Raw genomic sequence first — 72089 nt, 5'->3', positions numbered from 1 at the left:
ATAGACCCTGCTGAAACTGATCACAGCTGAAGAAATTACTCAGAAGTTACACTTCTGAGATCACCTAGAACCAAGGACAAAGCAATTATGCAAGTGATACCTCACATTCTGTCAAAAGAAAATAAAAATCTTTCACACTTCAAGATACTCAATAAAGAAAAAGAAACCGTTGGGCTAGATGCACAGATGTCAAGGTAGGAATACAGGAAATGTAAAGAAGCAAGGAAGCATGGCACCTCCAAAAGAACACAAGATTTTTCTATCAGTAGACCCTGATTTGAAGGAAATCTATGAAATGCTTGAAACAGAATTCCAAATAATGATCCTAAGGAAACTCAGTCAACTGCAAGGGTATACAAGTAAACAATTCAACTAAATTAGGAAAACAATGCATGACATCAAGGAGAAATTCAGCAGAGATGAAAAACATTAAAAAGAATGAATCATAATATAGGAGGTGAAAGCTTTAATGAAATGAAAAATAAAATTGAGAGCTTCAAAACCAGGATAGACCAAGTGGGAAACAAGAATTTCTGATATTGAGGACAAGACTTTTGGGAAAAATCCTAGTCAGATAAAAATATATAGAAAAAAATTTAAAAGAATGAAGAAAGTCTGTGATACACATGGGATACCATTAAGTGAGCAAGTATTTGCATTATAAGGATACTGGAAGGAGAAGAGAAGAAAAAAATACTGAGAATCTATTTATTGAAATAATAGTTGAAAATTTCCCAAGTTTTGAAAGAGGTATGGACATTGAGATATAGGAAGCTTAAAAGATCCCAACCAGACCTAAAAAAAGACCTCTTTCAAAGCATATAGTAAATGAGGAAGGATATGGGAGAGGGAATGGGAGGTGGAATGGGAGCCGGATGGGGAGTATGGGGGGAAGAACCACTATATTCCTAAAGTTGTATCTATGTAGAAATGCATTTATTAAATAAAAATTAAAAAGGGAAAAAGATATGTTCATCTTAAAAAGAATTAAAATTAAAAAATAGTAAAAAAAAAGCATATTGTAGTCAAATTATCACAAACTAAGGACGAATAGCAAATACTACAGACAGTGAAAGAAAAATGTCCAGTTACATATAAAGGAAAATCCATTAGACTAACAGGAGACTTCTCAGCAGAAATCTTATTGGCTAGAAGAGAGGGGGATGATATATTCAATATCTTGAAAGAGAATACTATCAATTAAGAATATTATATCCAGTGAAGCTATCTTTTAGATGTGAAGGAGAAATAAAGTCTTTCTCAGACAAGCCAAAACAGAGAATTCAACACCAGTAGATAGGCCTTACAAAAAATTCCAAAGGTAGTCCCATATTAGAAATACCCATCATAAAAACACACAATAGTACCAAATTCACAAACAGCAGGCACACAAAAGAGAAAGAAGAGAATCCAACATTAGTTGGACAGAAAAGTAACCAATAAAGCATAAAGATAAATAATAAAAGAAGCAGAAATAAACAACATATAGAAAGCAATAAGCAAGCAACAAGAATAACAGGAATTAGTTCTTCACTATCAATATTCACCTTGACCACACTAAATTAAATTTCTCTGTCAAAAGACATTGGCCAAATGGATGAAAATACAAGACTCAACTATATACTGCTTACAAGAAACTCAAATTACAGGTAAAGATACTCATCATCTGAAAGTGAATGGTTGGAAAAAATTTACCATGCAAATGGAAACAAAAAATGATAAAACAGACTTTAAAAACTTGGAAAAGGTACAAAGAAGAACATTATGTATTGGTAAGAAAATAAATTCAAAAAGAAGATACAGCCATCATCAATATTTATGCAACAAGCACAAGACTACCCAGAAATAAATCAAACATTATTAGACATAAAGGGACAGAGAAAATAGAATTCAACCATGATAGGCAAGTTGAACACCTACTATCATCAATGGAGAGATCATCCAGGTAGAAAATCAGCAAAGATCCATCAAAATTGTACCATACTATAGAACAGATAGACCTAACAGACATTACAGAGCATTGCATCCAATAGCTACACATATTTTTCTCATCGGCACATGGAACATTTTCTAGGACAGAAAATATCTTAGGCCATAAATTGTCTCAGTAAAAAAAATGAAATCATACTACATATTTTCTTAGACCACAAAGGAATAAAGCTAGAAATCAACAACAAAAACAATAGAAAACTGAAAGATACATGGACATAGAACACCATGCTCCTGAATCATCAAAGGTTTATTGAAGAAATTGAAGAGGAAATCAATAAAATTCTTGAAGCAAATAAAATAGTAAATGCAATGTAACAAAATCTGTGTGATACAGGGAAAGAAGTATTGAGAGAAGTTTATAGCAATAAGTGTTTACATTAAAAATGAAGATCTTGGGGCCAGCACTGTGGCACAGTAGGTTAATCCTCCACATGCAATGCCAGCATCTCATATCGGCGCTGGTTTTTTCCTGGCTGCTCCTTTTCCAATCCAGGTCTCTGCTATGGCCTGGGAAAGCAGTAGAAGATGACCCAAGTGCTTGGGCCCCTGCACCCACATGGCAGACTGGGAAGAAGCACTGGGCTCCTGGCTTCAAATTGGCACAGCTCTGGCCATTGTGGCCATTTGGGGAGTGAACCAGCGGATGGAAGACCTTTCTCTCTGTCTCTCCCTCTCACTGTCAGTAACTCTACCTCTCCCAATAAATAAATAAATAAAATCTTAAAAAATAAATAAATAATAAATAAATAAATAAATAAAATCTTAAAAAATGAAGATTTCAAAAAGACAAACTAAGTATACATTTAGACTCAGAAAAGTAAGAGCCAACCAAGTGCCAAATTAGCAGGAGACAGAAATAATAAAGATCAGAGCAGAAATATATGAAGTTGAAATTTAAAAAATTATAAGAGATAAAGGAAATGAAATTTTGATGTTTTGAATCAATATAAAAAATGTTTAACCATACTAAGAAAATCAAATAAAAAGCTCAAATAAGTAAAATTAGAGATATAAAAAAAGACATTACAACTGAAACCACAGAAATATAAAGGATCATAAGAAACTACTATGAAAAACTATATGCTAACAAATTGGAAAATGCTAAAGAAATGGCCAAGTTACTAGACATATATAATATACCAGAATTAATTCAAAAGATATATAAAATCTCATCAGACCAATAACAAGCAACAAGAGTGAATCAGCAATTAAAAGTCTGCCATCAAATACAATAAGACAATTCCAAGACCGGATGGTTTTACAACTGAATTCTATAAAGCATTTAAAGAGGAACTAACTCCAATATTTACAAACTATTCCAAAATATTAAAAAGTGCAGAACTCTACAAAACTTTGTACTCTTGGCCGGCGCCGCAGTTCACTAGGCTAATCATCCGCCTGTGGTGCCGGCATCCCGGGTTCTAGTCCTGGTTGGGGTGCTGGATTGCGTCCCGGTTGCTCCTCTTCCAGTCCAGCTCTCTGCTGTGGCCTGGGAGTGCAGTGGAGGATGGCCCAGGTCCTTGGGCCCTGCACCCACATGGGTGACCAGGAGGAAGCACCTGGCTCCTGGCTTCGGATCAGTGCAGTGCCAGCCGTAGCGGCCATTTGGGGGGTGAACCAACGGAAGGAAGACCATTCTCTCTGTCTCTCTCTCTCACTGTCTAACTCTGCCTTAAAAAAAAACTAAAAAACTTTGTACTCTGATATGAATACTTAACAAAGACACAACACAAGAAAGCTAAAGACCAGTGTCCTTGATAAACATAGATGCAAAAATTTTGAACAAAACATTAAGCAAACTGAATCCACACAACATGAAAAAGATCAAGCATCAGTGGAATTTATCTCAAGATTGCAAGGATGGCTCAATATACTCAAAGCAATTAATTTAATAAAATATTTAAACAGAGTAAAGAACAAAAATCATAGGGTCATATCAATAGATGCAGAAAAAGCATTTGATAAGTGTCAACATCTATTTTATGATAAAAATCAGAATAAGTTAGGTATCGAAGGACCATACCTGAAATTATAAATGCTATAATGTGACAAACTGATAGCCAATATTATACTGACTAGGAAAAGCTGAAAACATTTCTCCTCAGATCTGAAACAAGAAAAGAGGGTATACTTTTACCATTTTATTCAGTACAGCACTGGAAGTATTGGGAAGAGCAATTAGGAAACAGAATGAAATAAAGGACATTAAAATTGGAAAGGAGGGACTCTAATATTCTATGTTTATAGATGACATGATTTTGAGCATGGACCTAAACCTAAATACTTCACCCAAAACTGTTATAAATGGTAAACCAAATCAATGAAGCCACAGGATACACAATCAACATACAAGAAACAGTAGCAGTTTTATACACCTGCAATGATCTTGCGTAAAGAGAAATTAAGAAAGAAGTTCAATTCCCAACATCTATAGAAATACAGGAATAAATTGAACCAAATAAGTTAAAAATCTTTAAAAGGAAATTATAAAACACCAATGAAATAAATCATTAAGGACAACAAAACATTGAAGATATTCCTGCTTATGGATTGGATGAATTAATATAATCAAAATGTCCATATTGCCTAGGGCAATCTACAGATTGATTAAAACCCCTATCATAATACTAATGATATTCTTTACAGAATTGCCAAAAAATCCTGAAATTCATAGGGAATCACAAATGAACCAGAATAACAAAAGCAATCCTAGGGGGAAAAATCAACTATAGTAATAAAGATGCACGGTTCTGGCATGAAAATTGGCACAGATCAATGGAACAGAATACAGAACTCAAAGGTTAATTCATGTACTGATTTTTGGCAAATGATTCAAAAATATTGGAGAAAAGGATAATCTTTTCAATAAATTATTCTAGAAAATCTGGATATACATATGTAAACAAATGAAATTATATACAAATCTCTCACCATATATAAAAATCAACTCAAAATGGATCAAAAACCTAAATGTCCAGAAACGATGAAATTGCTAGAACAAAGCATAAGGGAAACACTTCAAGACTTTGGTGTAGGAAATGCTTTTTTGGTAAGATCCCAAAATGCAGGCAACAAAAGCAAAACTAGACAAATGGGACTATATCAAACTCAGAACCTTTTTCACAACATAGGTAGCAATTAAAAGATTGAATGGACATACAGGAATGGGAGAAAATATTTGCAAGCTACTTATTCAACAAGAGACTAACACCAAGGATATATCAGGAACTCAAAACACCAACAACAAAATCAACCAATTTAGTAAAGAAATGGAAAAAGGGCATGAATAGACGTTTCTTAAGAGAAGATAAGCAAATAACCAATAAATGTATGAAAATATACTCAATGTCACTAGCCATCAGGGAAATGCAAATCATAACAACAATATCACCTCACCTTCATTAGAATGGCTAGTATCAATTATGAACCTAAACTGATCACTTTGTTTATTTATTTATTTTGAAAGGCAGAGTGGACAGTGAGAGAGAGAGAGACAGAGAGAAAGGTCTTCCTTTTGCCGTTGGTTCACCCTCCAATGGCTGCCGCGTCCGGTGCGCTGTGGCCGGCGCACCGCGCTGATCCGATGGCAGGAGCCAGGTACTTCTCCTGGTCTCCCATGGGGTGCAGGGCCCAAGTACTTGGGCCATCCTCCACTGCACTCCCTGGCCACAGCAGAGAGCTGGCCTGGAAGAGGGGCAACTAGGACAGAATCTGGCGCCCCGACTGGGACTAGAACCCGGTGTGCTGGCACCACAAGGTGGAGGATTAGCCTAGTGAGCCGCGGCGCCAGCCAACTGATCACTTTAACAAGTAAGATGGCATTGGTCCATGCCACCTTGATGGGATTGAATTGGAATCCCCTGGCACATTTCTAGCTCTACCATTAGGGGTAAGTCTGAGTGAGCATGTGCCAAACTGTACATCTCTTCCCTCTCTTATTCCCACTCTTATATTTAACAGGGGTCACTTTTCAGTTAAATTTAAACACCTAAGAATAATTGTGTGTTAAGTAAAGAGTTCAGCCAATGGTATTAAGTAGAACAAAAAAATACTGAAAGGAATAAAATAGTAAGTTATTACGTGTCAAAGGGATTACATAAATAAGACCAGTGTCTGCAAATAATAATGGATAGAATTAAAAAGGAGAGAATGATCCTACATGGGAAGCAGGATACACAGTAGACTCATAGAATGGCAAATGCCCTAAACAGCACTCTGGCCTCAGAATCAGCCCTTAAGGCATTCGGATCTGGCTAAAAAGCCCATGAGAGTATTTCAGGCATGGAAAGCCAAGAAGACATTGTGGCAAAAAAAAAAAAAAAAAAAAAGCTAAATGAAAGATCTCTGTGAGTGAGATCCCAGCGGAAAGAATGGGCCATCAAAGAAGGCAGTACCTTTCTCTGAAGGGAGGAGAGAGCTTCCACTTTGAATATGACCTTGTCTAAACAAGGTCGGAGTTGGTGAACTCAAGAGGCTTCCATAAGCCTTGGCATCTCATGACAAGAGCCTCGGGTGATTGCTGACATCATAAATAAGAGTGTCAATTGTTAAATCAACAACGGGAGTTAAAGTGCACCTGCTTCCCATGTAGGACCTCTGTCCTTGATATGTTGTACTATGCGAATTACTGGTAAAAGTACTACCCAAACAGTACTTTACTTTGTGTGTCTTTGTGGGTGCAGTCTGTTGAACTATTTACTTAGTATATACTAAGTTGATTTTTTGTATATAAAGATAATGGAAAATGAATCGTGATGAAGAATGGGATGGGAGAGGGAATGGGAGATGGGATCATTGCAGGTGGGGAGGGAGGTTATGGGGGGGAACTGCTATAATTCAAAAGTTGTACTTTTGAAATTTATATTTATTAAATAAAAGTTTAAAAAATGGTTAGTATCAAAAAGAGAGAAAGTAACAAGTTCTGTTGAGGATGTGCAGTAAAGGGAACTCTTATAAACTGTCAGTAGGAATGAAAATTAGTACAGCCAATAGGGAAAACAGTATGGATATTTCCTTAAAGATTAGAAGTAGAATGGCCAAATGATCTAGCAATTCAACTACTGGGAATATATCCAAAAGACATGAAATTATTGTGTCAAAGTGATTCCCATTCCACCATGTTTATTGCAGCACTGTTTGCAGTAGCCAAGATAAAGAATCCAGCAAGATATTCATCATCAGCTAAGTAGATAAAGAAAACATAGTGTTTATACACAATGGAATACCATTCAGCTATTAAAAAGAATAAAATAAAATCCTGCCATTTATAGAAAATGGATGGAACTGGAAGATATCATATTAAGTGAAAGAAACCAGACATAGAAAGACAAAATCCTACATATTCTCCCTCATATGTGGAAGTTAAAAGTTATCTGGACACAGAATGGTGATTACTAGAGGCTGAAAGAAGTGGATGAATAGGAGTTTGGACAATGGGTACTAAATCAGTGTTAGATCAAAAGAATGAGTTCCTAGGGTTACACAGCACAGTGGGGGGACTGCAATTCACAATAACCTAGTATATATTATTTGAACAAATAGGAGATGCTCTAGGCCTCCATTCATAAAGCAATATCAAAGAATTCAGAATGGTCATAACTTTATTTTGATCAGTTAACATCATACAATGTATTCAAATATCACACTGTACCCATAATATTAATAATTATTATTAATAAAAAGTTTTTAAAATCCACAAAAAATGTAACTAAAAGTAAGTTTATTTTGGTGCACTTTTGAAATCATACATAGTTTATTTATAATATGCATTTCCATGAACTTATTGATGATCTCTCATATAGTATTTGTGGTTAAAACATGAGAGTAGTTGCCTCTCTACTTCTGTTATTTATTAATTTTTCCAGACAATTTATTCAGACTTACACATTGCATCATTATTTTATTGAAAAATCACACCAATCTTTCAGTTAAATTTGGAATGGATTTATTTTAGAAAAGGAGAAATGTAGATGGTAATTGGAGTCCTTTATTCCAGTAGAGTGGTCTTCAGGCTGCTAGTAAGAACTCACTAATCTATCAAAGCCCCTTTCCTTGTAAAAGATTTTAAGAAATCTTATTGTTGTCATAGATCTCAGATGCTCTCATGAAGAGAAACTATTTTTCATTTCATTGAATATGTGAACTCACTGGGGTCGAGAGAAGTAGGTGCTCAGAGGAAAACTGGAGTATTGCTAACCATAAAACTTCTTCAATAATTGTGTGTGTGAGTGTGTGTGTGTGTATACTTTTGCTACACACTGGGATTTACATAGTATGTCTTTCAGAGTTAACCTGCTTAGAAGTATAGTTGTGCATCTACTGGTTGGAGATTCATTGGTAACACAGGTGTGGGGAACTGCTAGCCAAACTCTTTAACTGTGAAGGAATATTTAATCTATGAGGTGACAGGGCTAACTTCTCACCCCATTTCTGCATCAATTGACAGAATGTCCACTTAAACAAGGTATAATTACTTCGTTGGCAAAAAAAAAAAAAAACCCATCACCAAGAGCTGGAAACCAGCAGCTGGAAAATCTGTACATGGAAAAACAAATGACCATGGGCAGCAGAAATTAGTTACCTTGGCAGATAGCAGACATGTCCCATACACATTCAAGACATACTTAATGTGAACCTCCAGCTACTCCTAAGCAAAGCCATATGTTCGTTATGAAAGACAAGGAAAGTTAAACAACATTTTGAATGTTGCTTGTAATCAAGAATGGCTATCAAACATTTCCTGAATACGAACATTTAAATGAAAATATATGTGATATATAGAGAGATTAATAGGGGAAAGTGAAGAAACTCAGACCCTTTGCATTTTTTGCATTTTTAAACATATTTATCACTTGCATTTGTCTTCAAGGCATCAAAAGGAGGTTGTGAAAAAGTAGCTTAGAATAGTTCCTTGCAAAATTATATTCTATGAAAACATATTTGTATATCTCTGAAGTTTATAATCCTCTATTTACATGACATGTGAAGCAGTTAAATGACAGTTTAGATTACATTATTCAAACTTGTAATTTAGTTTAGACATAGAAACTTGTTAGATAAAAAACTATGTGGAAAAATATTAGATCTATAAAATTACTAGGTCTTCAAAATCCTACTTTCCATTATAAAAACATCTCAATAAAAAAAACAAGGAAAAACACAGGTGTGAAATTAGAGATTCTGGTTTCATACCTCCACTGAGCCTCCTTTTTTAATTTTTAATGATTATTTGTTGATTTATTTCATTGAAAAGCAATGAGAGGAGAGAGAGGGAGGGAAGGAGGGAAGGAGGAGGAGGAGGGAGAGAGAGAGAGAGAGAGAGAGAGAGAGAGATCTCATCCTCGGGTTCACTATTCCATATGCCTGCAACAGTTGGAGCTGGACTGAGGCTGGAGGCAGGAGCTGGAAGTTCAATCTGGGACTCTCACATGGATGACAGGGATCCAATTACTTGGGCTATTACTTGCTGCCTCCCAGTGTCTGCATTGATGGGAAGTCTATTGGACTTTGATGGAAGTCAAATTGGGAGCCAGAGTCAGGTATGAGACTCCTATTTTGAATGTGGGCACCTTATTAGCATCATAACTACTCTGCCAAATGACTGCCCTAAGCCTTCTATTGTTAAAACTCAAATGTTTTTCCAGTAAGATGGAGTAAATGAAATTTTTCCTATACCTTCTGCAATGAAAAACTCTGGGCCTTAAATATAAGCTAAACATAAGAGGACCCTAAATGATGGAGGTGAGTCTAGGGACTTTAAGCATTTGAGGAATGACATGGTGGTGAGTTTGTTGTGTCTTCGTTTGGCTTCATATATGCCAAACTCGCACAGACAGGCAACATGGGAGCACTAAGAGACACAAACAAAATAAAACACCAACAAAAGCCTGCTGTTTCTAGTCAAAGGACCAGCAAAGGGACATTTCAACAAGACAGAAAGCTTTGAGGCAATAATCCCTCTACTCTTGAAAAACACTGCAGGAAGAAAACTGGTTCCTTCAATGTTATCTAAGCTCAAGTGAATAGGCTACATGTTTGTGAACCTGTGATGAGGTTCTGCAACACCTCCACTGTGAGAGAAGGCAAGTGGAGAGCCAAGAGTTTCATCTCCACTGGACAATGAGATGTTTCTCCCTCTACAGTGTTGGTGTAGATCACTTGGTGGGGCCAGATTCCAATCCACCTGGCAACAGAAAATATCCTTTTGCCAGGGTAGACTCAGGACTTTCACCACTGTTCAGAAGTAGTAATACTGCTTTTACTGTGGCATAGGGCATAGGTAAAGACTATATGCAGAGCCAGAACACTTGTCGTTCCCTAGCAAGTAAGAGGAGCTGCCTGTTACCACTCACAACATGTGTCAATGGAGACCAAGAGGGGAAACTGAATTTCTACCTCTATCTGGTGGTAATGAGGTACCCTACTTTCTTTTCCAGAATGAGGTAAGAAGAAGCCAGCTAAAATAGAAAATTTGAATAAGGTCAAAGTATCATAACAAAATATAAAAATGTATAGTACTCATGCTGTACCAAGAATCAGTGATATTTGAAAGTGAATGAAAAAATAAGTCAATATATGCTGAAATTGAAATGACTAGAGATGTCAAAACTATTTGACAAATATTTTAAGGCAATTATAATAAAAATTCTTCAATGAGCAATTGCAAAATCTTAAAACAAATGACAAAGTCGAAAGACATGAAGAAGAATCAATTACACCTTGTTTGTGGGAATGTAAATTAGTAGATCCGTTATGGAAAACAATAGGGAGGTTCCTTAAAAAAGTTAAAAATAGAAGTACCAGATGATCTGGTAATCCCACTTCTGGGCATATAGCCAAAGGAAACAAAGTCAGTTTGTCAAAGAGTACCATGTTTATTGAAGCAGTATTCATAATAGCCAAGAAATTGAATCAATTTAAGTGTCCATCAACTGATGAATGGGTAAAAGAAACATGGAACACATAAATAATGAAATACTATTCAATGATAAAATGGATGAAGTCCTGTCATTTGCAGCAACATGGATGGAACTGTTGGACATTATGCTAAGTGAAATAAGCCATACAAAGAAAGAGAAATACTGTACAATATAATTCATTTGTGGGTTCTAAAAAGGTGAACTTGTAGAAGTTAAGTATAGAATGGTAATTATTAGAAATTGGGAAAGGTAGGGTGGAGGAAGGGATCAGGAAAGACTGGCTAAGAATATTAAGTTACAATTATCTAAGAGAAAAAAGTTCTGATGTTCTGCACAGTAGAGATACAAAGATACAAAGAAATAGATATACAAAGAAATAGAGATACAAAGAAATAGAGATACAAAGAAATAATAAGTGTCCGAGGAGTAGAAATATGCTTACCCTAATTTTAACATTATAATGTCTACATTTATCAAAACACCATGTGATACCCCACAAGTAAGTCCAACTTTAATGTGTCATTAAAGACAATAAATACAATTTTTAAAACTGAAAGATATAGTAAATTTTCAAAAAGATTTTATTTATTTATTTGAGAGGTAGAGTTACAGACAATTGAGAGGGAGAGACAGAGAGAGAGAGAATCTTCGACCTGCTGGTTCACTTCCCAAATGGCCACAATGGCCAGAGCTGTACCAATCTGAAGCCAGGAGCCAGGAGCTTCTTCTGGGTCTCTTACGTGGGTTCAGGAGCCTAAGGACTTGGGCTATCTTCTACCACTTTCCCAGGCCATAGCAGAGAGCTGGATCAGAGCAGGAGCAGCCGGAACTAGACCTGGGTCCCATATGGGATGCTGGCATCGTAGGCAGAAGATTAACCTACTGTGCCACAGTGCTGACCCAAAAGATATAGTAAATTAAATAAAGGTCTCAGTGAATGGGCTGGAGAGCAGTGTAGAGGGGTCATTGAACTAGAGGACTGAACAATAGAAATTACTGAAGCTGAATGATAGTGAGAAAATAGACTGAAGAAGAAGAAATTAATAGAGCTTGCAGGGATCTGTAGAATTATAGCACTATATTCAACATTGATGTCACTGATGACACAGAGGGAGAAGAGAGCTGAGGAGATAGTAGGACTGAAAGAGTATTCAAAAATAATTATTGAAAATTCCCAAATTTGGAGAAAGACTTAAACCCACATTTTCAGGAAGCTGAGCAAATCCCAAATATGAGAACTCAAAGAAATTCATCCCAAGACACAACATACTTAAATTTGTAAAAACTAAATACAAAGAAAAATTCTTGAAAGTATCCAGAGAAAGAACAACACCTTACCAAATAAGGTGAAAACAGTTCAAATAAGAATGGATTTCTCTTCAGAAACTATTCATGTCAGAAGGAAGTGGCACAATATTTTTCAAGTGCTGAAGAAAAAAGAAGCTATCAACCCGGAATCCTATAACCAGCTAAAATAGTCTTCAAAAATCAAGGGGGAAATCAAGACAATTTTAGATGAAGGAAAGCCAAGATAATTTGTCACCAATAGGCCTACTCTTATAATAGCCATAAGAAGTTCCCTATACAAAAGGACATGAAAATTAAGAAACCTTATAATATCAGGATGTAAAAAAATCAGGTAAACAAAAATCTGAGTAATACAACAAGCGTTCCCTCTCCTCCTGAGTTTTGCAAATTATTTTTGATGATTAAACATAGCAATCTGACTGATCCTGCACCCCAGACCACTGAAGATCATCTGGGCTGATATGGTTATAGCACTGTCTCATATGTTATTAAATTAATACATAACAAATATTTGAGGCAATTATAATGGGAAGGTAAGGGGACATAAAGGGAGGTATATTTTTTATAGATCATTTGAACTGGTGAAATGATGACAACAGTAGACTGTGTTGTTATGAACATGTGATATCTAGAGTGACAACTAAAATAACTAAAAGAGTGACACTCAACAATAAATAGAGATGGATTTCTTAGAAATTCAAATAACCCACAGGAAATCATGAAAAAGAAACAAGGTAGGTTAAGCCAGTGTTTATGACACTGGCATCCCATATGGGAATGCCAGCTCAAGTCCCCGCTGCTCTGATTCTAGTTCCCTGATAATGGCTTTTGGAAGGCAGCAGCAGATGGTCCAAATACTTTGGCTCCTGCCACCTCCATTGGAGACCAGGATGGGGTTCTAAGTTCCTGACTTTGGTCTGTCCCAACCTGGCTATTGTGGCAGTGAACCAGCAGATGGAAGAGAAAGATTCTCTCTCTCTCTCTCTCTCTCTCTCTCTCTCCCCTCTCTCTTTCCATCTCAGTCTGCCTTTCATGTAAATAAATAAAATTTTTGCAAAAGAAAAACTAAGAAATTAAAAAGAAAGAATAGAAAACACAAACTAATTAGACTTAAGCCATAGTATATCAATATTTCATTCAATGTAAATCTTACTAAATGCACCAATCTAAAGACAGACATTGGAAAAGTAGATAAATGAAACATGACTGAACTATATGTTGTCTGCAAGAAGGTAATTTCAAATATAATACTCATATAGATGGATTTAAATTAACCAGATGCAAAAATATATTTCATACAGACATTAATCAAGGGGAAGCTGTAATGGTTGTATTAATATCAGAAAAAGTAAACTTTCAAGCACAAAAAGCACAAGAAATTATCAGTGAAAGGAGAGACATTATGTAATCATAGAATATCTTCAAGAAGAAATCATAATAGTAAATGAGTATGTACCAAACAACAGAGCTGTAAAGTATGTGATGTAAAATGTCATAGAACTGAAAGAACAATTAGATAAATCTACAATTCTTTGAGAATAACTGCCTCTCAATAGTTGATAGAAAAACTAGGCAGAAAATCAAAAAAGACATGGAATAAGTCTAATAACACCACCAATCAATTGTACATTATCAATATTTACAGAAATAGTCCATCTAACAACATTAGGGTACATATTATTTTCAAGTGCTCACAAAACAAATAGCAAGGCAGACCATATCCTGGACCATAAAATAATTCTAAAGGCATTTTAAAATGGCAATCATATAGAGTATATTCTCTGTCTACAATGGACATAAATGAAAAATCAATTAGGAAAGATAATATGAAAAATTCTAATTCAATTTGAAACTAAACAACACACTTCTAAATCATGCTCTAAAGAGAAAGTCTGAGGGACAACAGAAAAAAAAACACAATGAACTAAGCAGAATGAAAATACAAAGTATCAAATGTGTGGAACACATTCAAAAGACTAAGCATCTCAAATCAATAATCTAGTTCCAGGGAGTGTCCTGTGGTGCAGTGATGTTAAGCCGCCACCAGCAACCCATATTGGAGTGCCAATTCGAATCCTGGCTGATCCACTTCCAATCCAGATCCCTGCTAATGTGCCTGGAAAATCAGCAGAGGATGGCCCAGGTACTTGGGCCCTTGCTACGAACATGGGAGATCCAAATGGAGTTCCAGGTTCCTTCCTTTGGCCTGGCCCAGCCCAGGCCATTGTAGCTATTTGGGGGAGTGAACCAGTGGATGGACAATCTCTCTCTCCCTCCCTCCCTCTCTCTCTTTCTGTTTCTCTTTCTTTCTGTAAATCTGCCTTTCAATAAATAAAAATCTTTTTGAAAATCTAGTTCCTACTTCAATAAAAAAGAAAAAGAAGAGTAAAATAAAGCCAAAGCAAACAATATAAGAAACAATAAAGACAAGAACAGGAATCAATGAAATTGAAAATACAAAATCAAATAAAGCAAAGACCTGTTTCTTTGAAGAAACCAATAAAATTAGGAAAACTCTAGTAAGAATAACCAGGAAAAAATGACTGAAGATACAAATAACCAGCATCACATATAAAACAGGAGATAGCTCTACAGACTCTCCATATAAAAAATAGTGTAAAAGTATTATGAAACATTCTAATAGATAAGTGGACCAATTTCTTAAAAAATACTAACTACTACAACTCACTTGAAGGGAAATAGATGATTCGAAATACCTGTGACTTACAGAAATTGAAATATTTTTTTTGACAGGCAGAGTGGACAGTGAGAGAGAGAGAGACAGAGAGAAAGGTCTTCCTTCGCCTTTGGTTCACCCTCCAATGGCCGCTGCAGCCGGCGCACCGCGCTGATCGAAGGCAGGAGTCAGGTGCTTATCCTGGTCTCCCATGCGGGTGCAGGGACAAGTACTTGGGCCATCCTCCACTGCACTCCCTGGCCACAGCAGAGAGCTGGCCTGGAGGAGGGGCAACCAGGACAGAATCCGGCACCCTGACCGGGGCTAGAACCCGGTGTGCCGGCGCCGCAAGGCGGAGGATTAGTCTATTGAGCCACAGCGCCGGCCCAGAAATTGAAATTTTAATTAAAGCTCCTAAAAGTGAAATTTCCAAGTACAGATGTTATAACTGAAGAATTCTACCAAATATTAAACCAGAATTGACACCAATTCTACACAATCCCAATTCATTTTAAGAAGCTAGTATTATTATGATATTAAAACTGAAAAAAAAAGCACAAAACAAACAAAAGTAAATGTAAATATTCATCATATGATGATTCAAGTACTTGGACCCCTGCCACCCATGTGAGAGAGACCAACATGGAGTTTCTGGCTCCTGGCTTTGGCCTGGTCTGGCCCTGATTGTTGTGGGCATTTGGAGAGTGAATCAGTGCATAGATTTTCTCTCTGTCTCTCTGTCTCTGTCTCTGTCCCTCTCTCCTTTTCACTGCCCCTCTATCACTCTGCCTTTTCTGCCTTTTAAACAAATTAGAACTAAATAAAAACTTTTAAAAAACCATCTTGAATATAGACACAAAAATGTTTAACAAAGTATTAGCAAAAGGAATTCAACAGCATAAAAAAGGATTACATACCATTACCAAGTAATTATGAGGGTTTTTTTAATAAATGGAAGAGTTGGCTAATTATTTGAAAAGCAATCAATATAATCCCCCTATTTGAAAATATTTTAAATTGATAAATAAAAGTTACACATATTTATGAGGTATCATGTTATGTTTCAATACATCAAATCAGGGAAAACATATCTATATCTTCAAACATTTAGCATTTCTTATAGTGAAAGCATTAAAAACCTTATTGTGTAGCTTTTTAATAAAAAAATACATGTTAGAATACTAATCAGTCATAAAAAGAATGAAATCCTGTCTTTTGTAAGAAAATGAATGGAATTGGAGACCATTATGTTTAGTGAAATATGCCAGTCCCCAAAATAGAAATATAATATTTCCTCTGATATGTGATAGAATGTATAAGAATGAAATTGACATCTCATGATTTGTTGTTTATAGTGATTGTCTAAATTCTTGTGGAAAAGTGGTCTTTCTACTTCTTACTTATTGAACATTATGTTTAATGGTGCATTAAACCTGTGATTATGAAGTATGTATACGATGTGTGTGTGTGTGTGTGTTTGTGTGTGTGTATCACATTTCATTTATCCATTCATCAGTGGGTGGACACTTAGGTTGTTTCTATTTCTTGGCTATTGTGAATAGTATGTAATAAACACGGGAGCACAGATGTCCTTTTGACAGAATGATTTCATTTCCTCAGGATTTATTCATGACAGAGAAGTTGTGGGATCATATGGTGGTTCTATTTCAGTGTTTTTCTTTTAGTAACTTCCATATTGTTTATCATAATGGCTCTAACTAATTTACATTCCAACCAGCATTGTGTAAATGGTTCCCTTTTATTTACATCCTCACTATCACTTGTTAATTTTTGCCTTCTTGATAACAGTCATTCTGTGGTGTGAGGTGATGTCTCCTTATTGTTTTGACTTGCATTTTCTCCATGATTAGTAATGTTGAACATTTTACGTATAACTTTTGGCCATTTGTATGTCTTCCTCTGAGAAATGTTTGTTTAGATCTGTAATCTGTTTTTAATTGTATTTTTTTTTTTGGTGTTGAGTTGTTTGAATTCCTTATGTAATGTTTTTTACTGCCTTATCAAGTATATAGTGTGTATACATTTTCTCCCATTCTTTAGGTTGTTCCTTCACTCTGTCGATTATTTCCTTTACTGAGGCAGAAGATTTTAGTTTTATATAATCCAATTTATCTGTTTTTGCTTTTGTTTACTGTATGTTTGAGATCTGATTAAAAACTCCTTGCCCATTCCAACGTCCTGAAGTATTTTTCCTCTGATTTCTTCTAGTGATTTCATAATTTCTAGACTTACACTTAGCTCTTTTATGCATTTTGAGTTGATTTTTGTACATCATGATTGATATGGGTTCCATTCTTCTGCATGTGCATATCCAGTTTTCTTCTCCCTATGTTTTGAAATGGCTTGTCCTTTCTCCTGTGCATGTTCTTAGTCCAGTTGTCAAAGATCACTTGCCTATATATGCATGGATTTACTTCTAATCTCAATTGTCTGTTCCCTTGGACTGTGTGTCTATTTTGTGGCAATACAATGCTGTTTTAAGTACTATAACTTTGTAGTATGTTTTAAGAAACCAGAAAGGAAAAATCATACAGACATATCTATTGATCTAGAAAAAAATAGTGGATAAAATTCAATACCTAGTCATAATAATCACTTTCAATCTTAGAAAATTTAATTAAGAACCTCTATAAAAATTAAATTTATATTCATTAAATAAAAGTTAAAAAAATTACAGTTGACATTATACTTAATGGTTAAAGGCAATACATTTCACTCTAAGATCAGGAATAAGGAAAGGATTCTTATCTTTCCATTTCATTCAAAATAATGCTGTAAGCTCTAGCCAATGTAATAAAATAATAAAAAAAATAAAAGATACACATCCCAGAAAGGTAGAAATAAAATTGTCCACATTAAAAGATATGTTTCTCTATGTAGAAAATCCTGTGGAACACACACACACACACACACCTCCTAGAACTATTAAGTTCTGCAATGTTACAGAATACAAGATCAATATACAAAAATGGATTCTGTTTCTATATATTAGCAACGAGAATGTGGGAAAAATTAATTATACAATGAAAAATAGTTAAAATGATATACGTAGGTGTAACTATCAAAACATGTGATGGATTTGTATGCTGAAACAAAAATTCTGATGAAAGAAATCAAAGAAAATCTAAAGAAATGAAGATCTATTGTGTTTATAGATTGGAAGACTCAATGTAGTGAAAATATTAATTCTTGCCAAATTATCTACAGTTTGTGAACTCAATGCCTGCCATAGTCCCAGTAAGATTTTTATAGACATTGATAAGATTATTCTAAAATGGAAAGAGAAAGGAAATATAAAGCTAAAATCATTTTGAAAAGAAAGGATGAAGAGAGAGTAATCAGTCTACCTGATTTTAAGGCTTATTATCAATCTATAGTGATCAAGGCTATATAGTATTGGCAGAGAAAGAGACCCATAGATCAATGGAATAGAATAGACATCCCAGAAATAGACATCATAAATATACTCTGCTAATATAAATTTATTGAGATATAATTCAGATACAATTCATTTTTTAATATATAAAATTTAGCATTTTTAGTATATTCACAAATTGTGCAACTGTCACTACTATCTAAATTCAGAATATTTTAGTCCTTCCCAAATGAAACCCCATACCACTAACCAGTCATTCCCCATTCTTCTTAAACTGCCACCTATAGGCAATAATTTATCTACCTTGTCTCATTGGGTTTGGCTCTTGTGGTTATTTGATATAATGGACTCATACAATATGTGGCCTTTTATTTATGGCTTCTTCCACTTACATAATATGTTCAATATGTTCATTCTTGTTGTAGTAGGAATCAGTAATTAGCTAACTTTTATGAGGAACAAAAGCAACTCAATTAAGGAAAGATAGCTTTTTTCAATAAATAGTTCTGGAGCAATTGGATATCCATAGACAAAGAAAAAGAATCTCAAGCTAAATTTTACATATTATACAAAAATTAATTAAAAATGGATCACAAACTTAAATGTAGAAAGTAAAACTACAGAAATTTTGGCCGGCGCCGCGGCTCAATAGGCTAATCCTCCACCTAGCGGCGCCGTCACACCGGGTTCTAGTCCCGGTCGGGGCGCCGGATTCTTTCCCGGTTGCCCCTCTTCCAGGCCAGCTCTCTGCTGTGGCCCGGGAAGGCAGTGGAGGATGGCCCAAGTCCTGCACCAGCATGGGAGACCAGGAGAAGCACCTGGCTCCTGCCTTCGGATCAGCGCAGTGCGCCGGCCGCAGCCCGCCAACCGTGGCGGCCATTGGAGGGTGAACCAATGGCAAAAGGAAGACCTTTCTCTCTTTCTCTCTTTCTCTCTCTCTCACTATCCACTCTGCCTGTCAAAAAAAAAAAAAACTATAGAAATTTTATCAAAACACATCCACACGTGCACACACACACACAGACACAGGGAAATTTTTCATTGGCCCAGGGTTAGTCAATGGATTCTCAGACTTGACATCAAAACCATGATTCATAAAAAGGAAAAACTTTTAAATTGTACTTTATCACCTTAAAAATTTATTCTACTAAATACCTTGTTTAAAGATGAAAGACAGAGTAAAAGCAACTTTTCAAGAGCTAATAATCATTCACTACCTTAAAGTTTGGAGGAAGTTTGCAATGATGGCTCTAACCACCAAAAATATGGCATTTATCCACATACTTGTTCATTTAACTACATGAGCAATTCATTATACAAAAAGTATTTTAAAGATTTTTCTAAGATTAGACAGGTCATAACTACAATCAGAACTCTGTAGAGGCTAAACACCTATGAGCTGTAATTGATTTCAACTTTGCAGGAAATGTTACATTTAACTCTCCTTTCTTGCTTGCTCTATATCTTCTAACTGGGTTAACCTCTTACATTTAAAGCATGATACTGACAAATGTCTGCTCTTACATTTAAAGCATGATATTTGCTAATGCAATTAACAGGGCAAAGCCATGAAATTATTCCATAACTAAGTTTTTTTTTGTTTCTTTTTTTTAACTTTTATTTAATGAATATAAATTTCCAAAGTACAATTTATGGATTACAATGGCTTCCCCCACATACCGTCCCTCCCACCCACTACCCTCCCCTTTCCCACTCCCTCTCCCCTTCCATTCACATCAAGATTCATTTTCGATTATCTTAATATACAGAAGATCAGCTTAGTATACATTAAGTAAGGATTTTGACAGTTTGCTCCCACACAGAAACATAAAGTGAAAAATAATAGATGATTTTTTTAAATGATGATGAAATCAGATCAGACCTATTGTCATGTTTAATCCCAGTGAGAGTCAAGTTGGGAGTTGATAATTTCTTTTTTTTTTTTTTTTTTTTTTTTTTTACAGAGGATCAGTTTAGTATACATTAAGTAAAGATTTCAACAGTTTGCACCCCCATAGAAACACAAAGTGAAATATATTGTTTGAGTACTCGTTATAGCATTAAATCTCAATACACAGCACATTAAGGAAAGAGATCCTACATGAGGAGTAAGTGCACAGTGACTCCTGTTGTTGACTTTACCAATTGACACTCCTGTCTATGGCATCAGTAGTCTCCCTATGCTCCAGTCATGAGTTTCCAAGGCTATGGAAGCCCTCTGAGTTCTCCGATTCTTATCTTGTTTAGACAAGCTCATAGTCAAAGTGGAGGTTCTCTCCTCCCTTCAGAGAAAGGTACCTCCTTCTTTGAAGACCTGTTCTTTCCACTGGGATCTCACTCGCAGAGATCTTTTGCCAGAGTGTCTTGGCTTTCCATGCCTGAAATACTCTCATGGGCTTTTCAGCCAGATCTGAATGCCTTTAGGGCTGATTCTGAGGCCAGAGTGCTATTTAGGACATCTGCCATTCTATGAGTCTGCTGAGTATCTCACTTCCCATGTTGGATCACTCTCCCCTTTATTTATTCCATCGGTTAGTGTTAGCAGGTACTAGACTTGTTTATGTGCTCCCTTTGACTCTTAGTCCTTTCATTATGATCAATTGTGAACTGAAATTGATCACTTGGACTAGTGAGATGGCATTGGTACATGCCACCTTGATGGGATTGAATTGGAATCCCCTGGTATGTTTTTAACTCTATCATTTGGGGCAAGTCAGCTTGAGCATGTCCCAAATTATACATCTCTTCCCTCTCTTATTCCCACCCTTATGTTTAACAGGGATCACATGTCAGTTAATTTTTAACACTTAAGAATAACTGTGTATTAATTACAGAATTAAACCAGTCATATTAAGTAGAACAGACAAAACAACTACTAAGAGGGATAATGTATTAAGTTGTTCATTAACAGTCAGGGCTATGCTGATCAAGTCACCGTTTCCCATAGTGTCCATTTCACTTCAGGAGGTTTCCTTTTTGGTGTTCAGTCAGTTGTCACCAATCAGGGAGAACATATGGTATTTGTCCCTTTGGGACTGGCTTATTTCACTCAGCATGATGTGTTCCAGATTCCTCCATTTTGTTGCAAATGACTGGATTTCATTGTTTCTTACTGCGGTATAGTATTCTAAAGAGTACATATCCCATAATTTCTTTATCCAGTCTACCGTTGATGGGCATTTAGGTCAGTTCCAGGTCTTAGCTATTGTGAATTGAGCTGCAATAAACATTAGGCTGCAGACCGCTTTTTTGTTTGCCAATTTAAATTCCTTTGGGTAAATTCCAAGGAGTGGGATGGCTGGGTTGAATGGTAGGGTTATCTTCAGGTTTCTGAGGAATCTCCAGACTGACTTCCATAGTGGCTTGACCAGTTTGCAATCCCACCAACAGTGGGTTAGTGTCCCTTTTTCCCCACATCCTCTCCAGCATCTGTTGTTGGTAGATTTCTGAATGTGAGCCATTCTAACCGGGGTGAGGTGAAACCTCATTGTGGTTTTGATTTGCATTTCCCTGATTGCTAATGACCTTGAACATTTTTTCATGTGCCTGTTGGCCATTTGGATTTCCTCTTTTGAAAAATGTCTATTGAGGTCCTTGGCCCATCTCTTAATTGGGTTGTTGGTTTTGTTTTTGTGGAGTTTCTTGATCTCTTTGTAGATTCTGGTTATTAACCCTTTATCTGTTGCATAGTTTGCAAATATTTGTTCCCATTCTGTCGGTTGTCTCTTCACTCTCCTGACTGTTTCTTTTGCAGTACAGAAACTTCTCAATTTGATGCAATCCCAATAGTTAATTTTGGCTTTGACTGCCTGTGCCTCCCGGGTCTTTTCCAGAAACTCTTTGCCTGTGCCAATGTCTTGAAGGGTTTCTCCAATGTTCTCTAGTAACTTGATGGTGTCAGGTCGTAGATTTAGGTCTTTAATCCATGTTGAGTGGATTTTTGTGTAAGGCGTAAGGTGGGGTCTTGCTTCATGATTCTGCACGTGGAAATCCAATTTTCCCAGCACCATTTATTGAATAGACTGTCCTTGCTCAAGGAATTGGTTTTAGATCCTTGATCAAATATAAGTTGGCTGTAGATGTTTGGGTTGATTTCTGGTGTTTCAATTCTGTTCCATTGGTCTATCCATCTGTTTCTGTACCAGTACCATGCTGTTTTGATTACAACTGCCCTGTAGTATGTCCTGAAATCTGGTATTGTGATGCCTCCGGCTTTGTTTTTGTTGTACAAGATTGCTTTAGCTATTCGAGGTCTCTTGTGCCTCCATATAAATTTCAGCACCAATTTTTGCAGATCTGAGAAGAAGGTCTTCGGTATCTTGATTGGTATTGCATTGAATTTATAAATTGCTTTTGGGAGAATGGACATTTTGATGATATTGATTCTTCGAATCCATGAGCATGGAAGATTTTTCCATTTCTTGGTATCCTCTTCTATTTCTTTCTTTAAGGTTTTGTAATTTTCATCGTAGAGGTCTTTAACGTCCTTGGTTAAGTTTATTCCAAGGTATTTGATTGTTTTTGTAGCTATTGTGAATGGGATTGATCTTAGAAGTTCTTCCTCAGCCATGGCATTGTCTGTGTATACAAAGGCTGTTGATTTTTGTGCATTGATTTTATACCCTGCTACTTTGCCAAAATCTTCTATGAGTTCCAATAGTCTCTTAGTAGAGTTCTTTGGGTCCCCTAAATAAAGAATCATGTCATCTGCAAAGAGGGATAGTTTGAGTTCTTCCTTCCCAATTTGTATCCCTTTAATTTCTTTTTCTTGCCTAATAGCTCTGGCTAGAACCTCCAGAACTATATTGAATAGCAGTGGTGAGAGTGGACATCCCTGTCTGGTACCAGATCTCAGTGGAAATGCTTCCAACTTTTCCCCATTCAATAGGATGTTGGCTGTGGGTTTTTCATAGATTGCTTTGATTGTATTGAGGAATGTTCCTTCCAAACCCAGTTTGCTTAGAGTTTTCATCATGAATGGGTGTTGTATTTTATCAAATGCTTTCTCGGCATCTATTGAGAGAATCATATGGTTTTTCTTCTGCAGTCTGTTAATGTGGTGTATCACATTGATTGTCTTGCACACATTAAACCATCCCTGCATACCAGGGATAAATCCCACTTGGTCTGGGTGGATGATCTTTCTGATGTGTTGTTGCATTCTATTGGCGAGAATTTTATTGAGGATTTTTGCATCTATGTTCATCAGGGATATTGGTCTGTAATTCTCTTTCAGTGCTGCATCTTTTTCCAGCTTAGGAATTAAGGTGATGCTGGCTTCATAGAAAGAATTTGGGAGGATTCCCTCTTCTTCTATTGTTCTGAATAGTTTGAGAAGAATTGGAGTTAGTTCTTCTTTAAATGTCTGGTAGAATTCAGCAGTGAATCCATCTGGTCCTGGGCTTTTCTTTGTTGGGAGGGCCTTTATTACTGATTCAATTTCTGTCTCAGTTATGGGTCTGTTTAAGTTTTTGATGTCTTCCGGGTTCAATTTAGGTAGTTTGCATGTGTCCAGGAATCTATCCATTTCTGATAGGTTTCCCTGTTTGCTGGCATACAAGTCCTTGTAGTAATTTCTGATGATTCTTTTTATTTCTGTGGTGTCTGTTGTTACGTTTCCTTTTTCATCTCTGATTTTATTGATTTGGGTCTTTTCTCTTCTTTTTTTAGTTAGTTGGGCCAATGGGGTGTCAATTTTGTTTATTTTTTCAAAAAACCAGCTCCTCGTTTGGCTGATTTTTTATAATGTTTTTCTTGATTCAATCCTGTTGATTTCTTCTCTGATTTTAATTATTTCTCTTCTCCTACTAGATTTGGGTCTGGTTTGCTGTAGGTTTTCTAGATCCTTGAGGTGAATTGTAAGCTCATCTATTTGGTGCCTTTCCAATTTCTTGATGTGGGCACCTATTGATATAAACTTTCCTCTTAACACTGCTTTTGCTGCGTCCCATAAGTTTTGGTATGTTGTGCTGTTATCCTCATTTACTTCCAGAAAGTTTTTGATTTCTCTTTTGATTTCTTCTATGACCCATTGTTCATTCAGGAGCATGTTGTTCAATCTCCATGTGTTTGTGTATGCTCTAGGGATTCCTGAGTTGCTAATTTCCAACTTCATTCCTTTATGGTCTGAGAAGCTGCATGGTATGATTCTAATTCTTTTGAATTTGCTGAGACTTGCTTTATGGCCTAGTGTGTGGTCAATCCTAGAGAAGGTTCCATGTACTGCTGAGAAGAATGTAAAATCTTTAGCTGTAGGATTGAAAGTTCTGTATATATCTGTTAGATCCATTTGGGCTATAGTGTCGTTTAAATCTACTGTATCCTTGTTGATCTTCTGTCCTATTGATCTGTCTATTTCTGAGAGTGGAGTATTGAAATCCCCCAGTACTATTGTATTGGGGTCTAAGTCTCCCTTTAAGTCCGTTAACAAATCTTTTAGATAAACCGGTGCCCTGTAGTTAGGTGCATATACATTGATAATTGTTATATCTTCTTGTTGAATTGATCCCTTAATCATTATGTAGTGTCCCTCTTTGTCTCTCTTAGCGGTTTTTGTGGTAAAGTTTATGGTGTCTGATATTAAGATGGCTACCCCCGCTCTTTTTTCATTTCTGTTGGCATGGTATATCTTTTTCCAGCCTTTCACTTTCAGTCTGTATGGATCTTTGTTGGAAAGATGTGTTTCTTGTAAGCAGCAAATAGATGGGTTTTGTTTCTTAACCCAATCAGCCAATCGGTGTCTTTTAACTGGACAGTTCAGGCCATTCACGTTCAATATGACTAATGATAAGTGGTAACTTTGCCCTGCCATTTGCCAAAGATAAGTTCTAATATATGCTTTGAATTCCCTGTGATCTTTTGCTGTGAGCTTTCCTTCCTTGGTTTCCTTCCTTTACCTTCTTTCATATTGATGACCGTGTTTCTTTGTTTCTGTGTGTAACACATCTTTAAGCATCTTTTTCAGGGCTGGACGAGTGGCAACAAATTCTTTCAATTTCTGTTTGTTATGAAAAGTCTTTATTTCACCTTCATTCACAAATGATAGCTTTGCAGGATATAATATTCTGGGCTGGCAGTTGTTCTCTCTTAGTACCTGGCCTATATCTCGCCATTCCCTCCTAGCTTGTAGAGTTTCTGATGAGAAGTCAGCTGTGAGTCTGATTGGAGATCCTCTGAGAGTAATCTGATGTTTCTCTCTTGCACATTTTAGGATCTTTTCTTTATGTTTCACTGTGGAGAGTTTAATTACAACGTGTCGTGGTGAGGATCTCTTTTGGTCGTGTTTATTAGGGGTTCTGTGAGCTTCCTGTACTAGGATTTCTCTGTCCTTCTCCAAACCTGGGAAATTTTCTGCTAATATCTCACTAAAAAGGCCTTCTAATCCTTTCTCCCTCTCCATGCCTTCAGGAACTCCTAGAACCCGAATGTTGGTTTTTTTAATAGTATCCTGAAGATTCCTGACAATATGTTTTAGATTTCTAATTTCCTCTTCTTTTCTTTGGTCTGACTGTATCCTTTCCTGTTCTCTGTCTTCTAAGTCCGATATTCTCTCTTCTGCTTCACCCATTCTGTTTGTAAGGCTCTCTATTGTGTTTTTCATTTGATCTATTGAATTCTTCACTTCAGTCACTATCCCAGTTTCCTGTTGTACTAGTTGTTTCGTTTCATTTTGATTCCTCCTTAATATTTCATTTTCATGAGAGAGATTTTCTATCTTGTCCATTAAGGATTTCTGTAGTTCAAGAATTTGTTTTTGAGAACTTCTTAATGTTCTTATCAATTTTTTGAGATCTGCTTCTTGCATTTCTTCTATGTCATCATCCTCATAATCTTGAATTGGGGTGTCTTTTTCATTTGAGGGCGTCATGGTGACTTCCTTGTTTTTATTACCTTGGTTTTTGAGTTTGTTATTTGGCATATTGGAGATATTTGGTTTCTTCACTGTGGTGCTTTTTCTTGTTATACTATGACTCTAGATTAAGTGGACTATCTGTTTTTGATGGAGCCTTAGGGCTTGAGATGGGTGTGGCCTGAGAGCTCTGTTTGGTGTGCCAAAGGTGACACTCCCAGGTTAGGCATGGTAAACCTCTCTCTCTCTCTCTCTCTTTCTTTTTTTTGATTCAAAAGGGAAGTTATTCTGCACAGCTGAACGAAGTTGGAGGTAGTTAGCAGGCAAATGATATACCCACAGGAGCCAGAGATCAGAAGCTCTTTCCCAAGGACCACACAGGGAATCTGTTCGGCCCTCAGAGTGGGCTCAAATTCTCCTTCAGTCTCCCACTGGGTTGCCAAAGTTACGGAATTGTAGTGTCTCTGGAGAGTGTTCACGTGAATTCCGTGAGTTCTCTCCCCCACCGTCTCTTTTTTCACAGTCTCAGTTCAGTAGCACCACAAATTTACTAGGTCCTAATCTCCTGTTAATTTGCCCTGCCCAGAGTCAGGTTTTTCTGCTAGGCTCAGGGCCGGTGCAGACCTGAGGTCGCTCTGCTTATGACGTATGTCCAAGATGGCGCCTGCTCTTTGTCTTGCTCGCCCTTGAGAGGTGAGCGGAGAGAGAGAAACCCGTGTCCGTACCAGTCACCTTTTTTTTTTTCCTCTCTCTCTCTTCCAGTTAGCCTGGTGAAGTCCCCCCCACCGGGGGGTCGTTCCCTCTAGTCTCCTCTCTCCGCTTGCCTGCCGGTGTCTCGGGCTATTGAGGTTCGGCTCACCTCGCGTTCCAGCGCTGGTGTGTTGAGTCTGCCGCTGGTGTCCCGAACTGTGGGCTCCCACGCTCTCCACGCAGGTCCGCTCCCCTTCCAGCGCCGATGTGTGGACTCGGAGCCCTGGACGTCCCAAGTCTCCCCGCTGTTGTCTGTGTGGCACACACTCCCCTTCGAGCACTGGCGCGCAGAGCCTGCGGCTTGCGCAGCTCGGTTCCGCGGCCATAACTAAGTTTTAATGACTATAAAAACCCCTTCACAAAATTCTATAGGATTTTTAGTAGGGTATGGTACCTGGTATTCCTGTCCAAAACAGAAATCTATTTATTTGTTGCATTACTGATGATGACCTGAAAATTAATGCATATGATCCCCTAATTGGTACCTTCAAAATTTTACTAAAATTGAAAGGACCACCTGAGTAACTAGATAACCAAAACATTTTTCTAAGACTATTAAGTTAAACAAACCAATTAAGAACCCTTTGCAGAAAAACTGTAAATCTTACAAAGACAAAAGATAAGAATGTTTGGTAGTTTTTATTGAATCAACTGAATAACTGTCACCCTTTTTTTAAGGTTTATTTATTGATTTGAGAGGCAGAGTTACAGAAAGAGAGAGGAAGGGACAGAGAGAGAGAGAGAGAGAGAGAGAGAGATTTTCCATGCACTGGTTCACTCCTCAAATGGCCACAAAGGCCAGAGCTGGGCTTATCTGAAGCCAGGAGCCCGAAGTTTCTCCCGGGTCTCACATGTGCTTGCAAGGGTCCAAGCACTTGGGCCATCTTCCATTGCTTTCCCCTATGCATTAGCAGGGAGCTGAATTGGAAGTGGAGCAGCTGGGACTTGAAACAGAGCCCACATGGGATGCTGGTGCCTCAGGAGGAGGCTTAACCTACTATGCCACAGCACGGGGCCCAACTGTCACCCTTTAATGATGCTCTAACTTTTTAATCAGCTTACATCGTGAGTGACCCATTCAGTTCTACAGGCTATCTTCCAGTGATACAATCTCTGTACAATTATTATTTTTCAAACATTTCAGACTACGCCCATGCTCCTGAATCATAATTTCTTGCTTTTCCAACTAAAAAATTTAAGTCTTTTCATGAAGATGAAATCAGTCCTTCCACTGACAGATTATAACACTGTTTGCTTGTAGATAGTCTGCAAGATGATCTGTGGTGATTTATTGGAATAATGCTTTTATTTTCAGGGAATGTTTTATGGTTATCCTCATGAAATGTGGGAATTATATATACACTTGACTGTGAATTTCTTTTGATTGAGATTCTTTGAGAAATTTTATTATGAGTAGGCTGATATTAACTTTCATAGGTGATTCATCTATAGGAACAATTCTTTCACTTTGAAAGTTGCCTGACAATACTCCAATTTCTTTTCCAAACCACCATGTTGTCTTAAAATTATGTCAGCGGGGTGCCATTTCTTCCTAGCTATCAGTTTTCAAATAGCACTTTCATATATGGAGGTCTGCACTTTCTTCTGTAACCAAGATCAGCAGGCATAGAAAACTCCAGAACAGTGCTTACCAAATCACATCAAAAGGTGCTTCAATGGCAAGCTCCTGACCAAAACAGTATCTTGTTCTTCAACTATGCTACCTAATTTTTCCAAAATAAGCTTATTCAAAGTTATAAACAGCCTTCTACAGTTTAAATATGTCCTCCAAAGTTCATGTGTTGCAAAGTTAATCCTCCAATGCATATGTTTATGGTATTTGGAGTGGGCCTTTGAGAAATTAATTAATGTTAGATGAGATTGTCAGATTGGAGTGCCCATAATGAGATTGCTGTCTTTATAAGAGCAAGATACCTGAGTTAACATGGTCTCTCACTCTTGCTGTGCAATGCTGTTCACTTTATTGTGATGTAACAAGAAGGTCCTTATGAGATGCTAGTGCTGTGCTCTTAAGACTCCCTCACCTCCAGAATTGTGAGCCAAATCCCTTTTCTTTAAAAAAAAAATTATCCAGTTTGGGGCCAGCACTGTGGCGTAACGGGTAAAGCCGCTGCCTGCAGTGCTGGCATCCCATATGGGCACCAGTTTGAGTTCCAGCTCTCCACTTTTTTTTATATAAGATTTTATTTATTTAGTTGAGAGATACAGTTATAGACAGGGAGAGGTAGAGACAGAGAGAAAGGTCTTCTGTCCGTTGGTTCACCCCTCAAATGGCCACAATGGCCAGAGCTGCGCCGATCCAAAGCCATGAGTCAGGAGCTTCTTCCAGTCTCCCACACAGGTGCAGGGACCCAAGGACTTGGGCCATTTTGTACTGCCTTCCCAGGCCATAGAAGAGAGCTGGATTGGAAGAGGGGCAGCCTGGACTAGAACCGGTGCCCATATGGGATGCCGGTACCGCAGGAGGAGGATGAACCCACTGTGCCACCGCATCGGCCTCTGTTCCATTTTCGATCCAGCTCCTTGCTAATGGGCCTGGGAAAGCAGTAGAAGATGGCCCAAGTCCTTGGGCCCCTGCACCTGTGTGAGAAACCCAGAAGAAGCTCCTGGCTCCTGGTTTCGGATCAGCCCAGCTTTGGCCATTGTGGCCAACTGGGGAGTGAACCAGCGGTTGGAAGACCTCTCTCTCTCTCTGCCTCTCTTCTCTCTGTGTAACTCTGACTTTCAAATAAATAAATAAATCTTGAAAAAAAATTACCCAGTTTGTGGTATTCTGTTATAGCAACAGAAAATGCACTATGACACAATTATTGGGTTCCCTTCAAAATTTAATAAAATAGAAGTCTAGATATTTTCACAATTTCTCTAGTCAAGATTTCATGGCAATGCATTGTACCAACAAATAAAAAACCCCCACACGATTCTGAAAGCGCCATCCATTCTTTTGTTTCTGAGATTCTCCTTCCTTCTGAATTTTACATCACAGAAGTAAAATAACAAATGCATTGAGGACAATTTTCTACTGATGCATAACTTCTTGGTGAATGGTAACCGAGGACTACATCACTGAGTTGTCAATTCTTGCTACTTAGTTGAGTTTCATCTTATTCCTGAGAAAAATGTATAAAGGATTTTCAAAAAGTTCATGGAAAATACATATGAAAAAATTATGCATGGATTTCAAAAGTATTTTGTGTCAAATAAACTTAGCCTCTAATTCTATTTACCATAAACTTTTTGAAGTGCTTTCATATATGCCAAAATTGGGTAATCACTTCACTATCAGAACTTTTTGATAGATAACTAACATGACACAGAAGCTTTTTACCTTAATGGGCCAACATTTACCAATTCACCAGTGGCCAGCACAGCTGTTTTCTCATCAAGCATCTGACAACATTCCAGTTCAGTTTCTTGCAGTGGTGTACCTATTGTGTTCAACTTCAAGATTTGAAATATTAAACTTATTTAAATTGTTTTCTGTAAATATGCGATTTACAAGACCCATGCTCTTGTGTGTTTAGTGTTGTCGTTGAAGTCCCATCGTTAGCACAGCATCAGCACTTTCTTGATTCTGGTGCTACAGCCCCATGATTCCCAGGGCAGTTATATGTAGCAAATCTAACCAATTCCCGAGTCAGTGAGTTGAATATGCCACATTTCCCTTGGACTCTTAGCTTTTGTAGATCCAAAATACATTGAGTACCTGTGCCAGCTTAGCCATGTAGCTTCTCTAGCTGTAATCAACATTAGCAATATCCTTGAGTGCCTCATTTGCTAAGCTGCAGGGTTTGTGAGATTCCACCACCAGTTGGGACGCAGTCCTCTTAGGCAGAGCAGGTATTTTAGCAGTTCTAAGTGTTGTGTGCCCATCTCCAGGTATGAGACATCTGTCAGTTGCATCGGTCATGTGGTGGTGGGTTCGCCCCAGTGAGCCCAGGTGGGTGCTACATGGCCTGGCAGGATGAGGTGACTATCAGTGTATGAGAGCCACAGAGGTTGGGCCACTCTAGTGAGCCAGACAGGGCACCTACCAGTTGTCCAAGAATTGCTTAGGCAGCTTCTTGATGCCAGTGGGGGTCAGCTTGCTTGGATTTGTTTCCTAATTACTTTCTGGGGAAAAGGGAGGGTAGACCATAGTAGCTGATTGCTTCTTGTGGCCTCTTTAGGCCAGACTGCTAAGGTTGTGCTACCCAGATGTTTCCCAGGGTTGTGGTATGGTGTGTGGGGCCACTTGGCTGGTTCTTACGACTGAGGCATACAAGCTGCTGGGGGAAGCTATGCAGTTACTTCATAGGACCCCATTTCGGTGACTCTTAAAACGAGATTGTGCAGCCTAAGACTGGACATAACATGGGCTGCATTTTTTTCTCCAGGGAAATGTGGTGGTATGGTCACCCAGCAGCTCCCCAAACTGGGCTCACGTCCTGTGAGGGTTGTAGACTCCTCCAGCAACAAATGCTCCAGGTGTCTGTGGCATGAGTGGGCACTGCTGAGTGTCTCCTGAATACCCTTGCTCCACCAAGCTAAGTCCTTTGTTAAGGGTTGATTTCAAGAGATTGTACTATAAATAGTGTGTGTTTAGTTTCCTTCTTTATAAGACCACCATGTATTATTGTGTTCTGAAATTTCTCTTCCACATTCCCACTGCACTCTAGTGCTCTGCCTAAAACATTAGCGTTAAATGGCTATTATTTTGTTCCTGTTCTGTTACTTTGTTGTAAAGGAAAGTGTACTAGACATCTCTAGTCAGCCATTTTTCTTACCCATAAACTCATCAGCCTACTGTTTAAGGTTAGGAACTGTGTTTTTATTTTTCATTCTTATTTTACCTAACACGGGTTTATATTTGTAGTTTCCCAATAAATATATGAAATATTCATAGAACTGTATGAGTTTACCAAATAAATCACCAGAGACAAGGCTTCATTTTGTAGAAAGTATCATTTGGAGATGGGATTCATTGAACCAGTCTCCTGGGTTAGCTTACACAAATTTGAAAATAGAAGCTTATATATTAGCTTCTGAAAAGTTATTAATTACAATTATATCTGTTAAGAGAGTAGTATTGTCTATAAAATTTAAAAAAGATTCTCTGTTTATGATTGACTTACCAAGAATATACCATATGTAGATGAATCAAAAATATATTACAGGAAGCTGTTCAGGAAACTGGTTTACCCTGAAGTCAAAGTTTCGGGCTAATATTACTAGCCTATAAATAATGAGAAAGAATATCACCTCCCTCTGTTAAACAGACATTTTGTAATCGCCAGTGAAATTGACCTGGAGTGTGTCAATAACCAAATACTACAGAACTGGCAACTTCAGCTGAATTTCTAGTGAAGCAAGTTGAGCAGAGAAGAAACACATCCCCACCCTGATGATTCAAATATAATAGCAATAAAAAAGAAAATACCATCAGAAGGCTATATTTATCTCAATATAATTGACTACACAATGGTCAGATAAGGTGAGGGTAGGGCTGCTATGCATCGATGTTCAGGTTACTTGTTGCCTAAGGATATTCCAACTAAGGGACCATTTTTCACTTTATGAACAAATATCAACTTATGTGGCAAAAGGGACAGGGGTTATGTAGATTCCACACCTCCCAACTGTTTTAGAGCAGTAGAGGAGAGCACCATCCTATATAAACTCACAATGGCACATACAGCTAATTACATTCTTGAAAAAGCACACATGCTCACATTCACTGAAAAATAAGCATGTTTAAAAAGGTGCATTACTTCTCCTGAACTCCAGCTTTATCAGCAGAGCACGCATTTCTGCCTTCCTCTCAAGGTCTGTTTTTCACCTTTCCAAAAGATTTCAAACCTGATGCAGTCACCTTATCTAGGGGCCAGAGACAGGGACTCAAAATTTGAATACTTCCTGAAGAATTGTGTCTTAGCATCTATCCAGGGTATGTGTGAGCTGGCAACAGAATCTGTACATTTGTACACTCAGCCTATGCTGTCTCCTACACACAAGGCGACCATATGTGGTTGTTAAGATTGTACAATAATGTATCAACTTCACTTATTTATTTAACTAGAGAAAGAAACATCTATATCTGATTTATACAGTGTTCCTAAATGAATACCAAAATAATGTACAGTGGAGAAAAAAGGATGGAATGGAATGGAAGAGGATGGTTTCATATGTATATTTTTGCAAATGGGTATCTCCTTACTTCATCATCATTCACTAGTAGTAACTTTATTTTCTGCAGTTAACTATGTGTTATGTACTGGAGATGCAGAAAATGATAAGGCACAGGTCCTGCCCTTTAAGAGTTTATAGTTTGAGATTATAAAATCTAGTGAACAGAAACTTAGTCTATATAGGAAATTTTGCTTAAGTTATCAGACATTTGGGCCTATATTTTTACACTATTCAGTCACCTTTGAGATCTAGGATAGTTAAGGTCACAATACAGGAGATTTTCAAAATGATCAGAATCAAACATGCATTGCATATTATGTTAGTTTGGAGACATATATTAAAGCTGTGGAACAGCCCTTAAAATTCACTTGTGGAAACCTTAGAAATGAAATAATCACATCTTTGAGGAACTGAGGCTTAAAAATTCCCTAGACACATAGAATGATTTATTCCCATGCATGTACATTTGTGTACAGCATGTGAAACTTGTGCTGCTTCTAATTCAGTTTGGCTCCTTTTATTTGATTCAGATAGATAAACAATATTAATTTCAATGAAATGACAAGAATGTGAGAATGTAGTCACGTTCCTTATTTACCCAGACTGTGTTTCATTTCTATGAAGATATAAACTCATGGTTTGACCTTACAAGAAAAACTAAATGGAGAAAGACATCCAATGGAAGAAAAAGTAATGATAAAGTAACAAATTTTCAGAGTAATTATGGGACTCAAACTTTCATTAGCAGGGACTAGTCATTTCTCAGTTGTCATTCTCCCACCCAAGTACTAACCAGGCCTGACCAGGCCTAGTTTCCAACATCAGATTGGACGAGTTCAGGGTGGTATGGCTGTGAACCACAGGTTGTCATTCTAACAGGGCCATAATGAAGGCCAGGGTGCAGCATATTGGTCCTTGGTGGTGGGGATATATATCAGGTATCAGGATTTGAAGTTAATACATGGACTTCCTTGTGATGACTACCCAGCTTTTGGGCTGGTGCTGAAGACTATATTTCTGAGAAAAATAAGGGTAGGCAGAAGAGTTTCAAACAATAAACAGGGCTCAGAGTATCTGCAGAGAGAAGGTACACACACACACACACAGACACTTAAGAGTTTGTCCTTGAATTTTTTATAATCTTTTTTAAAAATTTATTTGATAGGTAGAATTATAGACAGTGAGAGAGAGAGACAGAGAGAAAGGTCTTCCTTCCATTGGTTCACTCCCCAAATGGCTGCTACAGCCAGTGCTGCGCCGATGATCCAAAGCCAGGAGCCAGGTGCTTCTCCTGGTCTCCCATGCAGGTGCAGGGGCCCAAGCACTTGGGCCATCTTCCACTGCACTCCCGGGCCACAGCAGAGAGCTGGACTGGAAGAGGGGCAACCAGGACAGAATCCGGTACCCATATGGGATGCCGGCGCCGCAGGCAGAGAATTAACCAAGTGGGCCATGGCGCCGGTCCCTGCCTTACATTTTAACTTATTAACAGTTTGATCACAACTTTCCCCTGAGGAATCTTCCCCTGTGGCCAAATTGGACCACTTAACTTCTTGTATATGGCCTGGGTTTTCCTACTTTTGCTCGTGGATTTTCCTTTATTTAGAAAGCAGCATTCTCTGGAAGTACCATTCCAAACTCTGCCCATCTGAATCCTTTATATTCTTCCAGATTCAGCTAAAACATCTGCCCTATCCTCCATCCACAGTCATTCATCCAATCTGTCAACAAATACTTATGTTTTTGTTACTGAATCAGCTCTTTCATAGACCTATAGCTGATAGTGATCTCTGCATTGAATCATTTTAGCAATTAATTTTTGCCTTAATGACATTTATCATAAGTAGACTATGATTTTTCACAACGGATTTCTTTTTTAAGCAATGTGAAGGCAGAAACTGTGCTTATTTCTCTTTATGCACTTCAAAATAATCTGAACACAGCCAGCATGTATTTTTTGGATGATCCTTGGAGCCCTTGGGGAGCTCTAGAACTCTCCTGCTTCCCTTCTTTCAAATTTATTATTTCCATTATATGCTAGTAAAGTTATTGGATTAAACACAACCATATTCCTTAATAAATGATTTTCTTATGAGGTCCACATTTACTAGAACAGGCCATTTTTAAATGCTTTATATTTCACACAAAAAGCACTTCAAAATAAATTCTCCATTTATTATGCAGATAGAACCATACCAAATAAGCAATTATGCAGAGGCAAAATTTAAAGCAGGTCACATGTGCTACTGTGTTAGATAGCAATATTTCAAGGATGCAACACTTTTTAAAAAAGATTTATCTATTTAATTGAAAGTGAGAGTTACACACAGAGAGAGAGAGAGAGAGAGAGAGAGAGAGATCTTCCATCTGGTGGTTCACTCCCAAATGGTCTCAACAGCCAGGGCTGGGCCAGGTCGAAGCCAGAAGCCGGGAGCCACTTCTGGATCCAATGTGGGTGCAGGGAACAAAACACCTGGGCCATCCTCTGCTGCTTCCCCAGGCACATTAGTAGGGAGCTGGATTTAAAGTAGAGCAGCCGGAAATTGAACTGGCCCTGAAATAGGATGCCAGTGCTGCAGATGTTGGCTTAATTCAAGATGTGTTCTACCTAAAACATCAAGTCTCTATTCTGATAAAGCAAGCACTGTGGGTGCCTCTCCTATGAGGTTAGGCAACTGCAATACATTAGTTAGTGATTCGACCTTAGGGAAGAACTTTACTGAAACCGCATTACAAGTTGCTCAAGGTGACTGACTACCAGCTATGACAGTTCATTAAACTGGAAATGCCTTGATGTTCAATACGATACCCAAGCAAATTTAAGCAGAACAAGTTGGTCCAAGAAAGTGGATTTAACTTTGGTATTTTGACTTGGAACTGCAGAAATTATTGAAAAGAAGGTGACGGCACGGCAGTGGGGAAGGGGATAGTGGGGAGATGTTTTCACCATTGCCTAATATTTAATGAGAACACAGTGGGGTAGAAGTTGGAGGAGAGTTTGGACTTAGAATTGGTTAAAATTTTCTTGAGAGTGAAATCTTTTTATAGTAAGGAATAGTCTCTAAGGGAATGTGACAGCATTACTTAGGGCATTTCACTGCGGATTGAGCAATATTTTTGAAGGCTAATCATAGAAAGCAATCTGGTACTGGCAAGAAGAGGAACTGTACTAGCCTCTAAATGTTTCCTATCTTTTCATTTGGTGGCTCAACCCTATGATTACTTCCATGTTTTTATTGTTTTGTTACAACACATATTTGAAGGACCAGTTAGGAAAATAAAAGGGGAAATTTGGTTTGGTAAGCCTTGGGTCTTTAGTAAATTAAATATAGTAAAATGAAGATAGAAAAAAATATGTCATGAATTTGTTGGTTCAGATGCAGGAAACTGGCTTAGAATTTGTTAATAGACAGCTAGTTGGCTTCAATCATCAAAATAATGACAAAATAGTAGGAGCAAGGGAGAGAAAATAATAATTTCTTTGAAAGGGAATGCTGCTACTCATTGGTATGAGATCTTTGAGAGCGAAATCCACTCAACTTCATACTGTTTCCATGATGTCCTCACAGAAAGTTATTTGCAGCCTGAAGGTTAAGATAAAACAGTGAACTAGCCAGTTTGTTCTCAGCTTTACCCTGTCATTCCCCTTCTAATTAGAAGAGTGCTGAGCAGGACTTAAGAGATTATTTATTCTGTCTAACCTATCCTCTTTTTATAGATGGAAAATTTGAATCTAAGGAGGGGGAAGGATTTATCCAAGGTCATAGGATATACCCGGAAAAGGGACTACAATGACTTGTTTTGACACCAAAATCATTGCTCTTTCCACCATATCATGGTGCTTGTGGTGTTCTACTTTTACTTTTAGAGTCTACACAGTCCCCTGTCCCTAGCATTGATGCTCCCCGTCCATACAGGATCCGACAACAAACTCGAATTTTTCTCTTATCTGTTGTTTTATTTTACAAGTACACACTTAGTCTTTCTTCATCGTTGTCAAATTTTCTGTCTCCTGGTGGATGGATAATGAAGTGATATTAATTCATTTATGGTTATTTTATCATTACCTCTCAATGGTAAACCTACTGTAACAACATCCTTAACCCCAGAGAGAGATTGTCATGATAAAAATTTCAATCAACAAAGCCTGCTTCTGACGACATACTTGGGTCCGGACAGATTTTTAGGTTAGATATAAGAATATCTACTTGGCCTAAACAACTAATTGTCTTTTGTTAAGGTACACTGATTTTTCCACTTTTGAGGTATTAAAACAGCCAGATACTGGCTGTACTGGCAGTCATTTTGTATTTTACTTTACTATGGACTTGTAGTTAGGGCCTGAATCCTTAATCATAAATTACCTCTTTAAAGGCAATTTCACTGACTTACCAGCACATTGGATTTGGATGAGACATAAATCAGACATATTATAGATTTTTGAAAAAGAAAGCCCTACCAAAAGGACACTTTTCAGTTTTATTTCAGTTTTTATTTCTGCTTTTAATCATAAATTGGCCATGGTTCACTGGAGAGCATTTTAAATCACCCAGAAAAGGTTTCCAGCCTTTCTACAAAAAGCGCTGTTTTTTTGGGTACTTTTTCCTATTGCAAATATTCTTGAAAAACAGACTTTTGGCTTCTTTTGCAGTAAATGTCCTTGTTCCATTAGATGAAGCTGTTCTTTTTATCCTGCAAAACTAACCTATAAACATTTTGAAATATAGTAGTCTTGTAATCCTCTAGAATTATTTAGTTTTTTGAGCTGCCAAGTCAGTCTGACAAAAACTGTGACATGCACATATGTACCTAAAGTGACTACTGTCTTTATTTCTTTATAAAAACTGCAGCTGGGGTGATTCTCTCACCCACCCCTAACCCCCAGCATATTCTGGTTTATGGTAAGAGAGGAGTTTTTAATGAGTGTGTCCTAGAATGGGCCTCTCTATGGTCAAACAGTATATGTCAGACTTTTGAAAGACCTTTTTCTTCTTGGTGTGCTGCACTTTGAGGAATGCAAGCTCATAAACCAAAGGCTCTGGTACGGAAAGAAACGCCAAGGTCACAAACATTTACCTGAAAGGAGTAACAGGATACAAGAGTCAAAAGTGAAATGAAAGTTGCTGTGGAGATTTTTAGTGGGCTGGGTTCATTTAAAGTCAGAGCCAGAATTTTCCAGAGGGATGGCAAAAGCACATGGTTTTCTTCCATCTCTAACCTAAAGGAGAACAAATGTCCTACATCTAAACTTCATTGAACATATTTTACATAATCTTTTTTGCAAAAGTGAGAGTAAGGTTAGAAAATGAATTCAAGTTAGAATTAGCAAATAACTAGCTTGCAGGCTAAAGACATATGCATAAACAGAATCAACTTCTCTTCTCAGGGAACATTCAATTAAGTTTTTGAAGGTCATTTCCAGTAAATATAATTTATCCCTAAAGTAAGCCAAAGGTCCTTTTCATTTTAAATAGGACTAGATTATTTTGGTTTTGCTTAAACCTATACAACTAAAAGTATTGCCACTTGTATGTAGATTTTTGGTCATATTTCAATCCCTTTTAATTACAGATTCTTAAAAAATGCCCAGTATAGCTATACATTCCATGACAGTTGTATTACCCCTACAAATTTGTCTCTGAAAGTTTTTCTGTCAACAAAATTGATATATTTGGGGGGCCAGCATTGTGGTGCGGTGGGGGGGGGTAAAGCTACCCCCTGCAATGCTGGCATCCCATATGGGCTATGGTTCGTTTCGCAACTACTCCACTTCTGATTCAGCTCCCTGCTAATGTGTGTGGGAAAGCAGTGGAAAATGGCCCAAGTCCTTGGGCCCTGCCCACACACATGGCAGACCCAGCTGAGGCTCCTTGCTCCTGGCTTTGGTCTGGCCCAGCACTGGCTGTTCATCTCGGGAATGAACCAGTACATGGAAAATTCATATTATCTCTCTCTCTCTCTCTCTGATGTTCAAATAAATAAATAAATCTTTAAGTAGAACTGATATACTGGCACACGTATCAGCTCTTCACACTCCAAAAGAGATGGAGAAAAGTGACAGAACTATGCTATGTTGTTGGTGACTTTAAGTGCTATTTTGCACAGCTATTCAACATTTTCACTAAGAACCATTGATGTTGCCTTTTTAAGGCTCTATCTTTGGATTTTGTTTTCTATTTGGATAAATAATGGTCAAGTTACAGTGTTTACAAATAATGATGTGGTTTCAATGGAGATGAAATTGCCAGACAGATATTCAGTATTTTTATACCTTTGGGCATAAACACAGAACAGGGCTGTGTTAAGGAAAATGGCAGAGTGTTAATTTATATGGAGATTCTTCTTAGAAGGATAACGTGCAGTTGCATAGAAAATCTATTTCGGTAGCCCTGATAAGCTCCTAAGGAGCAGGATATCAACATGATAAACTCTAAATATGTTATAGCTTCTGTGAGCACAAACTTTTGCTTTGGAAAATGTAAGGCTCACTGATGCAAGGTTTTGTTGCCATATGCTGCAGTTGCTAATATGAAAATCACTGGAAATCTGTCGCCCATAAAAATGTTTATCTTAAGTAAACCATTTAATAATGAAGAAACAGAAACAGGGTGTATGTGGGACTTGTTCTGTGACTAAAGGGAGGCTGAGGAAGTTAGCCCTGCTCTTTTCACTAGCTAGAGACAATTCCTACTGATGCAAACATGTCTGAATCTACCACAGCTTTGTAGGTATAAATAGAAGCTTCATTTGAAACACTAGTGATGTGACACAGAAGTCTGGAGGAGGCTGAGAACTGATAGGTTTTAAGTCCCCAGCATTCTCTGGTGAGTGAACACACTCCCCACCTCCTACTTTCCTACTACCATAAAATCAGAGCCTGAAAATGGCGAACGCTGTCTGGACAAGGAGCTGTGCTTCCAACCTGATGAGAGAAGCAGCTGCCCTCTACAGGAGGAGTGAAAAGGGGATTAGCTAGGATTTCTTTTCAGGGCAGACTGCACTCCAAGACCCTCAGAACATTGATAGCTTCCAAATGTTCTTTGTATTCCATACAGTAAAGGGTCTCTGAGGCAGAGCCAGACCTAGAGCCATGCACAAAAGGAGGTTATTAAATACATACTTCCCCTCATTGTGCCTCAGTCCCTTCCCCCACTCAAGCTGAACTGGCTAAGATTGGTTGAGAGAAATAAGATAAATTCCCTAAAAACAATGGGAAAACTGGAATAAAGATCACCACAGTGAAATAACTCTTGGTAGAAAACAGTCATTTTAATCTCATTAGCATTACACTTGCTGGAAAACTGGCATTTATCCAGGTAAAAGGGTTTAGAGATTTGGTCATACAGGCAATAGTTGCCTGACTTTCTATCTGAAACACCAAGGAATGGCCTTGTGATCAATCAAATTGTTTTCATTTTGACCTCCATTCCCTTTTCTCTTACTTAATCTCTTAGGCTAGCAGCCACATCCTGTCTTCTCCTTTCCTCCCTGTTCTGGACCTCATTTCAATGACACTCTCACAAGCATTTTCCATTCCTTTGACTCCTTCACCTTCCATCTCACAGCTTTGGCAACCCCTGCCCAGTCCTGGCTCAATTCAGTGGTCCACTTTGGCTGTTCTTGTTCCCAGGCTGCTGAAGACCCATCTGGGGAAAATTGCGTATCCATGCTCATTGGCTCCACTACAAATGCGTGCTTTCCAACCTCAGCTGGACCCTCAACTCTTATCCTTAATCCTTTTCTCATCCGTACTTGGCTCCTTTTTCCATTTCCCACAGCAGCTGTTCCAAATCTTCATTTCTCTTCTCAAGCTCCCACTTCTGGCCTCCTCACTTTGGGCAGATGACCTATATTTTTATTTCTCTAAAAAATGCCATCAGGTGAAAATTTCTCCTACTTTCCCAGCCAATGTGCTTGTAGTCTCTCATCTTTTCCTTTTTCTTCTGTATCACTGAACTTCAGTCTCCTCATTTTTCCTCACAACTTGCAAATGTGTTCCAGTGTCAATTATTTCCATAGGCATCAAACTTTTTCTTCTTCCTTCTTACACCTCAAGCTACATCTGCCTCATTCCTTTCAAAACTAGATTTCTTGAAGGCATCATTAATATGCGATGCCTCTGATTTATCATTTTCAATTTACTTCTCAGACCAAATGTATTTAGCAGATGTTGGCTTCTAGATTTCTACTAGGCTTCTCACCAAAGAGTTCTAGAAATAAGTAGTTCCCCTGTATGTCTCCCCAACTCTTCCCATTTTCCAGAAACAAACACTATCAGTTCTTCCATTTGTTAACTACTACAAAACCATCTGCTTTCCAGCTTCCAAAATTGTGTTAACTGTTTTCTTTTTCTCTTTGCATATTTGAATTTATGATTCTAAAAAAACCCATATTGTTGCATTAATGGAGTTTGGAAGGAAAGATAAAGTTAGGTACTTATGTTCAATCATGATATTGGTTTAGAACAGCCATCATCTTTCTATGGCGCCTTATTGGGGGTATTCCTTAATGCCCTGTTCTCAGTTTTTTTCTCAATACCTTCTACCTGTTCTCCTTGGGTTGTCATATTCACTCCCCTTTCTTCAACTGTGTAATTTATGCTTATGACTCCAAATGTACCACTACAATCCTGAAACTTTTCCTAAACCTCATACCATCCATCTTTACACTACAGTTCTCCACTTATGTGTCCTACAGGCATATCAAACACAACCCATTTAAAGACTAATTCATCCCTCCAAGCAGGATTACTTTCTTGCCTTTCTTCTCCCAGTTAATGGTATCACTCAGTCACCTAGGCTAGAATAGAGTCATGCCCTATATTAATTAGTCCAGGCCTTCACATAAAGGGTGTTAAATTGATGGAAACTAGCTTTTGGTTTCTAAATGTAGTGCAAGTCTAAAGCCACCAAATAGGCAAAGTTCATATATGGTCAAATTGTTTATTTTATGAAGTTCTCATTTGACATGGAACCAAGTTATGCACGATTTATTTATGAATAAAAGCATCTGTCTCTTTTCTTAAAACAATGAAGTTCTTATGAAAAGGAAAAAGGAATAGTGTGAAATTTATATATATCTCTTTAGGTGAAATTTTGATTTACAAAATCGAAATTCCTTATATTTTAACGAGGATGTCTAAATGTTCCTTAAAAAGCATCAGAAATTATGACTTCAGAAATTCTTGTCAAGTATTAGCTGTACAGTTTTCTATTACCTCTCAGAGGAAGCATTCCACAGCTTTATTTTGATAAATACAATATAATGACAATAGTAACAACCTCTGGGACATATGCTGAGAAGTAGACATAATATATAAAAAGAACAAAATGTTCTTTTGGATGTTTGTTCTCCTTGTCTCTAAACAGAAATAAATCTGCACATGAATATCCTAGTGACATTTCTTTGAATTTCAAAATGGTTATAGTTTTTTCTATATATATTCCTTCATAATGTTATGAGGACACCATGTACTTATGGATATTGATTCACAGATCAGTTCTTCCAGGTAAACTATCAATTTTCTTTTTGAACATTCAATTGGCATCAATTATTTTCAGATGAAAGCTTAAGTAATTAATGTTTCTAGTTTAGATTTGAATATTGTGAATGAATCCCTTTCATTTTCTAGACTGTACTAAAGGTTTCATCCATTTTCCTATTGATTCTTGCAGCAGTACGTGAACTTGGAAATCAGGAATATATAGCATTTCCTTTGCACACAAGAAAAATGGATATTCCAGGGGCCAGCATTGTGGCACAGTAGGCTAAGCTGCTGCCTGCAATACTAGCATCCTATATTGGAGTACTGGTTCAAGTCCTGGCTCCTGTGCTTTCAATCCAGCTCCCTGCTAATGTTTCTGGGAAAGTCGAGGAAGATGGCATAAGTACTTGGGTCCCTGCCACCCACATGGGAGCCCCAGATGAAGTTGCTGGCTCCTGACTTCAGCTTGGCTCAGTCTTCATCACTGTGGCCATTGGGGGAATGAACCAGCAGATGGAAAATCTCTTTCTCTCCCTCTTCTCTGTCACTCTGCCTTTCAAATAAATGAATGTTTTCTCTGAGAGTGAAAATTATTTATTATTCTTTATCATGTTTAAAATATTTATATTTATTTATTTTTAAATCTTTTTAGAAAGATTTATTTATTGATTTGAGAGCCAGAGTTACACAGAGAGAGAAGGAGAGACAGACAGAGAAGAGAGAGAGAGAGAGAGAGAGAGAGAGATAGGTTTTCCATTCACTGGTTCACTCCCCAATTGGCCACAATGGTCAGAGCTGTGCCAACCTGAAGCCAGGAGCTAGGAGCATCTTCTGGGTCTCCCATGTGGGTGCAGGGGCCCAAGGACTTGGGCCATCTTCTATTGCTTTCCCAGGCCATACCAGAGAGTGGCATTGGAAGTGGAGAAGCCGGGACTCGAGCTGGCACCCATATGAGATGCCAGCACTGCAGATGGTGGCTTTAACTGCTACACCAGAGTGCCGGCCCCTAAATAAATCTTAAAAAAAAGAAAAAAAGGATGTTCCAGAAATTAAAATACTTGTCTAGAACCAACTAGAGAGCAGATAAGTAATAGACCTATGATTTGAACACAAGTTATTTGACTTTAAGTCCATTATTATTCTTATAGAACATATATTATAAAATTATCCCACACTTATTCTTTTGATAGGTAATATCCCCATAGTGTTTTTTAGAAACCTTTTATTTAATGAGTATAAATTTCATAAGTACAAATTTAGGAATTTACTGTTTCTTCCCACCATACCCTCTCTCCCACCCCCACTCCCTCCTCACTTGCTCCTCCCCCTCCCCTTCCCAGTCCCATTCTCTATTAAGATTCATTTTTAATTAACTTTATACATAGAATACCAACTCTATACTAAGTAAAGATTTCAGCTATTTGCATACACACACACACACACACACACGCAATATAAAGAACTGTTTGAGAACTAGTTTTACAATTAACTCTCATAGTACAACTCACTGAGGACAGAGATCCTGCATGGGAAGTAATTGCACAGTGACTCCTGTTTTAATTTAACATATAAAGTACAGTTTGAGAGAACAAGTTTTGCAGTTAATTCTCATAGTAAAACTCATTAAGGACAGAGGTACTTACATGGGACGTAATTGCACAGTGACTTCTGTTGTTCATTTAGCAATTAACACTCTTGCATATGGCATCAGTGATCACCCAAAGCTCTTGCCATGAGCTTCCAAGGCTATGGAAGCCTTTTGTGACCACAGACTCCATTAGTATTTGGACAAGGCCAAAAGCAAAGTGGAGGTTCTCTCCTCCCTTCAGTGAAAAGTATATCCTTCTATGATGGACCCTTCTTTCCACTGGGGTCTCACTCACAGAGATCCTTCGTGTAGGATATTTTTGCCACAGAGTCTTGGCTTTTCATTCCTGAAATGCTCTCACAGGCCTTTCAGCCAGACCAGGAAGCCTTAAGGTTTAATTCTGAGGTCAGAGTGTTACTTACAGCAAATGTCATTGTAGGAGTCTGCTGAAATCTTTACTTAGCATAGAGTTGGTCTTCTGTATATAAAGTTATATACAGAATGAACCATAATGTTATATACAAAGTTATATACAAATGAACCATAAGAAAGAATGGTATGTGAGAGGGAGTAGGAGGTGGAATGGGAGTTGGAGTGGTAGGGCGGATATGGAGAAAAGAACCACTATATTCCTTAAGTTGTACCTATGAAAAATGCATTCATTAAATAAAAGCTTAAAAAACCTAATTTAACAATTAGCATTCTTTTTAAGCTTTTATTTAATAAATATAAATTTCAAAAGTACAACTTTTGGATTATAGCAGCTTTTCCCCCCATAACTTCCCTCCCACCCACAAACCATCCCATCTCCCACTCCCTCTCCCATCCCATTTTTCATAAAGATTCATTTTCTTTTTTTAATTTTTATTTATTTATTTTTTTTACAGGCAGAGTGGACAGTGAGAGAGAGGGACAGAGAGAAAGGTCTTCCCTTGCCGTTGGTTCACCCTCCAATGGCCGCCGCGGCTGGCGTGCTGCAGCTGGCATACCGCACTGATCTGAAGGCAGGAGCCAGGTTGCTTCTGCTGGTCTCCCATGGGGTGCAGGGCCCAAGCACTTGGGCCATCCTCCACTGCACTCCCTGGCCACAGCAGAGAGCTGGCCTGGAAGAGGGGCACCGGGACAGAATCCGGCGCCCCGACCGGGACTAGAACCCGGTGTGCCGGTGCCGCTAGGCGGAGGATTAGCCTATTGAGCCGCGGCGCCGGCCCAAGATTCATTTTCAATTATCTATTTATACAGAAGATCAACTTAGTATATATTAAGTAAAGATTTCAACAGATTGCACCCACACAGACACACAAAGTATAGAGTACTGTTTGAGTAGAAGTGTGTTTTTTTTTTTTTTTTTTTTTTACCAGGCAGAGTTAGACAGTGGGAGAGAGAGACAGAGACAGAGAGAGGCTGGCGCCGCGGCTCACTAAGCTAATCCTCTGCCTGCGGCGCCAGCCCACCTGGTTCTAGTCCCAGTCGGGGAGCAGGATTCTGCCCTGGTTGCGCCTCTTCCAGGCCAGCTCTCTGCTGTGGCCAGGGAGTGCAGTGGAGGATGGCCCAAGTGCTTGGGCCCTGCACTCCATGGGAGACCAGGAGAAGCACCTGGCTCCTGTCTTCAGATCAGCGCGGTGCGCCGGCCGCAGCGGCCATTGAGGGGTGAACCAACGGCAAAGGAAGACCTTTCTTTCTGTCTCTCTCTCTCTCACTGTCCACTCTTCCTGTCAAAAAAAAAAAAAAAAGAAAGAAAGAAAAGAAAGAGAGAGACAGAGAGGGAGAGTTATAGACAGTGAGAGAGAGACAGAGAGAAAGGTCTTCCTTCCATTGGTTCACTCCCCTAATGGCCGCTATGGCCGGCCCTGTGCCAATCTGAAGCCAGGAGCCGGGTACTTCTTCCTGATCTCCCATGCGGTGCATGGACCCAAGTACTTGGGCCATCCTCCTCTGCCCTCCCGGGCCACAGCAGAGAGCTGGACTGGAAGAGGAGCAACCGGGACTAGCACCCAGCACCCCAACCGGGACTAGAACCTGGGGTACCAGCACTGTAGGTGGAGGATTAGCCAAGTGAGCCATGGCATCGGCCTGAGTAGTAGTTTTACCATTAATTCTCATAGTACAACACATTAAGGACAGAGATCCTATATGGGGAGTACATGCACAGTGACTCCTGTTGTTGATTTAACAATTGAAACTCCTATTTATGGTGTCAGTAATCACCTGAGGCTCTTGTCATGAGCTGCCAAGGTTATGGAAGCCTCTTGAGTTCACAAACGCCAATTTTATTTAGACAAGGCCATAATCAAAGTGGAAGTTCACTCCTTCCTTCAGAGAAAGGTGCCTCCTGCTTTGATGGCCCGTTCTTTCCGCTGGGATCTCACTCACAGAGATCTTTCATTTAGGTCATTTTTTTTGCAGCAGAACAAATAGCACTCTTATGTATGACATCAGTGATCACCCGAAGCTCTTGAAATGAGTTGCCAAGGCTGTGGAAGCCTTTTGAATCCACAAACTCCATCAGTATTTAAACAAGGCCATAAGCAAAGTGGAAGTTCTCTCCTCCCTTCAGCAGAAAGTATATCCTTCTTTGAGGGTCCCTTATTTCCACTGGGGTAGCACTCATGGATTCCTTCATTTAAGAATTTTTTTGCCACAGTATTTTGGCTTTCCATGCCTGAAATGCTTTCATGGACTTTTCAGCCAGACCAGAATGCCTTAAGGGCTGATTCTGAAGTCAGAGTGCTATTTAAAGTGATTGTCATTCTATGAGTCTGCTGTTGACTTCTTCCCATGTTGGAACATTCTCTCCTTTCTATTTCCCTCTGTTGTTACTACAAGACATTTGATCCTATTTGGATGCTCTCTTTAACACTTCATTATATCTATATGATCTCTTTAATATCCCCCTATTTTGCAGAAAATATCTCATACCACTTCAGCCAGTAATCATGCACTTAGTCCATGATGATGGAATTAGTTCCATTGAGTTGCATGGAAATATCTTTGGTAGCAGTGATGTGCAATGTGAAAAATATGGACTTCTCCCTAATCACTAGTGTGATTGTTGACAAGCAGGGCCAACTTTATGTGGAGGTGGAATAAAACAAGTAGTGAATATGCTGAGATTTACTGAGTTTGGATTGCTAGAACTCGAAAGATTCTAGACAAATTATTTCATTTTTCAGCAGAAAACTACCAGGTAATTTGGACAAAGCCACATTGGCAACTAGCAGCAGGGTCAGCCAGTACTGAGACTTGTGTCTTTTTCAGGGATTAGGAACCATCTTTTTGCCAATGGATTTTGGATATTTATAACATCATTCACTTGTCATACAATATTATCAACTTAAAAATCAGCCTGCTCCTTTTCTCTTGCCTAACTTTGTGGACCCAGGATGAGCAGAGCCGTGTGTGAAATTCCCCTTTTTACCTTTCCTGGCCTATTCTCTCTAGATGAAGCCCTGATGTGCCTGTGTATTCTTCTCACTTTCTAAATAAGCCTTACCATGCTTCAACAAAAAATTAGTCTGCTGTAGATTTATTGGATCTCGAGTCCCAGCTGCGGTTGCCTTGGCAGGGCCAGAGCAAATGATCTCACAGGCCTTATACAGCCTGCAAGCCAGAAATTCTCCACCCATGCTTGATTTCTCTTGTTTTAAGTAAAATATATCACTACCCTAGCTTGCTGATGTGCCTGAAAAATCCACCACCATTAGAACGCCACACATTTGAATGATTAAATCCAAATACTGATATTCTTGGAAGAGACAACTAATGTCTGCTGTCTTGATTTCTAAGTTTCTCCTTGTGTACTGTCAGAGCCATGGATCAGATTGAAATTTAGTATTGTAGTTACTGGGAAAAAGAACATGGGAACTTTGAGATGAGGGGAGGAAGAGTGATTTTGAAGGCCTTTACTGTTGGGGAAGAGTGTCAAAGTAGGATATTCTGGTATAGTTTGGAGCCATAAGGCATTTAAAGGTATATGGATAAGGGATAGATAGCATAAAAGGAGAGACTATAGAAAACAGTATTGTATGACCAATTAATACAAACTTAGCCAGATCCATATCTCTGCTCCTAGACAGCAATAGCTGTTTTATGGCTGTATTTATTATCAAATAATGTCGCTCCCCCTCTTCGTGGAGGAACGACACTAAGCCCTGCCTAGGCTTCATATCCGAGTCACGGCACCATTATGTCGCTCCCCCTCTTCGTGGAGGAACGACACAGGACCCTGCGCTGTTCTTTTGTCTGCTCGGCCCTCCCCGGGTTTGCTGCTGGTTCTTCCCGGGTTGGCTACTATCCCTTCCACCTCCGTGGAAGGGCAGTTCCCCCTGGCCACATTCCCCACTTCCGCAGGGGAGCGGCACACCGCCAGCCGGTTCTCTCGGGGGCTGCACAGGTGTTCCTTCAGATAGATGTTCCCCTTAGATGTTCCTGGTGCACGCCGTCTCTCTCCTCCTTTATAGTCCTCCTCCGCCAATCCTAACTCTGCTGCCCACACGCCGAGTACGCTGCTCTCCTCCAATCAGGAGCAGGTCCTGCAGCTTGTCAAGTTGGTGAGAGGCAGCTGGGTAGAAGCTGTTGCCTCCTCTCCCAGCGCCATATTGTGGGAGAGCAGATGCATAGAATAAGTCTTAATTCCAGTAACTTAGTCTAGTCCGAATTGCTCCCCACAAATAACAATTTAGTTATTGGCCAAATTGGGATTTGGAGAAATGCTTTTTTGTATCTAACTGTTTGAATGAGAAATCTTCAAGAAATTTATGAAAAAATGCATATTATGAAAAAGCTGTGGGGGTTGGTGCTGTGGCGCAGTGGGTTAATACCCTGGCCTGAAGCGCCAGCATCCCATATGGGCACTGGTTCTTGTCCCGGCTGTTCCACTTCCAATCCAGCTCTCTGCTATGGCCTGGGAAAGCAGTAGAAGATGGGTCCCTCTGCCCGCGTGGGGGACTCGGAGAAAGCTCCTGGTTCCTTGCTTCAGATTGGCACAGCTCTGGCCATTGTGGCCAATTGGGGAGTGAACCATTGGATGGAAGACCTCTCTCTCTCTCTCTGCTTCTTCTCTCTCTGTGTAACTCTGACTTTGAAAAAAAAATTTTTTTTAAAAAGCTATGAATAGATTTCAACTAATTATTTATTCATTGCCTTTTTCAGTTTTTGAAATATTTCAAATAATACAAAAGAATATAAAGAAGAGTTCAATGATCACATACAGATTTAAAACTTTTTAACACTTTGCCATATTAATTTCATATGTACATACTATATGCACATATAAATATTTTTTTCTTGAAAGTAAGGATAATAATATCATGTAACATTACATTCATGACAAGGATCATAAAGTGAGGAAAGCAGGGTATATTGTTATGTAAGGAGTATAATTAAGTAAAGACAACATTTACAAAATCTATATACAAATCATATGCCATCCACACATTTTTATAAACTGTTTATAAAATGTGTTTTATAAACACGTTTTTATAAACTGTGTATAAAAAATCCACACATTTTATGAGCATTTTATATATGCAGTTTATATATATTCCACATATTTATTTATATTCCACAAATAAGAAAATCGTGGAATTTGTCCTTTTGTGTCTGGCTTATTTCACTTAGCAAATTGATCTTCAGTTTTATCCACTTCAGAATTTTTATGGCTGAATAATATTCCATTGTGTATATCTACTACATTTTCTTTGTCCAGGCATCAGTTGATGAACACCTACGTTGACTCAGTATATTTGCTGTTGTAATTGAGCTTCTATAAACATGGCAATGCTAATATCTCCTTCATATGTTGATTTGCTTCATTTGGATATATTGATAGATCCATTTTTAGTTTTTTTTTGAGCAATCCCCATACTGTTTTTAATAATGGCATTACTCATTTGCATTCTCACAGTGTATTAGGGTTCCTATTTCTGTACAACCTTGCCAGCATTTGTTATTTTTTGACTTTTGGATATTAGCCATTCTAACTTGGAGTGAGATGATACCTTATAGTGCTTTTGGTTTGAGTTTCTCTGATGGCTTGTGATGCCAAATATTTTCATGTATTTGTTGGTCATTTGTATTTCTTCTTTTGAAAATGTCTATTCAGACCTTTTGTGGATGTTTTAGCTGTTTTTTTTTTTTATTGTTGAATGTTTTTCAGTTTCTTTTATATTCTGGATATTCATCCTTTATTAGATGCATACTTTGCAAATGTTTTCTCCCATTATTTCAGTTGTCTCTTCACTTTGTCAATTGTTCACAGTGCAGAAGTTTCTTAGTTTGATAAAATCCCATTTGTTTATTTTTGCTTTTAATGCCTGCACTTTGGGGGTCTTATACGAAAAGTGATTTTCTATGTCAATATCTTGAAGTGTTTCCCTCATGCATTCCTTTAGCAGTTTCATGGTTTCAGTTCTTATCTTTAGATTCTTGATCCTTTTTGTGTTGCTTTTTGTATAGTGTATAAGGTAGGGGTTTTGTTTCACTTAACTGAAAAGTGATCCCTGTTAAATATAAGAGTGGGAATAAGAGAGGGAAGAGATGTACAATTTGGGACCTGCTCAATCGCACTTGCCCCAAATGGTAGAGTTAGAAACATGCCAGGGGATTCCAATTCATCCCATCAAGGTGGCATGTACCAATGCCATCTCACTAGTCCAAGTGATCAATTTCTGTTCACAATTGATCATAATGAAAGGACTAAGAGTCAAAGGGAGCACATAAACAAGACTAATGTCTGCAAATACTAACCAATAGAATAAAAAAAAGGGAGAGAACGATCCAACATGGGAAGTGGGATACACAGCAGACTCATAGAATGGCGGATGTCCTAAACAGCACTCAGCCCTTAAGGCATTCGGATCCGGCTGAAAAGCCCACAAGACTATTTCAGGCATGGAAAGCCAAGACACTCTGGCAAAAAAAAAAATGAAATGACCTAAATGAAAGATCTCTGCGAGTGAGATCCCAGTGGAAAGAACAGGTCATCAATGAAGGAGGTACCTTTCTCTGAAGGGAGAACTTCCACTTTGACTATGACCTTTGCTAAATATAAGAGTCGGTGAACTCAAAAGGCTTCCATAGCCTTGGCAACAAGAACCTCAGGTAATTACTGACATCATAAATAGGAGTGTCAAATTGTTAAGTCAACAACAGGAGTCACTGTGCACTTACTCCTCATATAGGATCTCTGTCCTTAAAGTGATTTAATGCTATAACTAGTACTCAAACAGTATTTTTCACTTTGTGTTTCTGTGTGGGTGCAAACTGTTGAAATCTTTACTTAATATATACTAAACTGATCTTCTGTATATAAAGAGAATTGAAAATGAATCTTGATGTGAGTGGAAGGGGAGAGGGAGTGGGAAAGGGGAGGGTTGCGGGTGGGAGGAACGTTATGGGGGGAAGCCATTGTAATTCATAAGCTGTAAATTGAAAATTTATATTTATTAAATAAAAAAAGGAAGGGGTTTTGTTTCAAAGTTCTGTATGTGGAAATCCAATTTTGCGAACACTGTTTATTGAAAAGATCATCTTTTATCCTAGGAATATTTTTGGCACATTCATCAGAGATATGTTGGTTATAGATATGCGAGTTTAATTCTGGGAATTTCTTCTTTTGCATTGGTCTATGTCTATATTTTTATGCCAGTACCATGATGTTTTGGTTATAACAGCTTCACAATATGTCTTGAAATCTGGTATCATGAAGCCTCTGGCTTTGTTTTTATTGTTTAATTTTTTTTGATCTTTTGTGTTTCCATATGAAATTTAGGACTGTTTTTTTCAGAGTTATACAGAGGGAGATGGAGGGGGAGGGGGAGGGGGAGAGGGAGGGGGAGGGGGAGGGGGAGAGGGAGGGGGAGGGGAAGGGGGAGAGGGAGAGGGAGAGGGAGGTCTTCACTCCCCAATTGGCTGCAATGGCCGGAGCTGTGCTGATCTGAATCCAGGAGCCAGGAGCTTCTTCAGCTCTCCTACATGGGTGTAGGGGCCCAAGGACCTGGGCCATCTTCTTCTGCTTTCCAAGGTCATAGCAGAAAGCTGGATTGGAAGTAGAGCAGCCGGGACCGAACTGGTGCCCATATGGGTTGCTGGCACTATAGGTGGCGGCTTTACCCGCTATGCCACAGTGCTGGCCCCAGGACTGTTTTTTTCTAATTCTGTTGAGAATGTCATTGATATTTTGATGGATATTGAGTTGAATCTGTAAATTGCTTTGGGAACTTTGGACATTTCAATAACATTAATTCTTCCAATCCACGAACATGGGAGCTCTTTCCAATTTTGTGTTTTGTGTTAGTATTTTTCACTTTATGTTTCTGTGTGGGAGCAAACTGTTGAAATCTTTACTTATTGTATGCTAAACTGATCTTCTGTATATAAAGAGAATCGAAAATGAATCTTGATGTGAATGGAAGGGGAGAGGGAGTGGGAAAGGGGAGGGTTGCGGGTGGGAGGAACGTTATGGGGGGAAGCCATTGTAATCCATAAGCTGTACTTTGGAAATTTATATTCATTAAATAAAAGTTAAAAAAATTCAATAAAATTTAACATACAAAAACAAAATACTTTTGGGGTACTAACTGATGTTTTGCTATACTGTTTTGCTTTGTATAATGTCCAATCAAGTTGAATACATTTCTGTCTTCAAACATTTATTTATAGTGAAAACATCCAGAATCTTTTTTTCTAGGTATTTTTGGTAAAGAAATGTATAGTACATTAACTATATCTCTAGTCACCTTACTGTGTAATAAAACTCTAGAACTTCTTACACCCATCAAACTATAACCTAGTACCCACCAATCTGCCTCTCCCCATATCTTCCTCAGTAATTCCATCCCCAGCCTATGATAATCACCATTATATTTTTAACTTCTATGAGATTATCTTTTTTGACTCCACATATGAGTGGGATTATGCAGTATTTGTCTTTTTGTGCTTGGCTTATTTTACTTATTATAATGACCTCCAGTTCCATTCATGACATTGCAAATGTTAAGACTTCATCTTTTTCTAAGGGCTGAGTAATATTTCATTTTCTATGTGTACCACATTTTCTGTATTCATTATTCACTGGATGAAAACTTAGATTGTTTCCATTTCTGAGCTCTTATGAATAGTACTGTAATAAACATGTCTCTTGGATTGATTTCATTTCTCTGGACTATATACACAGGAGTGACATTACTGGATCATATGTTCTATGTTTACAAGTCTCTTAAAGATTTATTTACTTATTTGAAAGACAGAATAACAAAGAGAGGTCTAGGCCAGACTGAAGCCAGGAAACTCGAACTCCATCTGTGTTTCCTGTGAGAGTGGCAGGAGCCCAAGTACATTGGTCATCCTCTGATTCTTTATCAGGTACATTAGCAGGGAGCTGGATCAGAAGCAGAGCAGCCAGGACTCGACTCAGTGATCTGATGACATGCTGGTGTTGGAGGTGACTGCTTAACCTGATGCGCCACAGTGCCAGCCCCTTTTTTTAGGTTTTTGAGGAACTTCCATATTCTTTTCCATAAAGATAGTACTTATATATACATTCCCACCAACAATGTACGAGAGTTTGCTTTTCTCCACAACCTTGCCAAAACCTGTTATCTATTTTCTTCTTGATAATAGCAAATCTAACTGGAGTGAGGTGATAGCTTATTGTAATCTTGATTTGCATTTACCTGATCATTAGTTATATTGAGCATTTTTTCATGGATTTATTGACCATTTGTGGCTCTTCCTTTGAGAAATGTTTATTAGATCTACTGCCCATTTTTAAATTGGGTTATTGTTATTATTTTGATACTGAGTTGAGTTTTTTTTTATATTCTGGGCATTATCCACTTGTCAGATGTTTAGTTTGCAAATATTCTCTCCTATTTTGTAGGTTTACTTTTTGATTTGTTAATTTTTTTTAACTTTTATTTAATGAATATAAATTTCCAAAGTACGATTTATGGATTACAATGGCTTCCCCCACATACCGTCCCTCCCACCCACTACCCTCCCCTTTCCCACTCCCTCTCCCCTTCCATTCACATCAAGATTCATTTTCGATTATCTTAATATACAGAAGATCAGCTTAGTATACATTAAGTAAGGATTTCAACAGTTTGCTCTCACACAGAAACATAAAGTGAAAAATAATAGATGATTTTTTTAAATGATGATGAAATCAGATCAGACCTATTGTCATGTTTAATCCCAGTGAGAGTCAAGTTGGGAGTTGATAATTTCTTTTTTTTTTTTTTTACAGAGGATCAGTTTAGTATACATTAAGTAAAGATTTCAACAGTTTGCACCCCCATAAAAACACAAAGTGAAATATATTGTTTGAGTACTCGTTATAGCATTAAATCTCAATACACAGCACATTAAGGACAGAGATCCTACATGAGGAGTAAGTGCACAGTGACTCCTGTTGTTGACTTTACCAATTGACACTCCTGTCTATGGCATCAGTAGTCTCCCTATGCTCCAGTCATGAGTTTCCAAGGCTATGGAAGCCCTCTGAGTTCTCCGATTCTTATCTTGTTTAGACAAGCTCATAGTCAAAGTGGAGGTTCTCTCCTCCCTTCAGAGAAAGGTACCTCCTTCTTTGAAGACCTGTTCTTTCCACTGGGATCTCACTCACAGAGATCGTTTGCCAGAGTGTCTTGGCTTTCCATGCCTGAAATACTCTCATGGGCTTTTCAGCCAGATCTGAATGCCTTTAGGGCTGATTCTTAGGCCAGAGTGCTATTTAGGACATCTACCATTCTATGAGTCTGCTGAGTATCTCACTTCCCATGTTGGATCACTCTCCCCTTTATTTATTCCATTGGTTAGTGTTAGCAGGTACTAGACTTGTTTATGCGCTCCCTTTGACTCTTAGTCCTTTCATTATGATCAATTGTGAAGTGAAATTGATCACTTGGAATAGTGAGATGGCATTGGTACATGCCACCTTGATGGGATTGAATTGGAATCCCCTGGTATGTTTTTAACTCTACCATTTGGGGCAAATCAGCTTGAGCATGTCCCAAATTATACATCTCTTCCCTCTCTTATTCCCACTCTTATGTTTAACAGGGATCACATTACAGTTAATTTTTAACACTTAAGAATAACTGTGTATTAATTACAGAATTAAACCAGTCATATTAAGTAGAACAGACAAAAAAACTACTAAGAGGGATAATGTATTAAGTTGTTCATTAACAGTCAGGGCTATGCTGATCAAGTCACCGTTTCCCATAGTGTCCGTTTCACTTCAGAAGGTTTCCTTTTTGGTGTTCAGTCAGATGTCACCGATCAGGGAGAACATATGGTATTTGTCCCTTTGGGACTGGCTTATTTCACTCAGCATGATGTGTTCCAGATTCCTCCATTTTGTTGCAAATGACTGGATTTCGTTGTTTCTTACTGCGGTATAGTTAATTTTTAAGAGTCATTTATTTATTTATTTGAAAGGCAAAGATAACAGAGAGAGAAGGAGAGAAGGAGAGAGAGAGAGAGAGAGAGAGAGAGAGAGAGAGAGATTCCATCTGCTAGTTCACTCCCCGAACAGCCTCAATGGCCAGGGCTGGGCTGGCCTGAAGCCAGGAGCCAAGAGGTTCTTCTGGATCTCCCACATGGGTGCAGACTGCAAGGGCTTGGGACATCTTCACTGCTTTCCCAGGTGCATTAGCAGGGAGTTGGATTGGAAGTGGAGCAGCCGGGACTTGAAGCAGCATTCAAATGGGATGCCGGCACTGCAGAAGGAGGCTTAACCTTCTGTGCCACAGTGCTGGCCCCTGCTTTGTTAATTATTTCCTTTGCTATGCAGAAGCTCTTTAGTTAGAAGAAATCTCATTTGTGTATTTTTTTCTTTTGTGTCCTTTACTTTTGGAGTTTGATCCAGATAATCCTGCCCACCCAATGTCCATTAGTGTTTTCCTCCAGCACATTCAAACTTAAGTCTGATCCATTTTCAAATAATGTTTGTATATGGTGAGAGATAGAGGTGTAGTTCCACTATTCTGAGTATAGATATCTGATTTCCTAACACTATTTATAATTTGCATTGGATGTTCACATTTTAATGATATTGATTCTTCTGGTCCTTGAACATGGGATTTCTTTCCATTTCTTTGTGTCCTCTTCAATTTCTTTCATCATGTTAGAGATTTTTCAAGTCTGTTTAAATTCATCTTATTTTATAGTACTGTTGAATGAAGTACTGAAAGTGGGTATCCTTGTGTTTTTGCAGATTTTAGAAGGCCTTCAACTTTTCCCCATTAATATTATGTTAGCTGTTGAATTGTTATATATGATCTTTATTATGTTATGGTATGTTCTTTGTATATCTAATTTATTCAGTTTTTATCATGAATGGATGTTGAATTTTATTAAATGTCTTTTATGTACCTACTGAGATGATCTTATGACTTTGTCCTTAATTTTGTTGATGTGGTGCATCACATTTATTGATTTGCATATGTTGAAGCACCTTGCATCATTGTGATAAATCCTACTTATGGTAAATAATCTTTTAATGTGCTTGCTATTGGATTCAATTTGCTAGTATTTTGTTGAAGATTTTTCATCTATGTTCATTAAGTATATTGTTCTGTAGACTTTCACTGGTGTGTCCTTATCTGGTTTTGGTATAAAATTGATGCTACTCATCATAGATTGAATTTGGCAGAATTCCCTGCTCTTCTATATTTGGAAATAATTTATGTAATTCTTGGGGTTAATCCTTTAAATGTTTGGTAGAATTCATCAGTGAAGGGCTGGTGCTGTGGTGTAGCAGGTAAAGCTTCTGCCTGTGGTGCCAGCATCTCATATGGCTTCCCATTTGAGTTCTGGCTGCTTCACTTCTTTTTTTTTTTATTTGACAGATAGAATTAGACAGTGAGAGAAAGAGACAGAGATAAAGGTTTTCCTTCCGTTGGTTCACCCCTAAATGGCCACCACGGCTGGCGCTGCGCCTATCCGAAGCCAGGAGCCAGGTGCTTCTTCCTGGTCTCACATGCGGGTGCAGGTGCCCAAGCACTTGGGCCATACTCCACTGCCCTCCAGGGACACAGCAGAGAGCTGGACTGGAAGAGGAGCAGCCAGGACTAGAACCCGGTGCCCATATGGGATGCTGGCGCCGCAGGCAGAGGATTAGCCAAGTGAGCCATGGTGCCGGCACCCCCCACCCAGGGCTGCTCCACTTCTGATCCACCTCTTTGCTAACGTGCCTTGGAAAGCAGCAGAAGATGGCCCATGTAGAATAGCCAGATGCAGCTCCTGGCTCCTGGCTTCAGCCTGGCCCAGCTTGAGCCATTGCAGACATTTCAGGAGTGAACCAGACGATGAAAGACTTCTCTCTCTGTGACTCTGCCTTTCCAATAAATAAATAAATCTTTAAAAAGAGAATTCATCAGTGAAGCCATCTATTCATGGACTTCTCTTTTATTGGATATTTTTATTATTGATTCACTCTTGTTATTCATTTTTGGTCTGTTTAGATATTTTATTACCTCAGAATTCAATCTTGGTAGAGTATGTGTCCAAGAATTTGTGCATTTATTCTAATATTTTTGGATATGTTGCCATATAGTTGTTCACAGGAGTTTTAAACAATCCTTTGTATTTTTGTGGTGCCAATCATAATGTCTCCATTTGCATCTATCATTCTTTTTTTTTTTTTTTGACAGGCAGAGTGGACAGTGAGAGAGAGAGACAGAGAGAAGGGTCTTCCTTTTGTCATTGGTTCACTTCCCAAGTGGCCGCTACGGTGATCTGAAGCCAGGATCCAGGAACTTCCTCCTGGTCTCCCATGGGGTGCAGGGCCCAAGTACTTGGGCCATCCTCCACTGCCTTCCTGGGCCACAGCAGAGAGCTGGACTGGAAGAGGAGCAACCGGGACAAAACCGGCGTCCCAACCAGGACTAGAACCCAGGGTGCCGGCGCCGCAAGGAGGAAGATTAGCCTAGTGAGCCGTGGCACCGGTCTGCATCTATCGTTCTATGTATCTGCATTTTCTCTTTTTTTCTTTTCTTTTTTTTTAACTTTTATTTAATGAATATAAATTTCCAAAGTACAGCTTATGGATTACAATGGCTTCCCCCCCATAACTTCCCTCCCACCCGCAACCCTCCCCTTTCCCACTCCCTCTCCCCTTCCATTCACATCAAGATTCATTTTCGCTTCTCTTTATATACAGAAGATCAGTTTAGCATACAATAAGTAAAGATTTCAACAGTTTGCTCCCACACAGAAACATAAAGTGAAAAGTACTGTTTGAGTACTAGTTATAGCATTAAATCACAATGTACAGCACACTAAGGACAGAGATCCTACATGAGGAGTAAGTGCACAGTGACTCCTGTTGTTGACTTAACAATTTGACACTCTTGTTTATGGCATCAGTAATCAACCTAGGCTCTTGCATTTTCTCTTTTTTTCTTGGTTAGGGTGGATGAGGTTTTATCAATTTTATCTTTTCCAAGCACCAGCTTTTTGTTTCATTGATTTTTTGTATTGTTTGGCAGTCTCTATGTCATTTATTTTTGTATAACATCATCTGCACATTAAAGGATTACTTGTAGTAATCTGGCTTCAATTGTGGCTGTCCATCTAGGAATTTTAAACATTCTATTTATTTTCTCTAACCCTATGGATACTTCTGATATTTCAGTGCTATATAGCACCCTAAGTTGAGGTTTTCTGCAGGTTCATCGTTGATATGTTTTTATTGGTTGAATCCTACAATACTCTCTAAACTCAAATCTGTCCCAAATCTGTTGTTGATGTTTGTTCAGTATATCTTGGGAAGGGCCTAAAAATAGGTAGTCTGTCTCTATAAGCCTCTTCTTGGGCTTATGTTAGACTCAGATGTCTTATCTTTTGCCTACAAATGCCACAGTGCTAGATCATATTCAGAGCCTGCAGCCCACCAATCAAAAGTCACCCCTCTATGGTATGTCTGGTGCTGAAGTGGACTCACTGCAGAATATTGCACATACTAGCCACTGGTGATGTTGGCTGTTATAAGATTGCTTAACCAGGACCATAGAATTTCACTGGGCACTGAATTAAGTCCAGAGATTCTGTTTGCAGACACTGGGCCGGGAACAAGGCCATTAGGATCTGCTCAAAGCTGGGTTCTACCAGCCTGGCACTGAGTCCCCAAACTGTCTTCTTATCCCTTGCTGTTTGCCCGATGTGGTAAGAGGGGTGATAGATGCAGCTCTTCAGCTACACAGTAGGCACTAGGTGGGTCACACCTGGTCTCCCAGTCACCAGTCACTGTGCAAACTTGAAGGTGCACAATATGCCTGTGAGAGGCATTTGGTGATACACACTAAAACAAGTCCATCTCACCAGGATGTCACCTGATAATGAGCAAGCCCAGAGAATGTCTACAGGCACTTGCCAAAGGGTAGAAACCATTAGGATTTGCACAACATTTGCCAGCCCAGGACTGAGCCCCAAATCGCAGTCTTGTGGCTCCTTTCTATCTGCCCGGTGTTGAAGGAAGGTGATAAAGACCGTCTCCTGGACACCTAGACAGATCCCAGACTTTTCACACCTCATCCCCACAGTCACCGGCCCCTGCAAAGTCCTGTAGGTGTCTGCTAATCCCACCTGAGGCAATCAGTGAGACACACCAAAGTGAGTCTGACCATAGGTCTCCACTGTGTGCTAGGCTAGTCTAGAAGCTCAGTCTATGAGCACTGATTGGATGACAGAAGCCTTCGAACTTTATCAGATGCTAAATTTTGGCACAATAGGCTGGGATCTGCACTCCAGGGAGCAGTCCTAAGGTCCCTGCGCTGTGCTCTACACATTGTTGAAACTTCACTTTCTGATAATGGCTGGGGTGGGGGTGCTAGAGAGACTCATGGCTGTGGAAGCTCTGAATACTCAGTCCATAGGTACAGGCCTGGGCTCTGGGCTGGGGAGCTCAGTCTGACTGAATTTTCTTACAAAAATTTCACAAAAATTCAGTTTTCTCTCTCTCTCTCTCCCAAGCAGGAAATGTTCCTCCATGCTATGCTCCAAGAAGCTCAGGTGGAAGGAAACATGGGCCATGCTTTCCTTCTGGCTTTCTTCAGTGTGACTTCTGTCATCAAATAAATAAATTATTTACTTATTTGGCAGAGTGAGAGGAAAAGAGAGTGAAAGATAGGGAGAGAGAGAACACCTTATTTTTAAAAAAAACTTCTAATAAATATAAATTTTGAAAGTAAAATTTTTGGATTATAGCGGTTTTTCCCCCTATACCCGCCCTCCCACCCACAAACCATCCCATCTCCTACTCCCTCTCCCATCCCATTCTTCATCAAGATTCATTTTTGATTATCTTTATATACAGAAGATCAACTTAGTATATACTAGGTAAAGATTTCAACAGTTTGCACCCACACAGACACACAAAGTGTAAAGTACTGTTTGAGTACTAGTTATACTGTTAATTCACATAGTACAACACATTAAGGACAGAGATCCTACATGGGGAGTAAGTGCACAGTGATTCCTGTTGATGATTTAACAATTGACACTCTTATTTATGATGTCAGTAATCACCCGAGGCTCTTGTCATGAGCCGCCACTCTTCATCCACTAGGTCACTCCCCAAATGTCTGTGACAGCCACAGCTGGGCCAGGCTGAACTCTGGAGCCAGGAATCTATGTGAATCTCCACAAGGGTGGCAGGAACCCATCATATGCTACCTCCTAGGCACATTCGCAGGAAGCTGGATGGGAACCAGAGTAGCTGAGACTTTGAACCAGACCCTCTGATGAGATGCAGTGATTTCAAGCAGTGGCTTAGTGTGCACCAAAATATCTACCCTAACTTTTCCTCCTGTTATAACCAAACAAGACATGGTGACTTGGTGTGTGAATACCTGTTCAAATTGGTGTCTTTCTGGGGAGGTGGTCACCAGTGTATCTTACTCAGCTGTCATCTTGCATCTTGCCCCCTAGTTTCAAATATTTTTGCACCAAAGTAAACTTACCTTTTAACTTAATTTCTTCACAAATGTTAAAAAAAACTTTCTTTCTTTCTTTCTTTCTTTCTTTCTTTCTTTCTTTCTTTCTTTCTTTCTTTCTTTCTTTCTTTCTTTCTTTTCTTTCTTTCCCTCCCTCCCTCTCTCCCTCCCTCCCTCCCTCCCTCCCTTCTTCTCCCCTCCCCTGCCATCCTCTCCCCTCCCTTCCCCTGCCATCCCCTCCCCTCCCTTCTCCCCCCTCCCTTTCCCCCTCCCTTCTCCCCCCTCCTCTCCTCTCCTCTCCTCTCCTCTCCTCTCCTCTCCTCTCCTCTCCTCTCCTCTCCTCTCCTCTCTTCTCCTTTCCTTCCTTTCTTTGCCTTCCCAAATGACCACAGTCTCTGGGGCCAGGCTGGGCCCAACGCTGGGAACCAGAAACTCAACACACATTTCTCATGTTGGGGGAAGGAACCCAAGCACTTGAGCCAACACTGCTGCCTCCCAGGGAATGCATTAGTAGGAAGCTGGAGTCAGCAGCCAGAGATAGGAATCCAATATGGGATGTGGGCATCTTAACTGGCATATTAACCACTTATATCCTGCCCACCACAAACTTTTTGAAATACCCTTGTATGTTTCTTTATACAGTTGGCTATAATCCATGCCTATTATTTATTCCTGTGATACTTGAAAGCATTATCATAACATCCCTTTGTTTCATTCCACTAAGTATGCATATAGCCCTCACAGTGAATCATCCCTGAGGCCAGTTGTATACCCATGGACAACCAGAAAGTGGTTGTTGACTCCTTTATTAAAATTCAGGGATATCTGATTAAGACCTTCATTTGATAATTACTCTAATTTGTTCTAAGCTAAAGTGATTAAGTTTGTCTGGTACAATGTGTCTTTGGTTTAGTATGTGCATTTCTGATTGCCTACGGTTTAATTTGACTTCAGGCTTGAAAGATCATTTGTCATGGCTTCTGGATTTTACCTGTTAGGGAGTATCTGTCAGGAAACATCTTGCTTTACTTTGATGGGACTGCTACTCACTTTCCACTCTTGTTTATTCATTTTCCAGGTGTCTTACAAACTTGTTAAATTTCTTGTCTATGAGTTCTCAGCACATTAGCTGAATCTTTAGGACTCCCAGGATACAGCTGATTGATTTTGTATAAATTTGGCATGTCTTATTTTTGTCTCCTTGTAGTGCTAGGAAGAAAGAACTCACCTGCTATGTCACAGCTCTGGTAGGCAGATTTTTACTTGAACTGTTTCTGTTCTTTGTTTTGAGTAATTTCCATCACTTTTAAACTTCCTTTTTAAGATTTATTTATTTATTTATTTGAGAGGTAGAGTTACAGACATAGAGAGGGAGAGATAAAGAGAAAGTCTTCTGTCTGTGGGTTCACTCCCGAAATGGCCGCAATGGCTAGAGCTGGGCCGGTCTGAATCCAGGAGCCAGGAACTTCTTCTGGGTCTCCCACATGGGTGCAGGAGCCCAAGCATTTGGGCCATTCTCAACTGCTTTCCTGGGGCCTTAGCAGAGAGCTGGATGTGAAGAGGAGCAACTGGGACGTGAACCGGTGCCCATACGAGATGCCAGTGCTGCAAGCAGAGGCTTAGCTTACTATTCCACAGCACTGGCCCCTAAATTTCTTTGTGTACATATTTTATGCAGAACAGAAGGATCCTTTGTTTAGGCTATGCTCACTGTGAGAGCAGCAATGATGAAAACATGGCCCATGTCCTTATTTAAAGTACAGTTCCTTGAAGGACAACATAATGCACATGAATGATTTGGTATATCGAAGAATGTAATGGATACTATTAGAGAGATGTAGAAGTAGTGCTATGGAGTACAGTTTAGGGAGGGATTATATTTATTTGGGAAATCAGAGAAGGCTTCATGGATATGGTAAGAATGTGAACTGAATCTTAAAATATATATGGAATCCAACAGCTGAAATGATTTACTGTAGGGAGGATCTTGTCTGACATAGGGAATACCACTGAGTATAGATATGGAAGTGGGAAAGCACAAGACACACGCAGGGAAGACTAAACATATTAGTAGAGTGGTAGCCCTATGGGCTTTGAAGGGAAAGGTTAAAAACTTTGGAAATTTTACTGAATATAAATGGGAACCATTGAAAGATTCTGATCACTAAAATAACGTTTTCCAAGATGTGCTTCAGAAAAATCAGTCTGGCAACAGTGCAAAGGATGAACCTAGGAAGGTTAAACTTGGGGGCATAACAATCTACCAAGAGGCTGTTCTAATAGTGTAAATCTGATGAGAACTAAGTGGATCAGCAATGTGAAAATAGAGAGAAGGGGATATTAACAAGACATATTTGGAAAGACTTATTTGCTTAAGAAATTCAGAAGGGTATTTGTCACGTACTTCAATTTTTAAAAAAGATTTATTTTATTTATTTGAAAGACAGAGTTACAGAGAGAGGGAGAGAGAGAGAGAGAGAAAGAGAGAGAGAGAAAGAGAGAGGTATTCCATCTGCTGGTTCACTCCCCAAATGGCTGCAACAGCTGGAGCTGAGCCAATTTGAAGCCAGGAGTCAGGAGTTTCTTCCTGGTCTCCCACACGGGTACAGGGGCAAAGCACTTGGGCCATCTTCCACTGATATCCCATGCCCATTAGCTTGGAGCTGGATTGGAAGTGGAGCTGCCAGAACTCAAATGAGTGTCCCTGTGGGATGCTGGCACTGCAGGCTGGGGCTTTAACCTGCTGCGTCAGAGCACCAGCCCCAGTATTGCACTTTTGTGACATGCAATCCTTAAAGCTACACTGGAAACACTTTCAGAGATCCTTTTAGTTGAAATCTCTTCTCTCTATTCTACAGATTGGCAAATTGAGTGCAGAGATATACCGTCATCTTCCCAAGGTCATTTCTTCTTCTTTTCCCTTCTAACTTTGCATTTCTTCTTGCTACCTGAATTGTGCTTTACTTACTCTTTCCTTCCTCACTTTTCTTTTCTCCACTTCTTTCATCAACTTTTCAAAACTTTACCTTAGGTCCTTGTAGTAAATCTACAGCTGTGTTTTAGGGACACACTGGCAGTGGAAAAAAGGGACAAAGTAGGCCCTTGAATTTGTAGCGACTTTCCCAAGTACAAATTTCTTTGGCTTGTGAAGCCTAATGACATTAGACACACTATTTGGTCTGTATTTCTTCATAACTAGTCTGGAAAAATTACTCATGAGTGAATGGAGAAGATTGCAAATGATTTAGTCCTCAGTAGAGAACCAGAGATGCTAAGTTAATTAATTAAGCATATTTAGAAGCTAAGAATGAAATTACCATAACAAATGAAGTAAGAAATGCTAGGAAATATAAGAGGAGATTTTCCAAAAGATCAATAATAATGCAGGCTTCCCAAAGTCCACTACCATTCAAATTCCTAGTAAGCTAAAATCTAAAGTTGTCAACATTAAAATAACATGCTTCAAATGACTTTTGTTTGCCATTACTACACTGTGCAAAATGACTACATTCCATGAAAATGCATGGAACTTATATGCAAGTTTTTTGGGTTAGCTTAAAAATAAAATAAATAATTATTAAGTTCCTACTATGTGAAAGACTTATGTTAAGTGTTTGGATACAGCAATTAGTAAAATTTGGGTTCCTTTCATATAGCCTTAATGGAGAGGAGGGGGAGACTGGAAAATGGATGAAAGCACAGTACTAAAATTCAGAGGACTATTGGAGAAAACTTTAGAAGAAGTTATGTAAGAGTCAAGTAAAAAGGACAAAATGTGGACTGGGTGATGAATGAAGGATTTATGGAACAGATTAAATTTAAACTGGGAATTTAATGAACAAGTTTTGTGGAGGGCCCATACTCAGGCTTTTTCTTATTACTTTAAAAAATATTTCACTGTGAAATAATAGTTATCTATTTAACCAAAGTGTGAAAAACCATAAAGACAAATGCAGAAAGTTACATAGTTGAAGAGAAAAATCTCTCAGATTTTATAAACAGATGACTCAGCTCTTATAAGCATTCAAAGATCTTAATAAAGACATGAAACACTAGAAAATATTTTAATAAAATATATCATAAGCCTAAAGGTAAATAAACACATTTCATTATTTCTTGAGGATAGTCATATGTACATGCTCACTCAACACACACACACACACACACAAGCATGCATGCTATTATATAGCCATTCTATAGACTTTTTTTTAAAGATTTATTTATTTTTGAAAGGCAGAGGTTTTTTTTTTTATAGAAAGCTTGTATTTAATAAATATAAATGTCATAAGTACAACCTTTGGATTATAGCTGTTCTTCCTCCCAAACCTGCCTTTCTACCCCCAAACTGTCCCACCTCCTACTCCCTCTCCCATCGTATTCTTCATTAAGATTCACTTTTTAAAATTTATTTGAAGGTAGAGTTATAGACAGTGAGAGAGAGAGACAGAGAGAGAGGTCTTCCTTCTACTGATCCAAAGCCAGGAGCTGAGTGCTTCTTCCTGGTCTCCCATGCGGGTGCAGGGCCCAAGCACTTGGGCCATCCTCCACTGCCCTCCCGGGCCACAGCAGAGAGCTGGACTGGAAGAGAAGCAACCGGGACTAGAACCAGCACCCATATGGGATGCCAGCGCCAAAGGAGGAGGATTATCCAAGTGAGTCACAGCGCCTGCCCCAAGATACATTTTTAATTTTCTTTTTATTTATTTTATTTATTTATTTTTTTTGACAGGCAGAGTTAGACAGTGAGAGAGAGAGACAGAGAGAGAGAGAGAGTTATAGACAGTGAGAGACAGACAGAGAGAAAGGTCTTCCTTCCGTTGGTTCACTCCCCTAATGGCCGCCACGGCTGGCGCTACACAGATCCAAAGCCAGGAACCAGGTGCCTCCTCCTGGTCTCCCATGCGGGTGCAGGGACCCAAGCACTTGGGCCATCCTCCACTGCCCTCCTGGACCACAGCAGAGAGCTGGACTGGAAGAGGAGCAACCGGGACTAGAACCTGGGGTGCCAATGCCACAGGCGGAGGATTATCCAAGTGACCCACGGCATTGACCTTAATTTTCTTTTTATACAGAAGATCAACTCTATACTAAGTAAAGATTTTAACAGTTTGCACCCACACAGACACACAAAGTATAAAGTACTGTTTGAAGACAATTTTTACCATTAATTCTCATTAAGGACAGAGGTCCTACATGGGGAGCAAGTACACAGTGACTCCTGTTGTTGATTTAACAATTGACACTCTTATTTATGATGTCAGTGATCACCCGAGGCTCTTGTCATGAGCTGCCAAGGCTTGGAAGCCTCTTGAGTTCACAAACTCCGACATTATTTAGACAAGGCCATAATCAAAGCGGAAGTTCTCCCTACAGAGATGGCCCTTTCCTTCCACTGGGATCTCACTCACAGAGATCTTTCATTTAGGTCATTTTTTGCCACAGTGTCTTGGCCTTCCATGCCTGAAATGCTCTTATGGGCTTTTTAGCCAAATAGGAATGACTTAATGGCTGATTCTGAGGCCAGAGAGCTGTTTAGGGCATTTGTCATTCTATGAGTCTGCTGGGTGTCCTGCTTCCCGTGTTGGATCATTCTCTCCTTTTTAATTCTATCAATTATTATTAGCAGACACTTGGTCTTATTTATGTGATCTGAAAGGCAGAGTTGCAGAGAGGCAGAGGCAGAGAGAGAGAGAGAGAGAGAGAGAGAGAGAGAGAGAGATGTCGCTCCCCCTCTTCGTGGAGGAACGACACTAAACCCTGCGCTGTTCTTTCATCTGCTCGGCCCTCCCCGGGTTTGCTGCTGGTTCTTCCCGGGTTGGCTACTATCCCTTCCACCTCCGTGGAAGGGCAGTTCCCCCTGGCCGCATTCCCCACTTCCGCAGGGGAGCGGCACACCGCCGGCCGGTTCTCTCGGGGGCTGCACGCGTTCCCTCAGATGTTCCCCATAGATGTTCCCGGTGCATGCCGTCTCTCTCCTCCTTTATAGTCCTCTTCCGCCAATCCTAACTCGGCTGAGTACGCTGCTCTCCAATCAGGAGCAAGTCCTACAGTTAATTGGTTGAACTGGAGGCAGCTGTGCGGAAGCTGTTTACTTCTCTCCCAGCGCCATATTGTGGGAGAGCAGATGCATAGAATAAGTCTTAATTCCAGTAACAGTCCAGTCCGAGCTGCTCCCCACAGAGAGAGAAAGTTCTTCCATCCGCTGGTTCAGTCCCTAGATGGCCGCAATGGCTGCAGCTGCGCAGACCTGAAGTCAGGAGCCAGGAGCTTCTTCCGGGTTTCCCATGCAGGTGTAGGGGCCCAAGAACTTAGGCCATCCTCTACTGCTTGTCCAGGCCATAGCAGAGAGCAGGATCAGAATTGGAGTAGCCAGGACTCGCGCAGGCACCCATATGGGATGCCAGCACTGCAGGCGGCGGCTTTACCTGTTACGCCACAGCGCCAGTCCCTCTATAGACTTTTTATATAAAATTTTCTGCCATTTCCTTGAAATATGTGTGAGCATAACTAATGTTATTTTCACTTAGCCTACTGTAATACAACAAATTTACATTATTATTAAAAATTAAGCATAAAATGTTTGAAACTTGTTACAGGAAACTCAGATGTTTACAGAATATAAACAGTTTATTAAAGATTTATTTGTTTATTTGAAATGTAGGCTTACAGAGGGAGAGAGAGAGAGAGAGAGAGATTTAATCTGCTGGCTCACTTTCCACAATGGCTGCAACACCCTGAGCTGGGCCCAGCTAAAACCAGGATCCTGGAACCCCATCTACCACATCTGGGTCTGACATGTGGGCAGCTGGGGCCCCAGTACTTGGGCCGCCTTCTGCTGCTTTCCCTGGCACATTAACAGGAAGCTGGATCAGAATTGGAGAAGCTGGGATGTGAACCGATGCCCATATTGAATACCAGTGTTGCAGGAAGTGGCTTTACCTGCTATGCACAACACTGAGCCCCCTATAAATATTTTTAGAATGCAAATAATTAGATTGTTTTCTGGGGTAGGGAAGGAAACTGTTTTATATGATCCATTACTCCCCTAGTTCTTTTCTTTAATAAACTTTCCATTTCATCATTTGCTACATTCAGTCTTAATTTCCTGTGGCTTTACAGAATTAGTTGTTTCAAAATCAATCAATGATTTCCTAATCACCAGCCCTAATGATGAAACCCAAACACAACAGGCATCTTCTTCAACATTTAACAAACATTGTTGATTAGTCTCCCTTTCTTGCATCTATTTGGTGGATTTGGGGTTATTTTCTGCTCCTTGTTATTTTCCTTGCTCACTCCATAGGTGCAGGTAATTCCCCAAACTCAATATTGGTCCTTTGTGCTTTCCCTTGGTGAAGTCTCAAGGCTTCAAATATTTCCTCTGTAGAAATAACTCTCAAATCTGTATCTCTAGTCCTAGCCTTTCACCTAGGCTGTGATTTTGGTTTCTTGACCTATCTTTAGGAAAATTTCACCTTAAGATCCTATATCTTAATGCATCTAAAAAGTAAATGCTTTCATTTGCTCCGTTTTTATAAGTTGAAAGATAAGCTAATTTTCCTAGACCTTCCTCCGTTTACAGAAGCTCTTCCTAAACTCCCTTTACCAATCTCTTTTGGAGTGAGATATTATAAAATTTAATATGCACCTTGCTTATCTTATGAAAAATCCCATTATACAGCACACACACACACACACAGACACACAACCTTTTTACACTGGCCAAAACTAATTCCTGTCATTTTCCAGATTGCTTCTCTTTTGGAACTTCCTTTTTTTTTTCAGCAATGGCATCTCATTCTCCAAGTTTCCCTACTTTTTAAAATTTACATTCCCTCATCCCCATTCCCTTCACTATCCCAGGCAAGGCTAGGCCTTCATTAGTACGCTTCGACTGCTACAGTGGTTTGCTAACTGAGCATACCACTTTTCATCATTGTGTTTTCCACCTTACTGGAACAGCAGTATTTCTAAATGCAAAACTATGGTCACTGCATTTCCTGATTTAAACTTTTTGAATACGTATTCCCATCGACTCTACCTTTAAATATTGCTAAAATCCATAATTTCTTCCCTGTTCCCAATACTCTGCCCTACTTAAGACGGCTTGGGCAAAGAGGCAAGGTTTGCATAAATAATATGTTCATTTAGTTTAGATTCTCATTTTTTTCTCACTAGCAAAATGAGTTTACTCATCTTTCAAACATTCTTGTGCATTTCTATTCACACACTTTTCCCTCTTTTAATAGCCAAACCAGATGCTTTTCCCCCCTCTCCACTTCAAATTTTATTTTGGCTTCAAGGTTCATTTAATGTCTTTTCTCCTACTCTAGAAGAATTTCTGTTTTAACAGCCAATTCACATGGTTTTCTCCTTTGCCAAACTCCTGTGACAACCAGTACGATTTGGATGGGTAAAATCTGCAGTGAGAGGCAGAGAGGCATTGTAAGCGAGGTACCATTAGAGAGACTGGAATGTGCAAGACATTTAAAAATGGAAACAAGTAAGCCTTTCTCACTTGAGTGACACATTCATGGAGGAGAGTTCTGTGTGATAAGTTTGGAATAATGATTTGGAACCATTGTGTGGAACCTTTTAATGTCAAGCCAAGGAGTCTCTTTTTCTGTAAATCAATCAGAGACTTGTTTACATTTAATATAATTTTAATGTAATGACACTTTATTGAAGACCAAAAAATTTTCAGAAGTTGTTCTTTAAGGGATGCTATAGCTTACCATTTTCAAAGAGTAAGGGAAGATTTGCTAATCAAGATATGAAGAAGTAGAGAGTGAGGGAAAAAGCATATGGCTAATATACTGGGATAAGCAAAAGTGTGGAAGCAGAAATACACCAGGATTTTTGAGAGATCCAAAAAAGTTTTATTTGAGAAAGAGTTTATTATACTTATTTCAGCCTTATATATCACATGGTTATATTATCTTATGTGAATCACCTTGAATCTAATATCTTCAGTGTGAAAATTTTGATTGTTTTGAAAAATATTTTATTTATTTGAAAGGCAGAGTGATAGAGAGAAAGAGGGAGAAGCAGAGACATAAAGACATATTACTGGCGGCGCCACGGCTCCCTAGGCTAATCCTCCACCTTGCGGCGCTGGCACACCGGGTTCTAGTCCCGGTCGGGGCACCAGATTCTTTCCCGGTTGCCCCTCTTCCAGGCCAGCTCTCTGCTGTGGCCAGGGAGTGCAGTGGAGGATGGCCCAAGTCCTTGGGCCCTGCACCCCATGGGAGGCCAGGATAAGTACCTGGCTCCTGCCATGGGATCAGCGAGGTGCGCCGGCTGCGGCGGCCATTGGAGGGTGAACCAACGGCAAAGGAAGACCTTTCTCTCTGTCTCTCTCTCTCACTATCCACTCTGCCTGTCAAAAAAAGAGACATATTACATCCTCTGCTTCATTCCCCCAATGGCTGCAGTGGCCAGCTCTGGGCCAGGCTGAAGCCAGGAGCCAGGAACCCCATTCAGGTCTCCCAAATGCATGGCAGGGGCCCAAGCATGTGGGTCATATTCTGTTGCTTTCCCAGGCACATTTGCAGGGAGCTGGATCAGAAGTGGAAGCCATTACTGTGACAGGTGCTCCAATATGGGCTGTGGTGCTGCAGGTGGCAATCCTGTCCCCAGTGTCACAAATTTATTGATGAGAGTAAGTGATAATAATGAAATAAGATTAGGTGTTATGCTGTCTTTTATCAGATGATGGCTGAAATTACAGAATCTCAAAGCTGGGACATTTTGTCAAGATGCAATGGTTTAAAATAGAGAAAGCTTTAAGTTTTCCTTCATAGTTTCAATCATTTTTGTGAATATAACAATATATAGCACACAGGTGCCCTGTACAGTGAAGCTAAGTTACAGGTGAGACTGTGTGATAAACTGCTTTTTTCAATGTTTCTGATTGTAGTTTCTTGATGTGATAGGGTTTATGGTTTTTTTTTTTTTTTTTTTTTTTTTTGACAGGCAGAGTGGACAGTGAGAGAGAGAGAGACAGAGAGAAAGGTCTTCCTTCGCCTTTGGTTCACCCTCCAATGGCTGCTGCGGCCAGCACACCGCACCTATCCGAAGGCAGGAGCCAGGTGCTTCTCCTGGTCTCCCCTGGGGTGCAGGGCCCAAGGACTTGGGCCATCCTCCACTGCACTCCCGGGCCAAGGCAGAGAGCTGGACAGGAAGAGGGGCAACCGGGACAGAATCCGGCGCCCCGACCGGGACTAGAACCCGGTGTGCCAGCGCCACAAGGCGGAGGATTAGCCTACTGAGCCGCGGCGCCGGCCGGGTTTATGTTTTGAAAAGTCATTCAAACATTATATTTCAAAGTGTCATATATAAGTAGAAACCAAAGTGAAGGAATACAGAAACTTAAATAAGGGTAGTCGTTGGCTTAAGTCTTGATCTGTGATTGACAAACTGAGGTAGCAAGTAGCATGTAAGATATGGAGAAACTGATTTTATGAAAGCATTTGAATGTAATGTTGAGTTAAATGGTGGAACAAAATTCTGGCATATTTAAGATTTCTCAACAATTCACTGTATGTTTTAGACTATTGTGTCAAACTTCTGGGTTTCAGATTTCCAAGCTGTTTAACATGATGTAGAGATGTTGGGAGAGACGAGGTTGTACTTCTAAGGTTTAAGATCTTAGCCAGCACTGACATTCTCTGGTTCTAGAATTTAACTTCAAAATATTTTCAGGAAATGGCTGACATTATGGTGCAACAGGTTAAGCCACCACTTCTGACACCCATATGCCATATTGGACTGCCATTCTGAGTCTCATCTGATTTGCTTCTGATCCCACTCACCGCTAATGAACCTGAGAAGGCAGGGAATGATGACCCAAGTACTTGGACTCCTGCCACCCACACGGGAGACTGGGATGGAATTCTTGTTTCCTGGCCCTGACCTGGCTGTTCAACATTTTGGAGAGTGAACCAGGGGATGGAAGATCCCTTTCATCTTTTTCTTTGTCTTTCTCTCTGTTG

This window comes from Oryctolagus cuniculus, chromosome X (genome assembly GCF_051225735.1).
Source record: "Oryctolagus cuniculus isolate XC-2025 breed Fujian yellow rabbit chromosome X, ASM5122573v1, whole genome shotgun sequence".
Classification (NCBI taxonomy): domain Eukaryota; kingdom Metazoa; phylum Chordata; class Mammalia; order Lagomorpha; family Leporidae; genus Oryctolagus; species Oryctolagus cuniculus.
Note: the sequence above shows the minus strand (reverse complement) of the source record.